This window comes from Salmo salar, chromosome 01 (genome assembly GCF_965601325.2).
Source record: "Salmo salar chromosome 01, fSalSal1, whole genome shotgun sequence".
NCBI lineage: Eukaryota > Metazoa > Chordata > Actinopteri > Salmoniformes > Salmonidae > Salmo > Salmo salar.
The window spans coordinates 154,983,574-155,055,662 of NC_138291.1; the positions used below are offsets into that span (position 1 = coordinate 154,983,574).

General features: G+C 42.7%; 1 protein-coding gene across 1 annotated transcript; it reads left to right on the forward strand.

Annotated features, from left to right (window-relative positions):
- The first annotated feature begins 24,796 nt into the window (after positions 1-24,796).
- LOC123728734 (transmembrane protein 132D-like) lies at positions 24,797-27,997 on the forward strand. Its single transcript, XM_045701388.2, has 2 exons — positions 24,797-24,985; positions 25,644-27,997. Exons 1-2 carry the CDS (start codon positions 24,797-24,799, stop codon positions 26,697-26,699), a joined length of 1,245 nt encoding a protein of 414 aa, XP_045557344.2. The 3' UTR covers positions 26,700-27,997.
- The last annotated feature ends 44,092 nt before the right edge of the window (positions 27,998-72,089 follow it).

Genomic DNA, 72,089 nt, shown 5'->3' on the forward strand with positions numbered 1-72,089 from the left:
ACCCCGCTGCGATCTAATCGATGCGCAACAGACTGACCCCACATTAGAGAAGTTGCGTGACCAAATTGTGCCTGTGGAACAGTTGGGAGATGTCGCACATGGATATTTTCTCCAAGAGGATGTCCTGATGAGAAAGTGGATGTCTCATGGCAGTTGTTTTCTGGGGGAGGCGATTAGTCAGGTTGTTGTACCAGTTAAGCTTCGTGAGTTGGTTTTGACCACTTCTCACAATGACGTTGCTGGACATATGGGTGTGAGGAAAACCTACAATCGCATATTAAGACATTTCTTTTGGCCTAGATTGAAGAGAGATGTTTCTGATTTTATCAAAACTTGTCACACCTGTCAATTAACTGGTAAACCTAATCAAGCTATTAAGCCGGTACCACTGTTTACTATTCCTGTACTCAGCCAACCTTTTGAGTACCTGATTATTGATTGTGTTGGTCCTCTGCCTCGTTCTAAAAAAGGTAGTAATTATTTGTTGACTGATGTGTCAGACCACTAGGTTTCCTGCTGCCTATCCTCTCCGGTCTATCACGACTAAGTCTGTGTTAAAAGCTTTGACTCAGTTTTTCTCACTGTTTGGAATCCCTAAGGTCATTCAGAGTGATCAAGGATCAAATTTCACCTCTAATCTCTTTGGTCAGGTTCTCCAACAGCTCCTTATTAAACACAATTTGTCTAGCGCCTATCATGCGCAAAGTCAAGGAGCACTGGAACGTTTCCTTCAAACACTTAAGTCTTTGTTGAGAGCTTATTGTACTGAGATGGATAAGGATTGGGAGGAGGGGTTGCCTTGGTTACTGTTAGCCGCTAGGGAGGTTTCACAGGAGAGCACAGGTTTCAGTCCAAATGACCTTGTGTTTGGACATAGGGTGCGTGGACTGCTATCTGTTCTCCAGGATGATTGGAAGTCTCCCGAGCCTCCTCAGTCCCTGTTATCGTATGTGTGTGATTTCCGGCGACGCTTGTACGCCGCTGGTGAAATGGCGAAAGAAAAGCTATCGTCTTCACAGGAAAGGATGAAGGGCATATTTGATCGTCGAACTGAGCCTCGTCACTTTAGTCCAGGTGACCAGGTTCTTGCTCTGCTGCCAATTGTTGGTTCTCCTTTTCAAGCCAAGTTAAGGTCCATATACAGTGGTGCGCCAGTACACTGAGCAGAATTATCTAGATGCCACTCCAGAATGGAGAAAAGCACACCAACTGTGCCATGTAAATTTGTTAAAACCCTATTATGCACGTTCAACGGAGACTGAACAGTGGGAGTCTACAGAGGACGGTAAACCTGTTCTTTTGGCTGATACCGTTACATCCTGTGGTTCTTCTCATGCTAGGTCTGTGCATGATGAGGAAGATGTTCCTGGTCCCGACGATTGCATATTGCAAGGTAGATTGAAAAATTCAGAGACACTGGATATTTTGGACGACCTTCTTACTCATCTACCTGTTGATGAGCGAAAAGAGATGGTTGGTCTGATTCGGAAATTTCCAGAGTTGTTTTCTTATACACCAACACGTACAAACTTGATAGAACATGATATTGACATTGGAGATGCTGACCCCATTCGTCAGCGGTTCTATAGAGTTTCTGCAGAGAAACTGCGTTGTCTGGATGCTGAGGTCAGGTACATGCTGGAGAGTAAGGTAGCAGAGCCTTCTTTCTCCAGTTGGGCTTCTCCCTGTATCTTGGTCAGTAAACCGGATGGAACAAACAGATTTTGTACAGACTACCGTAAGGTAAATGCTGTCACTAAACCAGATTAATTTCGTCTTCCTCGGATGGAGGACTGCGTAGATCAAGTCGGAGCAGCTAAGTTTGAGCAAATTTGACCTGTTAAAGGGCTGTTGGCAGGTGCCACTAACGAGTAGGACACGTGAAATCTCTGCCTTTATTACACCCTCTGGTCTGTACTCGTATTTGGTTATGAGTTTCGGCCTGCGTAATGCACCTGCCACTTTTCAGTGACTTATGAACAGGGTTGTTGCAGGTCTGGCCGGGTGCACTGTTTATCTGGACGATGTAGTGATATATGCAGATACCTGGGAGGAACATCTGTCCCGTATTCAAGCCTTGTTTGAACGTCTGGCTGCAGGTCGCCTCACGATCAATTTGGCTAAATGTGAGTTTGCTCAGGCAACTGTTACATACCTTGGAAAGGTGGTTGGGCAGGGTGAAGTGTGTCTGTTCAGGCTAAAGTGGTAGCTATTGATGCTTTTCCACCACCAACTACAAAAAAGGAACTTATGCGTTTCTTGGGAATGATTGGTTACTACCGTGGCTTTTGTAGGAACTTTTCTATTGTGGTCGCTCTCCCTTGACAGAATTGTTGAAAGCTAAGGCTGTTTACGTATGGTCTTCTCATTGTCAACAGGCTTTTGAAGATGCAAAGAGGTTGCTTACCTCAACTCCGTTGCTGGCTGCCCCTCGCGTGGATTTGTCATTTACCTTGCAGGTGGATGCTAGTCATGTGGGGGCAGGTGCCGTTTTGCTGCAAGCAGATGAGTCTGGGGTTGAGAGGCCTGTTAGTTTCTTTTCCAAAAAGTTTAACCGTTATCAGTTGAACTACTCGGTCATTGAAAAAGAAGCGCTAGCACTCATTTGGGCGCTACAACACTTTGAAGTGTATGTTGGGTCGGGAGTAGTACCTATTGTGGTCTACACCGACCATAACCCTCTCACCTTTTTCAGGTCCATGTTGTGTCCTAATCAGAGGATAATGAGATGGTGTTTATTTTTACAATCCTTCCATCTCTAGGTGCGGCATATCCGGGGAACTGGTAACGTGATTGCTGATGCGCTCTCTCGTGCGCCCTGTTCCTGAATATTTACGTGACTGACCGTTGTTTGGTGTTGTCATGTTCTGTCGTTCCTGTCTGTTCCCTCCTGGTCTCGTTTTCTTCTTTCCTCTTAAAATTTGCTTCCTGTGTAAAGGTTGCTGAGGTCTGGGGAGGAGGTTGGTTGGGGCAGGTGGAACTGTGAACACGTAACCCCTTGTCAATTTGGGACGCAGAGGCTGGTACGTTGTTCCGGGGTCCTTGTTGGTCCCCGGTTTTATGGGGGAGGGGGGGTGTGACGACCCTCTCACTCTGTCTGCCGTATTCTCTCTTTGTTCTTGTTTCTTTATTAGGATGCCGGTGGGCGGAGTTGGAAGGGTCGTCAGCTAAATGGGAAACACCTGGGCTCGGGTGTGTCCCAGGATAAAGGCACCTCTTCCAGTCATTGAGGAGACTCTCTCCACGCAGACACTTTGTTGATTTTGGTTGTGTAGTTTTGTGGCTTTTTGGTTATTTGCTTTGGCACCTTTCAACACCCTGCATTATTACATTCAGGTATGCAAAACACTCACTTACACTACTGATTACTGATTACACACACCATTGTTAATTACTTAGTTACTTTATTTAATAAATATATATTTTGATAGTCCTTGTCTCCACGTTGTCTCCCTTTTGTTGCGAACTCTGAGCCGGTTCGTAACAACACTGAATGTACTGTTGTATCTCATTCTTTCATAAAGCAGTAGCCTACATTTTGAACTTAAACTGAGTGTACAAAACATTAACCTCTATGGGCTAGGTGGGACGCTAGCGTGCCACCCGTGGTGCACTCCATCAACAGCAGGTGCATTTCAAGAGCGGCAAATTTGAATCCAAATAAATGTCAAAATTCAAATTTTTCAAAAATACCACTATTTTACACCATTTGAAAGATAAACATCTCCTTAATCTAACCACGTTTTACGATTTCAAAAAGGTTTTACGGCGAAAGCATAAATTTAGAGTGTTAGGACAGTACATTTACAAGAGTTGTGTGTAATGTTTTGTCAAGTCAAAGACAGGGTCACCAAAACCATAAAACCAGCTAAAATGATGCACTAACCTTTTACAATCTCCATCAGATGACACTCCTAGGACATTATGTTAGACAATGCATGCATTTTTAGTTCAATCAAGTTCATATTTATATCCAAAAACAGCGTTTTACTATGGCATTGATGTTGAGGAAATCGTTTCCCTCCAATAACCGGCAGTCAAGTCAGCGTCACAAATTAAATAATTAACATTGGTAAAATATTATATTGTCATTTAAAGAATTATAGATTTATATCTCTTGAACGCAATCAACTTGCCAGATTTAAAAATAACCTTACTGGGAAATCACACTTTGCAATAATCTGAGCACTGCGCCCAGAAAAATACGCGTTGCGATACGGACTAGACGTCATGTTGGGGAGATCTAAAATCGAAAATACTATGTAAATAATCCATTACCTTTGATTCTCTTCATCAGATGTCACTTCCAGGTATCACAGGTCCATAACGAATGTAGTTTTGTTCAAAAAAGCTCATTTTTGTCCAAAAATCTCCGTCTTGTTAGCACATGATCTAAGCCAGCCGGACTTCTCGTCATGAACGAGGGGAAAAAATATATTTCCGTTCGTTCAAACATGTCAAACGTTGTATAGCATAAATCATTAGGGCCTTTTTTAACCAGAACATGAATAATATTCAAGGTGGACGAATGCATACTCTTTTATAACGTATTGGAACGAGGGTACCCAACATGAACTCGCGCGCCAGGTGTCTAATGGGACATCATCGTTCCATGGCTCTTGTTCGGTCAGATCTCCCTCCAGAAGACTCAAAACACTTTGTAAAGGCTGGTGACATCTAGTGGAAGCAATAGGAAGTGCCAAAATATTCCTAAGCCCCTGTGTTTTTCAATGGGATAGGTTTAAAGTCAATACAACACATCAGGTATCCACTTCCTGTCAGAAAATGTCTCAGGGTTTTGCCTGCCAAATGAGTTCTGTTATACTCACAGACACCATTCAAACAGTTTTAGAAACTTTAGAGTGTTTTCTATCCATATATAATAAGTATATGCATATTCTAGTTACTGGGTAGGATTAGTAACCAGATTAAATCGGGTACATTTTTTTTATCCAGACGTGCAAATGCTGCCCCCTAGCCCTAACAGGTTAATAACACCTTCCTATTATTGAGTTGCACCCCCTGTTGCGCTCAAAGCAGCCTCGATTCATCAGGGCATGGACTCTACCAGGTTTCAAAAGCATTCCACAGGGATGCTTGCCCATGTTGATTCCTATGCTTCCATCCACTTGTGTCAAGTTGGATGGATGCCCTTTGGGTGGTAGACCATTCTTGATACACACGGGAAACGGTTGAGCGTGAAAAACCTAGCAGTGTTGCAGTTCTTGACACAAACACCTACTACCATACCCCGTTCAAAGGCACTTAAATATTTTGTCTTGCCCATTCACCTTCTGAATGGTACACATACACAATACATGTCTCATTTCTCTCAAGGCTTAAAAATCCTTCTTTAACCTGTCTCCTCCCTGTCATCTATACTGATTGAAGTGGATTTAAGAAGTGGCAATAAGGGATCACCTGGATTCACCTGGTCAGTCTGTAGAGCAGGTGTCCTTAATGTTTTGTACACTCGGTGTAGTTTCTTTTGTCTTTCTCTTAATAACATGTTTTCCTATTTCTCCTCTCTCTCATCCTCTTCCCCCCAGGTGTCGGATCGTTGTGACTATGTGTTTGTTAATGGGAAGGAGACGAGGGGGAGGATGAGGATGGTGCTCAACTTCACCTACAGCTACCTGAGTGCCCAACTGGAGATGAGTGTGTGGATGCCCCACCTCCCTCTGCTTATCGACATAGCCAACCCCGAACTCAGCCAGATCAAGGGCTGGAGAGTCCCCGTGGCTGCTGGCAACAAGAGGTCAGTAGTTTTACCAGATAGTGAGATGTGTTAACTGATTCAAACTGTTTGGGAAATTTACTCAAACAGTAATTGCAATACAAAGTAAAATACTAACTTTCAAGAATCATCTTCAAGCATCTTGTTAATTTTGATGGCTGTATCACCACCTCCCACATATTTACCACTTATTTTTGAAGTAGTATCTTCATCTGGAGGTTTAGAATAACTGTGGATGCTAATGTCTTAATCATGGCACCTACACCTTTCCTCCCCCCATCACGCCACTGCTGTGATCAGGATACCCAGGTGACGTCGGTGGTCTCTCTGAGGGAAAAAAACGTGACTTTCAATTACTGCCATGACTCTGTCTCTCATTTCTGTCGCTGACTCACTTTCTGTCAGCCACACGCGAGACTAACATATCTGTTATCACCTCCACACCATTCTGGAAATGTCCTTACACAGCCAGTCTTGTTCCTGTTTGTTGTGAAAGCAAGATTTATTGGTGGCAAAGGCATGTCTGAACAATGAAGAAAGAGAGAGAAGAATAGAGTTTGTGTCTGTCTTTTATTTTCTCTCGTTGTTATAGTACGGGCAATTAAATTTGGGCAATTAAGCTTGAGTTCTTTAGCTTGAGGCATATGTTCTGTAGATTGTTCAGTTACCTTGCACAATGCATGCTCGAATCCACTTCAACATACATCATTATCGCCAATGCATTGTGCAACCCTTTAAACCTGGGGCCACCAGGTGGCGTTCTAACACATATGCCCCTACTTTCATGGCCCTCTCTGAGCCCATGATCACTCTAGTCCAGTGGGTAGGAGAGGTGAAAAGGTCAGTCGAGTCGTGAGTCTGAAAGCGAGCTCATTATACGCCCAGACCTTATCTGACCTGACGGTCATCAGTGAGAACACGGCTTGCCTGCTTTTGTCTGCGCCCTGCCGCAAATGTCACCTCGATTAGGCTGACGTGTGTGTCATCCCTCCGGTGGAGGGGGGAGGAATAGGGGGCCCGGGCACCTAAGCCAGTCAGCTCCAGCATGTTAACCTGTCAGCCTGTTTTTCTGCCTGGATGGCCACGCATCATTAAACCTAATGGAAGTTGTCAGTGTCGCACTTCGCCCAGCCACCTGGCCTGGCCCAGAGAACAGAGGGGGATGGGGAGGGGGTTGTTTTTAAAGAAAATGAATTCAGTGGAGAAAGAACGAGAGAGAGGGTGTGAACTGAGTGGAGAGAGAGAAAGAGAGATTTGAATGAGAAAACATGTAAGGTAGAGAAAACGAGAGAATGGAGATTGGCGTGGTGTCAGGGTAATGGCTGTGGCCTCCGTGTTTACGGTTCTTCACAGTACTCTACTGTTTACAGGAGGTTAGAGTCTCTGGCCCACGCTCTGTCTGTCATTGGGATGACATTGGGATGACTGGTCTGTACTTTACCTAATCAGCCCTACTGCTGCTGTATGGGGTTCATCACAGTAGATGAAAGACTCAACCTGGTCTCAGAGAATTTCGTATTATTCTGTATGTAACTCCGAGACACTCCATTTAGTATGATACTGTATGTTACCTTTGGTATGGTTACTTAAAACCTCTTAAGGATTACCCCCTTTTTTTTCTCAATTTTCGCCTAAAATGACATAGCCAAATCTAACTGCCTGTAGCTCAGGCCCTGAAGCAAGCATATGCATATTCTTGGTACCATTTGAAAGGAAACACTTTGACGTTTAAGGAAATGTGAAAGGAATGTAGTAGAATATAACACAATAGATCTGGTAAAAGATAATACAAAGGGAAAAAAAACTGTTCTTTAGTATTTTTTTGTACCATCATCTTTGAAATGCATGAGAAAGGCCATAATGTATTATTCCAGCCCAGGTGCAATTTAGATTTTGGCCACTAGATGGCATCAGTGTATGTGCAAAGTTTTAGACTGATCCAATGAACCACTGCATTTCTGTTAAATGTTGTATCAAGACTGCCCAAATGTGCCTAATTTGTTTATTAAAACTTCTTAGGGATAAATCTAACTAACCCAAATCTAATTGTCTGTAGCTCAGGCCCTGAAGCAAGGATATGATTTTCTTGGTACCATTTGAAAGGAAACACTTTGAAGTTTGTGGAAATGTGAATTGAATGTAGGAGAATATAACACAATAGTAGACCACAATCTGGTAGAAGAAAATACAAAGAAAAAACCAACCAGTGTTTTTTTACCACCATCTTTGAAATGCAAGAGAAAGGTCAATTCTTTGGGATCGGTGTCCCTTCCACGGGACGGTTGAGCTAACGTAGGCTAATGCGATTAACATGAGGTTGTAAGTAACAAGAACATTTCCCAGGACTTAGACATATCTGATATTGGCAGAAAGCTTAAATTATTGTTAATCTAACTGCACTGTCCAATTTACAGTAGCTATTACAGAGAAAGAATACCATGCTATTGTTTGAGGAGTGCACAATTTTGAACATGAAAACGTATTAATGCAAAAATGAAAAGAGGGTGGTTCGTCGGGGGGATGGATAGATGGGTGGGTGCATAACAGAAACGCCTAGCAACCGAAAGGCTGCATGTTTGAATCTCATCACGGACAACTCTAGCATTTTAGATAATTTGCCATTTTTCAACTACTTACTACTTTTTAGCTACTTTGCACCATAACCCTTTAACCTAACTCCTAAACTTAACCCTAACCTTAACACTAACACCGCTAGCCTAGCTAACATTAGCGAGGTAGCTAACATTAGCCACCTAGCTAGAATTCGTAACCAGCTAAATTTAACTAAATGTAATAAAAAATGTAATCTATGTAATCCCCAAAAGTAGTTATTCATCATGAGAGGGCCATAAACATTAACTAGTAATGCTGCAAACTCAAAGAAATGTTAAAATCTCACCTTTCTGGTAAAAATATTTATAAATTACTGAGGTGTAGTCACTTTTGAGGATTCAATATAAAATATAAAATAATATATATATTACATATTTTATATGATATATTTCCTATTCAACAAAACTGTATGAATAAGGCTTGAAATGACTTATATGCTTTCTAAATATAGCATAATCAAATTATAAAATGACTACCTATAAGATTTCACCTTCCTTTTATCTGTAAAATACATATTTGTATGTTTAGTGTTAGACATTTTACATATGTTCTAAACGTCTCTTGGTCAAAATGTCTGGCCCAATCGCTGTGAATGTCTCAAAGAGCTTTAGCTTGGCTTCCTGAACTTGTTAGGAACTTGCCTTTCATCTCATATTCATCTTGTCTGTCTATAACAAACAATGTTTTTTGGGGGTTAAAATGTATGAATTATTTTAGATGAATGTCTAAATTGTTAGCCACCTAGCTAAAATTCGTAACATATCGTATGTTTTGCAAATATGTAACATATTGTACATTTGCAAATTCGTAACACATAATACAAATTCTAATTCGTAAAATATCATACAAATTCATACATACCATAGGAAACTTAACATGTCATACTAAATGGAGTGTTCAGATTTACGTACAGAATAATACAAAATACTCTGAGACCAGGTTGGAAGACTGGGTCCCTATAGGCCAGGGTTTCAATCTCTCTTTCAATTCAAACAATGGAAAATAATATAGGAGAAGATAGAGACAGAGAAGTCAGCGTAATGGAGGAATAGAATAGAGTTGAGAACTTTTTCTAAAAACTAAACACATTGCAAGTAAACATATTTTTACTCTGAAATTTGGTTGCGTTGTATTTATTTGATATTTTGCTTCGAAGTAAACAAATACCCACGTTCAAATGTGTCTGTGGTAACTGCAGTAAACTGTGGTAACTGCAGTAAACTTTAATGCTCCTTTTATTCTGCTTCTTACCAAGCATTTTTCTTATTCTTTTCTCCAGGTATGAGAGGGTGAGTGATGATGGTGATGAAGTGGACAGTGAGAGGACAGAGAGTGGCTGTGTCCCTCAGTACCAGAGCACCACGGTACGGGTCCTCACACACTTTATGGCCCTGGGAGCTGATGGGCTGGGCCAACAGGACTTCCTGCTGGGCAGTGATTGGCAGGTGGACGTGACTGACCTGGTCCAGGATTCTCTGAGGGTGGAGGACCAACGTGTGGCCCGCCTACTGAAGGGACAGGTCCTTATGGGCCTCAGCACTGGCACAGCCAAACTACAGGTGAGAGAGAAAGAGCGAGAGGGAGAGAGGGAGGGTGTGATTGAATGGGGGAGAGAGAGATAGTGGGGGAAAGAGTGATAATGAGAGTATTTGTGTGTGAGAGAGCAAGGGAGAGAAAGAAACAACATGATTAAGAGAGAGAGAGAAAGAAAGAGAGCACCTGCTTGGGCAAAATAATAGAGGATGGGGAGTGGAGGAGGAACGATTGGAAAATACAAAGTAAACCGAGGCTCGTTGCGAGGGAGACTTTAAAAAGGCAACAGAATCGATCTCGGCACAACACAAACACTTAGCCAATCAGGGCCTGACAAAGCAACGTGAGACTGCGGCACGGCCAATAAAGGCTGCTGAGTCTCTGAGGGCATGTAGGCTCACACACCACACTCACATGCCCCATCCCATTTAGATCATTACTGTGTCCACTTACGGTGTAAAACACAATCGATCAAGCTTTTCCCCAACAGCACAACAGCTTTGCCAAGGCCTGAGCCATGGACCTGCATCTCTTCTCCTTATTGATGAGTTGCAGTTGTGTGTCGGTGTACAATGCCCTATTACCTTTATGTTATCCCGGTTGTTTGTTGAGAACCTTTTCTCATTTCCAATGGCCCAGAGGCAGGAACTGCAGGGAAATTGATAGAAATCATATCAATGGTTGTACTGTGTTGACCCTCTATTTGTTTGTGTCCTTTTGGATGGTTTGAGAATGTCTATGACTCAATAAGAGTGGAGAGGCACATTATGAATGTTAACGGCAACCTTGATAACCCTGTAATCATTCACTCTGCTACAAAGCCATCATGTCACTGTCCCTCCCCTACCGTGCTATTATAGGGGGCTTATTTGTATTTTTTATTTTATTTCATTTCACCTTTATTTAACCAGGTAGGCCAGTTGAGAACAAGTTCTCATTTACAACTGCGACCTGGCTAAGATAAAGCAAAGCACTGCAACAAAAACAACAACAGTTACTGACATTGGTGTGCGTACTGGGAGCGGAGTCAGGTGCAGGAGAGCAGAGAGTTGTGAACAGGCGCACACTTTATTTAGGCAGGAGAAACCAACAGATGGACGCCACTGCGTCGAAGACCTCCAGCCAATATGCCAAAGTGCAAAACGCGCAAACAGTCACAATAATATGTACAAGCAAATAAACATACCTCGTGAAATAAACACGGAACAAATGCACACCAGAAATTAGGGTGTCAAACATGACACGTAACACGAAACAATCTCACACAAAGACATGAGGGGGGAACAGAGGAATAAATACATGTAGTGTGAGTGGGGAATGAAAACCAGGTGTGCAGGGAACAAGACAAAACAAATGGATAAATGAAAAAATGGAGCGGCGATGGCTAGAAAGCCTGGTGACGCCGACTGCCGAACGCCGCCCGAACAAGGAGAGGAGCCGACTTCGGCGTAAGTCGTGACAGTTACACATAAACAAACATACAGTCAATAAAACAAAAGAAAATAGATTTTTCTATGTACAGTGTGTGCAAATGTAGAAGAGTAGGGAGGTAGGCAATAAATAGGCCCTAGAGGTGAAAAATAATTACAGTTTAGCATTGACAACAGGCCCTCCGATTTGACACACTGAACTCTATCTGAGAAGTAGTTAGTGAACCAGACGAGGCAGTCATTTGAGAAGCCAAGGCTATTGAGTCTGCTGATAAGAATGCGGTGATTGACAGATTCGAAAGCCTTGGCCAGTTGGATGAAGATGGCTGCACAGTACTGTCTTTTATCGATGGCGGTTATGATATCGTTTAGGACCTTGAGCGTGGCTGAGGTACACCCATGACCAGCTCGGAAACCAGATTGCATAGTGGACAAGGTACGGTGGGATTCGAAATGGTCGGAGATCTGTTTATTAACTTGGCTTTTGAAGATTTTAGGAAGACAGGGCAGGATGGATATAGGTCTATAACAGTTTGGGTCTAGAGTGTCTCCCCCTTTGACGAGGGGGATGACCGCGGCAGCTTTCGAATCTTTGGGGATCTCAGACGACACAAGAGGTTGAATAGGCTAGTAATAGGGGTTGCAACAATTTCGGCGGATAATTTTAGAAAGAGTGGGTCCAGATTGTCTAGCCCAGCTGATTTGTAGGGATCCAGATTTTTCAGTTCTTTCAGAACATCAGCTGTCTGGATTTGGGTGAAGGAGAAGCGGGGATAGGGGGGGAGTTGCTGCAGGGGTGCTGAGATGTTGGTCGGCGTAGGGGTAGCCAGGTGGAAAGCATGGCCAGCCGTGGAAAAATGCTTAATAAATGATCAATTATTATAGATTTATCGGTGGTGACAGTGTTTCCTATCCTCAGTGCTTTTGGCAGCTCGGAGGAGGTGCTCTTATTCTCCATGGACTTTACAATGTCCCAAAACTTTTTGGAATTAATGCTAAAGGAAGCAAATTTATGTTTGAAAATGATAGCCTTAGCTTTCCTAACTGACTGAGTATATTGGTTCCTGACTTCCCTGAAAAGTTGCATATCACGGGGCTATTCAATGCTAATGCAGAATGCCACAGGATGTTTTTGTGCTGGTCAAGGGCAGTCAAGTCTGGGGTGAACCAAGGGCTATATCTGTTCTTAGTTTTACATTTCTTTTAACGGGGCATGCTTATTTAAGATGGAGAGGAAAGCACTTTTGAAGAGCAACCAGGCATCCTCTACTGACGGGATGAGGTCAATATCCTTCCAGGATACCACGGCCAGGTCAATTAGAAAGGCCTGCTCGCTGAAGTGTTTTAGGGAGCGTTTGACAGTGATGAGGGGGTGGTCATTTGACCGTGGTCCCATTATGCACGCAGGCAATGAGGTGATTGCTGAGATCCTGGTTGAAGACAGCAGATGTGTATTTAGAGGGCAAGTTGGTCAGGATGATATCTAAGAGGGTGCTCATGGTTATGGATTTGTACCTGGTAGGTTCCTTCATAATTTGTGTGAGATTGAGGCCATCTAGCTTAGATTGTAGGACGGCTGGGGTGTGAAGATAGAATGGGGGCGATCAATTCACATATGGTGTCCAGGGCACAGCTGGGGGCTGAGGGGGGTCTATAACAAGCAGCAACGGTGAGAGACTTGTTTCTGGAAAGATGGATTTTTAAAAGTATACGCACAAATTGTTTTGTCACAGACCTGGATAGTATGATAGAACTCTGCAGGCTATCTCTTGGTGGCCTTTTGGTGGCCTTCCTAAGCCAGGATTCAGACACGGCTAGGACATCCGGGATGGCGGAGTGTGCTAAAGCAGTTAATAAAACAAACTTAGGGAGGAGGCTCCTAATGTTAACATGCATGAAACCAATGCTTTTACGGTAACATAAGTCATCAAATGAGAGCACCTGGGGAATGGTAGTGATGCTGGGGGCTGCAGGGCCTGGGTTAACCTCTACATCACCAGAGGAACAGAGGAGGAGTAGGTTAAGAGTACGGCTAAAAGAACTGGCCGTCTAGTGCGTTTGGAACAGAGATTAAAGGGAGCAGGTTTCTGGGCACGGAAGAATAGATTCAAGGCATAATGTACACACAAGGGTATGGTAGGATGTGAGTACAGTGGAGGTAAGCCTAGGCATTGAGTGACGATGAGAGGTTTTGTCTCTAGAGGCACCATTTAAGCCAGGTGCGGTCACCGCAATGTGTGGGGGGTGAAACATAAGGTCTTGAGCAGGGCTGGAGGCTCTATAGTGAAATAAGACAAAAATTACTAACCAAAACAGCAATAGACAAGGCATATTGACATTAGGGAGAGGCATGTGTAGCCGAGTGATCATAGGATCCAGTGAGTAGCTAGGTGAGCTGGAGGCACGGCGATTCAGACAGCTAGCAGGCCGGGGCTAGCAGCAGGCTAGCAGATGGGCCTCAGGGGGAAGTTGCAATGGGAGACCCTGTTGAAACCCCCTCGGATGGTTACATCGGCAGACCAGTCGTGATGGATAGGCGAGGCTCCGTGTTGGCAGCAAAGGTCCTTGCCAATTGGCAAAAGAGGTATTGAAGCCCAGGAATTATCTGATGGATTTCTCCGGCTAGCCAGGAGATGGGCCTAGCTCCAGGCTAGCTCCAGGCTAACTGGTGCTTGCTTCGGGACAGAAACCCCCTCGGACGGTTACGTCGGTAGACCAGTCGTGATGGATCGGCAGCAAAGGGTCCAGGCCAATTGGCAAAAGAGGTAATTGAAGCCCAGGAATTGCTTGATGGATCACTTCGGCTCGCCAGGAGATGGGCTTGGTTCGAGGCTAGCTCCAGGCTAACTGGTGCTTGCTTCGGGACAGAGATGTTAGCCAGGAGTAGCCACTCAGATAGCAGCTAGCTAGCTGCGATGATCCGGAGTAAAGGTTCAGAGCTTGCGGTAGGAATCCGGAGATGTGGTAGAGAAAAGCAGTCCGATATGCTCTGCGATGATATCACGCTGTGCAGGCTGGCAGGAGTTGACCGGGCTGAGGCTGGCAGATGTCCGAGTTGACGGTGATGACCGCTAGCAGTGGCTAACTGACTACTAGCTAGTAGCTGGTTAGCTGGCTAGCTGCTGAAGGGGGTTCCGGTTCAGTCCGTAGATAGAAAATTAGATAAAAAAATATAATACGAAATATATACGAAGAAAAACGATATGTACAAGGGACAGTCAAAATAGACATCCCACTGCTATGCCATCACACACACACACACACAGTAAACAAATCTATAGTTCTGATGCTGATCACTCACATGCAAAGAAACACACAAACGCACAAAACAGAACACACTATGCTCCTCTCTCTCTTTCTCTCTCTCTTTCTCTCTCTCTTTCTCTCTCTCTTTCTCTCTCTCTTTCTCTCTCTCTTTCTCTCTCTCTTTCTCTCTCTCTCTCTTTCTCTCTCTCTCTCTCTCTCTCTCTCTCTTCTCTCTCTCTCTTTCTCTCTCTCTCTCTCTCTCTCTCTCTTTCTCTCTTTCCTGAAGCACACACAGGTACTCAGAGAACTCCACATGTGGCAGCCTCAAATGAGTATTGACAGTGCTGTTAGAGCCTTTGAAGTTTTATTTGATAGCAAAATTGCCTCTCGCTTCACTGGAGTGATTTTATATCCAGCTACAAACAAGAGCTTCCTCAATTGTCTGGAATTAAAATCTGATAAAAAGCAGAGCAATCACTGCAATCGTCAAGGAGGGTCTTGTAATCAAACTATCAAAAAGAAATCTGCTGAGAAGGGAGTAGATGGTCCTGGGTCTCCAAGGTTACCAAGAATAAAACCCATTTCATGTGTCAGATGCATCTCTCCCTGCCCTGTTGTTTTAGCTGCCGCTAAATTGATGAATTACTTTACCTCATAAAACCGGTTATTAGCTTTTAAAGGCACAATCACTGCTTTTCCCAAGCTTCAAATACAGCTTTGAATGCTTCATTATTTTGACAATGCCTCCACAATGTCACCAACAGATGTAATATAAAAAGGCCCTCTTTACTTTTCTAAGTTACTTTTATTTATGTATTTTATTTTACTTAATTCTAGAGTAGATTAAAGGACATTGAATGAAAATGTGCTGGAAAATGTGCTGCTGGATTTCAGGATAAAGCTTTGACTTAATCTGACCAGTGACACAATGTACCCACTTAGATAATAAAATAGTCCTAAATAGACCTAAAGCATCAAGGTAAAAACAAGGTACCTCTCCCTATATGCTCATGATAACACATGTGTGGAGGTCATATCACTTCAAACCACAGGCTGCAAATGTGACACACATCTCTTTCCGGCTGTTCCAAAATTGTAACAGGTGTTTTTGACATTTGACAAAAGTACAGACTTAGAGCTTCAAAATGGTCTGTCATACACTGCATTCGAAATAACAATGGCAAAGTAATGCTGCTTTGAACGTTTATAAACTTCTAACCCCACTTAAAAAGAGAAATGGTCCTTGAAAAGTTTTGGTTCAGTTTTTACACCTCTTTGTTCACACCCATTCAGCATCGTTCCCACCCTTTTAAGCCTTAGCCCCACCCATCTCTTTAAGGATTCACTTGTGAGGTGATGTCCTAAACAGAGTGAGTAAGGTAGTGTATTAAACAACCAAAGATTTCAAGACTAAAAGTGGTAAAAGTAGTAGCCTTGATAATGGCGCCATTGGTACTTTTTTGTCTGTTTCTTTTCACATTGTTTGTAACTCATTTTGTACATAAAGTTGCTGCTACAATCTCTTATGACCGAAAAGAGCTTCTGGACATCAGAACAGCAATTACTCACCTCGAACTGGACAAAGATTTTTTCTTTAATGAGTCCAACACGAAGGATATACATTCTTTGTCAAGACAAAGCCCAAATCCCCGTCATTCGCGTAAAGAAAATACAGAGAAAAGGGGGGAGGAGGGTAGGGTGCCTTGTAAGAATTCACCAACGAGTAGGTAAACCACCACTATGTTATTTCATAGTTTTGTTGTCTTCAATATTATTCTCCAATGTAGAAAATAGTAAAAATATAAGACTGCACTCAACTAAGACTGCACTCAATGACCTGTATAAGGCCACCTTTACTCCACGCACAGTGACACATACAAAGCTCTCCCTCACCCTCCATTTGGCTTACAAGCTAAATCTAAAGCAGGAAGTACCAGTGACTCGCTCAATACGGAATTGGTCAGATGACGTGGATGCTAAAATACAGGACTGTTTTGCTAGCACAGGCTGGAATATGTTCAGAGATTCATCCAATGGCATTGAGGAGTATACCACCTCAGTCACCGGCTTCATCAATAAGTGCCTCGACAACGTCGTCCCCACAATGACAATATGTACATATCCCAACCAGAAGCCATGGATTACAGGCAACATCCGCACTGAGCTAAAGGCTAGAGCTACCACTTTTAATGAGTGGGACACTAACACGGACGCTTATATGAAATCCCACTATGCCCTCAGACGACCAATCAAACAGGTAAAGATTGAATCCTATATAAACTCAGCAACAAAAAAAAACTTCCCTTTTTCAGGACTCTGTCTTTCAAAGATAATTCCTACAAATCCAAATAACTTCACAGATCTTCATTGTAAAGGGTTTAAACACTGTTTCCCATGCTTGTTCAATGAACCATAAACAATGAATGAACATGCACCTGTGGAACGGTCGTTAAGACACTAACAGCTTACAGACGGTATGCAATTGAGGTCACAGTTATGAAAACTTAGGACACTAAAGAGGCCATTCTACTGACTCTGAAAAACACCAAGGTCTCTGCTCATCTGCGTGAATGTGCCTTAGGCATGATGCAAGGAGGCATGAGGACTGCAGATGTGGCCAGGGCAATAAATTGCAATGTCCGTAATGTGAGACGCCTAATACAACACTACAGGGAAACAGGACGGACAGCTGATCATCCGGGACAGGTACAGGATGGCAACAACAACTGCCCAAGTTACACCAAGAACGCACAATCCCTCCATCAGTGCTCAGACTGTCCACAATAGGCTGAGAAAGGCTGGACTGTGGGCTTGTAGGCCTGTTGTAAGGCAGGTCCTCACCAGACATCACCGGCAACAACGTCGCCTATGGGCACAAATCCACCGTCGCTGGACCAGACAGTACAGGCAAAAAGTTATCTTTACTAAATGAGTCGCAGTTTTATCTCACCGGGGGTGATGGTCGGATTCACGTTTATCATTGAAGGAATGAGCGTTACACCGAGGCCTGTACTCTGGAGCGGGATCGATTTGGAGGTGGAGGGTCCGTCATGGTCTGGGGCTGTGTGTCACAGCATCATCTGACTAAGCTTGTTGTGATTGCAGGCAATGATTGCAGGCAATCTCAATGCTGTGCGTTACAGGGAAGACATCCTCCTCCCTCATGTGGTACCCTTCCTGCAGGCTCATCCTGACATGACCCTCCAGCATGACAATGCCACAAGCCATACTGCTCATTCTGTGCTTGATTTCCTGCAAGACAGGAATGTCAGTGTTCTGCCATGGCCAGCGAAGAGCCAAGAATCTCAATCCCATTGAGCACGTCTGGGACCTGTTGGATCAGAGGGTGAGGGCTAGGGCCATTCCGCCCAGAAATGTCCGGGAACTTGCAGGTGCCTTGGTGGAAGAGTGGAGTAACATCTCACAGCAAAAACTGGCAAATCTGGTGCAGTCCATGAGGAGGAGATGCACTGCAGTATTTAATGCAGCTGGTGGCCACACCAGATACTGACTGTTACTTTTGATTTTGAACCCCCTTTGTTCAGGGACACATTATTCAATTTCCGTTAGTCACATGTCTGGGGAACTTGTTCAGTTTATGTCTCAGTTGTTGAATCTTGTTATGTTCATACAAATATTTACACATGTTAAGTTTGCTGAAAATAAATGCAGTTGACAGTGTGAGGACGTTTCTTTTTTTGCTGAGTTTACTAGGCGGTGTCAGAGGAAGGAACAAAAATTGGCAGACTCTAGCCACCCAAGTCATAGACTGTGCTCTCTGCTACCGCATGGCAAGCAGTACCGGAGCGCCAAGTCTAGAACCAAAAGGCTCCTTAACAGCTTCTACCCCCAAGCAATAAGACTGCTGAACAATTAATCAAATGTCCACCCGGACTATTTACATTGACACACCCCCTTTGTTTTTACACTGCTGCTACTCTCTGTTAATGATCTATGTGCACATTGACTAGGTACCTGTACCCCCTGTGTATAGCTTCGTTATTGTTATGTAATTTTCTTCTGTTACTTTTTGATTTTATAAAAAAATCAAAACTTTCATAAAAAAATATTTTCATAAAACTGCATTGTTGGTTAAGGGCTTGTAAGTAACCATTTCACAGCAAGGTCTACACCTGTAGTATTCGGCGCGTGTGACAAATAACATTTGATTTGATTTGACTACAATAAGGAAAAACTCCAGGTAAAATTACACTTTATAAAAATGCAAGATCAATAAAAGTAGTTCCAATCATGTTGGTGGTAAATGAAACAATCAAAAGATGTGTTGTTTATGCTCTACATACCAAGTGTTGTCATCGATTCCTTGTAGAGACGCTCCACCTCTGTTTTTGTCACATGGCAGCAGCCTTCCACCAAAGTTTGTCCTGGGTGGCATCCGGGTAATACTATTGCATTATCCTTTGCATAGTTGTTGATGTTCACAATTCGCTGCAAGTCCTCATGCTTCAGTTGTAACCTGTGCTTGCTTGGGCTAGCTCTCTTGTTGATGGGAGGCATTAGACCATTCTCCTTGTATGACTGGTGGAGGAGAGTCAGGCGTGTTCTGCAGTGGCAAGTCATGCAGGCTCTAGTTTTGTCTTATCTTGATTATTGTCCAGTCGTGTGGTCGAGTGCTGCAAGGACCTAGTTTAGCTGCAGCTGGCCCAGAACAGAGCAGCACGTCTTGCTCTTCATTGTGATCAGAGGGCTAATATAAATACTATGCATGCCAGTCTCTCTTGGCTAAGAGTTAAGGAGAGATTGACTGCATCACTTCTTCTTATAGGAAACATGAATGTGTTAAATTCCAAAAATGTTTGCATAGTCAACTTACACACAGCTCTGACACACACACTTACCCCACCAGACATGACACCTGGGGTCTTTTCACAGTCCCCAAATTCAAGAAAGCATACAGAATTATATAGAGCTACCATTGCATAGAACTCTGTTCCATCTCTTATTGCTCAAATGAACAGCAAACCTAGTTTAAAACAACAGATAAAGCAACACATCACGGCACAACGCCTCTCCCCTATCTGACCTAGATAGTGTGTATGTATTGATATGTAGGCTGTGTGCCTTTTTTAATTGATGTAGTTCTGTCCTTGAGCTGTTGTCTATTAATGTGCTGTATTATGTTATGTTTCATGTTTTGTGTGGACCCCAGGAAGAGTAGGTGCTGCTTTCCTAATAAAATATAAAAATACCAAAATGCTGAAAGACCAATTCCAGAAGAAATATTTGATCATTATTAGATGAGGCTTAACCAGACACACTTGTCTAAATGTATGGGTCATGTGAAAGAGAGGCTATAACCTCTCCCCAATAACATCTAAGTGGATGGGTCTCTATTGCCTAGAATCTGTTCACATAGATGGCCATAATCACCCCCAGACACAGCTGGCTAAGTTTATGGGTCATGTAATCATCTGGCAAAGTGGAGTCTTTTGTTTAGACATGTAGCTAGCTAGCCAGCTAAACAATGAACAATAATCCCAACCCATACAGAAGCAATACAAGCAGATTGTCATAGCTAGCCACCATGCATGAAATGGTGTAGTACGAATCTGCAGGTAGCTAAAGCTAACCAACTGGATTCAATGTTAGCTAGTTAGCTAACAGTAGGCTACACATAGAAATGCAAATGGGTTTCTGAGATATTAAAAATATTACTACACAGATCATACATGTAGCTAGCGAGCCAGCCAGCTAATGTTTCAAGTTTTTTATGTCACATGCACAAGTACAGTGCAATGCCTTTCTTGCAAACTCAAAACCCAACAATGCAATAATCAATAACAATGTTATACTAGAAAAAAAGAAATATGAAGAATACAATAAGTAAGTAAGCATACTATATACAGGGTCAGTTCCAATACCATATTTACAATGTGCAGGGACACTACAGTGAGGAAGGTAGCTATGTATTGGGGTAAGGTGACTAGGCAACCGGATATAAGATAAACAGAGTAGAAGCAGCGTGTATGTGAGGGAGTGTGTGTGTGGAGTCAGTATAAATGTATGTGCATATTATGTGTGAGTGAGTAGGTGATGGATTGAGTGTGTAGGGCCCTGCGAGTGTGCATAGAGACAGTGAAAAAATAAAATAAACGGTCAATAAAGTTCAAAGGTTAACTCAGTCCACGTAGTCATTTTGTTAGCTACTTATCAGTCGTATTGCTTGGGGATAGAAGCTGTTCAAGAGCCTGTTGGTGCCAGACTTGATGCACCGGTACTGCTTGCCGTGCGGAAGCAGAGAGAATAGTCTATGGCATGAGTGGTTGTAGTCTTTAAAGATTTTCCGGGCCTTCTTATCACACCGCTTGATATAGATGTCCTTTATGGCAGGGAGCTCTGCCCCAGTGATGTACTGGGCTGTCCGCACCACCCTCTGTAGAGCCATGCGATCGAGGACGGTGATATTGCCATACAAGGCAGTGATGCAGCCAGTCAAAATGCTCTCAATTGTATAACTTTTTGAGGATTTGACTGCCCATGGCAAACTTTTTCAACCTCCTGAGGGGAAGAGGCGCTGTCGCGTCTTTTTCATGACAGTGCGCGTGTGTTTGGAACATTTGAAGTATTTAGTGATTTGGACAAACTTGAAGCTTGACCTGCTCCCCTGCAGCCCCGTCGATGTGGATGGGGGCGTGCTTGCAATCAGCTCCTTGGTCTTACTGACGTTGAAGGAGAGGTTGTTGTTCTGGCACCACACTGCCAGGTCACTGACCTCCTCACTGTAGGCTGACTCATCGTCATCGGTGATCAGGCCTACGACCATCATGTGGTCGTCAAACTTGATGATTTGTTGCGTGTCTTGCGTGGCCAAGCAGTCATGGGTGAACAGGCAGTACAGGAGGGGACTAAGCACACACCCCTGTGGGGCCCATGTGTTGAGGGTCAACGAGGCGGAGGTGATGTTGCCTACCCTCACCACCTGGGGTCGGCCCGTCAGGAAGTCCAGGATCCAGTTGCAGAGTGAGGTGTACAGACCTAGAGTCCTAAGCTTGTTGACGAGCTGTAGTCAATGAACAGCATTCTCACATAGGTATTCCTTTCATCTAGGTGGGTGAGGGCAGTGTGGTGAGCAATTGAGATTGCGTCATCTATGGATATGTTGGGGCGGTGCTGGGAGTGGGTCTAGGGTGCTGGGACGGTGGAGTTAATGTGTGCATAACCAGCCTCTCAAAGCGCTTCATGATTACAGAAGCCTTAGAGTAGCTAGCTAACAGTAGGCTTCAACTTGCAATGAAAATGACTTTGGAAAATTAGAAACGCATAATATCTGAAATGTAGCTAGACTTGCTGTTAATATGGATGATTGCTTCATGACCATGGTTGGCCTTAGTTTGAAGATGTAATCCGGAGACAGGTATTTTATACAACAGCCTTCTGTGTTCTCTTTTCAACTCCAGCGGGCATTCTACTGATTTCACTTCTTCCATGACAACAACATTGTTGATTTCCTCATCATCTGATTCGTTTTCAAAGTCAAAGAGAGTTAGCATGGCACGATCGTTCTCCAGAAAGTACTTGTTTTCACAACTTTTTCCCACTGATCTTTGTCGATAGAGCCTGCTAAATTCATAGCAGCAATGTTGTTGGGAGCAGTAGCAACCCTTTTGCAGTTCTCCTTGGCTATATCTTTATTTTTTAACTTCTCTAGGGCCAGTGGGACGAAATCGTAACAGCCAGTGGAATCCTGTGGCGCGTTATTCAAATACCTTAGAAATGCTATTACTTCAATTTCTCAAACATATGACTATTTTACACCATTTTAAAGACAAGACTCTCGTTAATCTAACCACACTGTCCGATTTCAAAAAGGCTTTACAACGAAAGCAAAACATTAGATTATGTCAGCAGAGTACCCAGCCAGAAATAATCAGACACCCATTTTTCAAGCTAGCATATAATGTCACATAAACCCAAACCACAGCTAAATGCAGCACTAACCTTTGATTATCTTCATCAGATGACACACCTAGGACATTGTTATACAATACATGCATGTTTTGTTCAATCAAGTTCATATTTATATCAAAAAACAGATTTTTACATTAGCATGTGACGTTCAGAACTAGCATACCCCCCGCAAACTTCCGGTGAATTTACTAAATTACTCACGATAAACGTTCACAAAAAACATAATTATTTTAAGAATTATGGATACAGAACTCCTCTATGCACTCGCTATGTCCGATTTTAAAATAGCTTTTCGGTGAAAGCACATTTTGCAATATTCTAAGTAGATAGCCCGGCATCACAGGGCTAGCTATTTAGACACCCACCAAGTTTAGCCCTCACCAAAGTCAGATTTACTATAAGAAAAATGTTATTACCTTTGCTGTTCTTCGTCAGAATGCACTCCCAGGACTTCTACTTCAATAACAAATGTTGGTTTGATTCAAAATAATCCATAGTTATATTCAAATATCCTCTGTTTTGTTAGTGCGTTCAAGACACTATCCGAAGTGTAAAGAAGGGTGACGCGCACGACGCGTTTCGTGACAAAAAAAATCTAAATATTCCATTACTGTACTTCGAAGCATGTCAACCGCTGTTTAAAATCAATTTTTATGCCATTTTTCTCGTAAAAAAGCGATAATATTCCGACCGGGAAAGCGTGTTTACGTTCAAAGAGAAAATAAAAACATGGGATCCCCTCGTGCACGAGCCTCAGTCTGATGGTCCTCTGATAGACCACTTACCCAAGGCGCTAAAGTTTTTCAGCCAGCGGCTGGAATTACATCATTCAGCTTGTTCCCGGGTTCCGAGAGCCTATGGGAGCCGTAGGAAGTGTCACGTTACAGCAAAGATCCTACATTTTCAATAAACAGAGCCAAGAAGCCCAAGGAATGGTCAGAGAGGGTACTTCCTGTACAGAATCTTCTCAGGTTTTTGCCTGCCATATGAGTTCTGTTATACTCAGACACCATTCAAACAGTTTTAGAAACTTTAGGGTGTTTTCTATCCAAAGCCAATAATTATATGCATATTCTAGTTTCTGGGCAGTAGTAATAACCAGATTAAATCGGGTACATTTTTTTATCCGGCCGTGTAAATACTGCCCCCTAGCCCTAACAGGTTAAACGTTGTCGCAAGGATTATCTGAGCAGCTCATGTTTTAGACAGAAGCCTGTGACATAGCAGACCAATCAGAACTCATGTCTCGTCATGTCCAGCCCATCCATTATCTCAGCCAATCATGGCTAGTGGGAAGGTTCCTCCCTTTGTCTGTGGCTAAACCAACTAGGCTCGTAATGTAACATTTTTATTCATATTTAAGGATGACATACAAGTTTGTTATTAACGCACATGAAAGTTCACATGTTCAAGAAGGTATTTCTGGAAAAAAAATAACATTTTGATGAAAATATATTTTTTACGTTCAAATTCCTCTCCTGTGACGCAGTGACGTCTGTCATACCATCAGCTTTCTTAAACGGATCGCAAATGACCCCTCGGCCTTATATGTTTGACCTTCGACCCAGCCCTACAGGTGCCATAGTACACATATCTACACAGCTGCTCCAGTGTGTTCCCAGTGTGTTTAGCTATGTCGTTAGCATGCAGCCAGTAGCGTGCAGCTTTAACAGAATGGTGCTGTGGAGGAGTGTGTTGGCCATGGCCCTTTTCAGATGAGGCAGTGATCAGTGCTGACAGTTCATTATGTCATTGTGGAGGGAGTGGAAGCGTGGGTCTGTGTGTGGGCGGGTGGTGGAGCAGAGGAGGATGGTGGAGAGGAGACTCAGGCCTAATGGGAGTGGATGGAAGTGCTTCCCTTCTCATCACACATCACTCACATTTACATGCTTACATCTCCAGCAGGCCCTGGAGCCGGGGAACTGCCAGTCAGCCAGATGAGGCGGAGTGTGTGTGTCTTAGTGTGCTGAGTGTGAAGCTGGTGATCGCAGACGCCATTGAGTGTACAGTACATGCATCATCTTGTCTTGATTAATATAAGCACTGTACATTATGAAAAAGCTTGGGTCATGGTGTTCCTCCATCATTATGTTCTTTCTTCATTATTAATATAAGCTTGTCGTGTTGACATCTTCGCTCTTCCCTCTGTCCATTATTGATGGTGTTGGCTTCAGTGTGAGTGCTTGTACAGGTGATGTGAAATTATATATTTGAAGTTGAACCAATACGTGTGTGTGTGTGTGTGTGTGTGTGGTGTGTGTATACTAATGTGTGTGTGTGTGTGTGTGTGTGTATAATGTTGCAGGTGATGTCTCCTCTGTCTGACTCGATCCTGGCTGAGCGGATGGTCAGGGTTCTGGAAGACAAAGTGAGTGTGACAGAGCTGGGAGTGCAACTGGTCTCTGGCCTCTCTCTGTCCCTCCAGCTCAGCCCAGGGAGCAACAGGGCCATCGTCGCCACGGCTTCAACACAGGAAGTCATGCAGAAACTCAAACAGGTAACCACACACACATGACTCAGCAACCTACTGCACCAAACATACAGTATCATATGTTGACCAAAAGATAGAAATTGAATATGGGAATTTTCAAAATGTTTATATGTGATAAAGGTAAACTGTAACTTTCTCACCCAGAATAGCTGGGGTCACATTGGCTGCCATTTTATCCTTTATAGTGAATATGATCGGATTCTGATATCAAAGTATTGATCTAATCTCAATGAAGATGTTTGCTTCTGAAACTGACACATTTTCAGAGGAACAGCTGCAGAGACCTACTGCTCAGCTGAAATTCTCATGTGCTTTTAAATCTGGCTAATTAAAACATCTCTGTACATCTGTCGGGGTTCTCTCTCATTACTTCTACACTCACTCTTTCTTTCTTTTTCTCTCTTGATAAAGATGAAAAGATGCGATTCCTGCAGATACCGGTTGCTTGTCTAGTAACAGTAACAGTTTACATTGACAGGGAGCATTCTTTCCTTTTAAGCTGCAGTGTGTCCCAAGGGGAGTTGGTGTTCTAGAGTAGACATGTGGGTAGAGATTGGCTTTGTTGAAGCGCTACTCAGACAGTGTTGTTTAGTTTACCCTTTTGATGGAAAAACAAGACTGGTGAAGCACTGATGTGTGTGCGTGTGTGTGTATCTGTCCTCAGGAGTCTCTTATCAGTGCCTGGCTTCAGTTCAGTGATGGCTCCATGACCCCTCTGGACCACTATGACCCCGCCCACTTTGTGCTCACAGCCACCTCATTGGACGAGCAGGTGGTGACAGTACAGCGCAGCACCGAGTGGAAGTGGCCGGTTATCGTGGCAAAGGGCGAAGGTCAAGGGTTACTGGTGCGCGTAGAGATGTCATCATCAGAGATCTGCCGGAAGACGAAGCGAAGCATCATCCTGGCAGCCGGGGTAGGAAACATCAGTGTTAGGTTTGGCAGCTCTGAGGAGCTATACAGCCGCCCCGGAGGCAGAACCCGACCAGACCCGCCCTACTATGGAGGCTCCATCTCTGACATTGAGGCTGGAATCATGAATCGGGACGCTACCACGGTTAAGGCCTCCATCCCGGTGAGGCCCAACGGGGACAGGCTATTGGCCGACGGAGGAGTCCCTGGAGAGTTCTCTGAGTTCCCTGCCCAGGCGGAGCTGCCGCGGGGCCGCAGCACAGAGGAGGACCTGTTGTCGTCCCGCCGTAGCCTCACAGACCTGGAGATCGGTATGTACGCCCTGCTGGGGGTCTTCTTCCTGGCCATCCTAGTCTTCCTCATCAACTGCATCTCCTACGCCCTCAAGTACCGCAGCAAGGAGCTGCCCCTGGAGGCCCCTGAGGCATTGCCTCATGCCCACGACTGGGTGTGGCTTGGCCAGGATGAGGGCCTGTGCCTGCAGCAGCAGCAGGATGAGCTGGGCTCAACCCTGGAGGAGGGTAGCCAGCTGCTGAATGGAGGGGCCCTGAAGAGCAGTGCCCAGGGAAGCTGTCCGGGAGGCAGGAACGAGTCACTCAACTCACCCACCACCAAGAGAAAGAGGGTCAAATTCACCACCTTCTCCAACGTCAAGCCCAATAATGGATGCCCAGTTCTGAGCCCACTGGCACTCGGACTGACCAGCGACATTAAGTGGGTGTGTCCAGACATCGAGCTTGGGGACTCGCAAGAGCTCCGAAATTACATGGACAGGTTGAACGAGAACGCTACAAAGAACATTGTATAGAGGCGCTTGTATTTTTAGTGGACGAATGAGTAACTCTAACACACCCGAATGCCTTCAGAGTAAGGAGGGATTGAGGGGTGCGTTTTACTGAAATTGGTTGGCACTGTACCTTGCTATGACAACAAGATGGCGCGTTCCAGCCATTGTTGTTTCCATTGTTACTATCGGAATGGTCGAGGATCAGAAATGAGGGGAAACTCAAATTGCCATTATACCACATTGGATATGTGGGAATTTTTGAACTTGAATGACACTTTAATTAGTAGATATATCTGCTTCCTGTCTTTAATTTTAGATAAGCTTATTTCATTTTGTTTTTATGCACAGCTGTCTTTGTTGACTTTTTAAATGATAATGTCCTTATTCTGCTGTGTATTATGTTGTTAAGCAATTACAGAGTCTGAGAGAAGTGTTCAAAGCTTTTAAAATTGTAAATAAGTTGAGCATAGAGACTGGTTTGGAGTATGAGAGACAATATTTTGTAACATCTTTCTATAGTCTGTCCTCCTTTTTGCATTTAATTTTGTTCTCCCGAGATCAACATGCATGTTACTGAAGACAAAGACAAAGCCTGTCTTAGTTCTTGTTGATCCGTCAGAAATAAATGTGTACATACTGTAGAGTCCTCCTTATAAGACACATGCTTCTCTCACACACATCTCTGTCAAAGACATGACATTCATTGAATAGCTGAGCTCTAGGTTGTGTGTTTTCTTATTATTTTGTCTTTTTTTTCTTCTTTCCTTTTCTCTCTATTATTAGAAGGCAACAGGAGTGTCTCCTACTTGCTGTTTGTGACATTCTTTTGTTATTTTGTTGTCAAGGTAGTTGATATGATTCCTTTGACTGTTTCCAATTTCTAGGTTAAACCTGTAGCCTACATGGAGATTTTTACTCCTCGTGTAATTAGTTCAATTCTGACCTTACCTGTAATTATTGGTGAGCGTAACTTTTGGTGAGCAACATCGTGTTAAATCCCCATTTTGTATCTATTTATTCCACTTTCAGATGGACCATAATCACTGCAGATTATTTCACTAAGACTGAGCCATGGAACCCAAACACACAATACAGTACAGGTCTATTACCAGAACCAATGGTTGGTGCAGATCGGTATAGCATAAGGATACATTAAACTAAACTCTAATGACATGAGCTGCTGAGTTCCAGGTGGAATAGTGATCCGCTCTGACGCGTCCATCCCCTCCTCCCTCCCCGTCAATCAGATCCATAGATGTCCATCCCTTACTGTTTTCAGAGTGGCCTCTGGATTTGATTAAAACTAAAGGTGAAACCTCTCTCTCCTGTTTCTGTTTGATTCATTTGTCTAGACGTTTAATTCATCCCTCTATCTATCTGTCCAGACTGAGTTACCCATCCAACCTCTCCATTTCTACAAACCGACTGCTGCTCTAACGAGATTGGCAATTTGGTATTTGTGCATCTGCCAGGCAGATAGTAAGCTGGGGAAATAAGTTATTGTGATGTCTGCATCCCTAAAGTACTACTTCAGACCTGGCTGAACCAAGAGTTGTTTTACAACACCAGAACTATTTCCATATTTTGATCACATGTTAGCCTATGGGGACCAGAGTTTTTCCTGGTCAGGTCATGTGATTAGGAAAAACTCATTGGCCCTAATGACAAGTATCACAAGTATTTCTATAATTTACTCTAATGCTACTCATAGTGTATGTCACAGTTCTCTCTCCAACTCTAATACATTCAAAAGCGTTTTGTACCTTTCCTAGACAATTTGTATCTCTCCCATAGAACACAGGTATGGCTCCTCTTTGTGAATGGGAAAACTAATTAATGATTACTAGGATGTGGTTTCAAGCTAAATTATTGTACCCATTTAACAACCCAGATGTCAATATCCTAATGAAGTACGAGCCCCAGCAACTTTGAAGAGGAGAGCGGGAGGGATGCAATCAGTCCCCATCCAAATTGCTGAACTTTTTATGCATTTTCTGTGTGTTAGATAACACACTCTACCAATACAATACACTAAATGATCTTCTGTTGGAAGGGTTGGTTTTAATTTGAAGCGCAGTAGAGTTTTTGGAACCTTGTGCTTTTTATTGAAATGAATTGTTTGCAGCTCATCATGAGTAAAACATGAGTTGGTAAATCAAATTGAAAGCCTGAATTAATAAGTGGCAGAGTTCATGTCTTTGTGAACTGAGTATGAGAGAGTGTGAGTGAGTGAGGCCTTCCTTACTGTTGTTGGTCCTGTTGTCTCTTTCAGCTGTTCACTGTTCTTTCTCTATTGATCCTGGCCTTATTAAACAGATTAAACTCGCCCCACTTTCCCACCATATACTTGCTGTGCCTGTGTTTACGGCGCATGTACAGTATGCACAGTACTGGATGGCCACCGTTTTGCAAGCTCTGACTCAATTTTGCTATTTTGTGATTATTTTGAGATTCAGGTGAAGGGAAAACAGGTCACCTCTTCCCTCCATTCTACTGGCCAATGTACAGTCACTTGATAATAAGATGGATGACCTCCGATCGGGGATTTGCTACCAACATGACTCTCGGAACTGCAATATTCTTTGCTTTTCAGAAACATGGATCTTGGACAAGATATCCCCCACGGCTATCCAACGCGATGGATTCTCCATTCACCGGGCAGACAGGACAGTGGAGTCGGGGAAATAGAGGGGGGAAGGTTTTGCCTCTTCATCAACACCAACTGGTGTGCTAATTCCAGCGCGGTGGAAGTGTCGACTCACTGTTCACCCGTCTTAGAATACCTGATGGTCAAATGCCAACCCTTCTAGGGAGTTTTCAGCTGTTTTCGTGACTGCTGTATACATTCCACCCCAGTACAACACAAATAACAAGCTAGAGCTTAATGAACTGTACAAGGCTATAAACAAGCAGGAAGACCTACACCCAGAGGCTGTGTTTCTGGTTGCCGGCGATTTTAATTTGGTGTCACTAAGACATGTCTCCAACTCCACTAGGGGCAATAAAGTCCTAGACCACTGCTGTTCTACTCACAAGCAAGCATACAAGGCCCTCCCTCGTCCGCCATTCGGTAAATCAGATCATGACTCCATACTTTTGCTTCCTGTTTACAAGCAGAAGCTGAAACAGGAAGTACCCTTTATTCGCGCCGTTGAGAAATGGTCATCAGAATCAGAGGTTATGCTACAGGACAGCTTTGCTAGGGCTGATTGGAATTTGTTTTGAGACTCCGCCAATAACATTGACGAGCTAACCACCTCCATCACCGGCTTCATTAGAAAATGCATCTGCGACATTGTACCCACAGTCAGGGTTTGCTGCTTCCCCATTCAAAAGCCCTTGATTAACACAGAGGTTGGCACAAAATTAAAGAACAGGGCTACCGCACACAGAGCTATTTCATACAACCCTGATGCTATAGCCAAGGACAGGAATAAGTACAAGAAGTCCCGCTATGACCTCCGCAGAGTCATCAGAAAAAGGACAATATAGGAATAAGGTGGAATCCTATTACACAGGCTCCAACGCCTGCCACATATGGCAGGGGCTACAGTCCATTACTGATTACAAAGGAAGACCCAATCGTGATCTGCCCAACGATGCCTCTCTACCAGACAAACTCAATGCATTTTATGCACGCTTTGACAACAACATCGAGCCGGGTGTGATCTTGCTCTCCGAGGCGAGAAGGGTCTTTAATCAGGTCAAAACTTGCAAGGCCGTAGGCCCTAACAATATTCCTTAACACAGGGCCCTGCAGGGGCCCCACAGGGGTGTGTGGTTAGTCCCCTCATGCACTCCCTGTTAAAGTAAGTAAGTATGGTTACTTACTTACTTTATTGTGTATTTCATATTTCTTATTCTTATTTCTCGTTTGTATTTTTCTAGTAATACATTATTATTGATTATTGCATTGTTGGGTTCTGAGTTTGCAAGAAAGGCATTTCACTGTAGTTGTGCATGTGACATTAAAACTTGAATCTTAATAAATGGTTATTTCACAAGTACTTCTCTATTGGAGTTGGCAGGCCTTATCACACCACTGGTGTGTGTGCGTGTGGGTGAGTGTGTGTGAGGTGATTTATGAGTTAGATCAGTGAACTTAAAGCAGCTGTGACCGTGGTGTTGTTCCCTCCTCCCCTGACATTGCATTTCTACAGGGTCAACTTTCGCAATGCTAAGCAGACACTCACTGAAGTGTTGTATAAGAGACTGCCTTCATCCAAACCATGTGTACAAAGCACTGCAATGGCGCAGCCCTCAGAGATAAGCACTGTAGTGGCAAGGGAGCCACAGAAACAATGAAGAGTTCATTGAGGGAAATGATTCATCGCAGTGTATTAGATACGTGTGGTTCGGTCCTATTCCCCCCGGCGCCGGTCTTATTGAGATACGAATTGAGATACTGCAGCTAACACACACCCCCCCTCTATTCCTCCATGGGACCCCTCTGTGGAAGAAGTGAGTTTGTTTTATTTTCTGCTTCTCGTTTTATCTCAGATGGTATTTCTGTATTTATGTCTATGTTGTCAGTGTCTGGTGGGGATTGGCACTTAGGGCTGTGATCGTGGTAATGATGACTGTTGACGCTCTTGTTATGACAGTGAAATAATCGACCCACCCACACTATAAAAGTCTACAGTAATTACATGTAATAGAACGTTTGTGCAGGTGTCAAGAAGGCAGGGCACAGGTAGGCTAGTGGTTAGAGTGTTGGGCCAGTAACTGAAAGGTTGCTGGATCATATCCCTGAGCTGACATGGTAAAATCTGTTATTTTGCCCTGTGCAAAGGCAATTAACTCACTCTTCCCTGGGTGCCGAAGATGTGGATGACTATTAAGGCAGCCCCCCGCACCTCTCTGATTCAGAGGGGTTGGGTTAAGTACAGAAGGCACATTTCAGTTGATTGCATCCAGTTGTACAACTGACTAGATATCTTTCCTTTCCCAGTACATATTGTAGGGAGATATAATATAATCAGGCCCAGACCCTCTCTAAAATAAGCAGCTTCTGTCTGGACAAATGATACTGTATGGTCACAAAACACAGTCTGCTCAGATCCCGGACATCGCAGACATCTTCTCATGCAGACTGACCTAACAGGTGTATGAGGATATGAGTGGTTGTTTTTCTCTCTCTCTCTCTGCCGTTGCTTGTACAGAGACAAATCAAATGTTATTAATCACATGCGCCGAATACAACAGGTGTAGACCTTACAGTGAAATATTTACTTATGAGCCCCTAACCAACAACGCAGTTAAAAAAAAAATAAGAATAAGAAATAAAAAGTAACAAGTAATTAAAGAGCAGCAGTAAAATAACAATAGCGAGACTATATACATGGGGTACCGGTACAGAGTCAATGTGCGGGGGCACCGGTTAGTTGAGGTAATATGTACATGTAGGTAGAGTTATTAAAGTGACTATGCATAGATGATAACAACAGAGAGTGGCAGCGGTGTAAAATGGGGGGGGGGGCAATGCAAATAGTCTGGGTAGCCATTTGATTAGATGTTCAGGAGTCTCATGGCTTGGGGGTAGAAGTTGTTTAGAAGCCTCTTGGACCTAGACGTGACGCTCTAGTACCGCTTGCCGTGCAGTAGTAGAGAGAACAGTCTATGACTAGGGAGGCTGGAGTCTTTGACAATTTTTATGACCTTCCTCTGACACCGCCTGGTATAGAGGTCCTGGATGGCAGGAAGCTTTGCCCTAGTGATGTACTGGGCCGTACGCACTACCCTCTGTAGTGCCTTGCGGTCGGAGGCCAAGCAGTTGCCATACCAGGCAGTGATGCAACCAGTTAGGATGCTGTCGATGGTGCAGCTGTAGAACCTTTTGAGGATCTGAGGACCCATGCCAAATCTTTTCAGTCACCTGAGGAGAATAGGTTTTGTCAGTCCTGTAGCTTAGCATCTGCTTCATCTGACCACTTTTTTATTGATTGAGTCACTGATGATTCCTGCTTTAATTTTTGCTTGTAAGCAGGAATCAGGAGGATAGATTTATGGTCAGATTTGCCAAATGGTGGGCGAGGGAGAGCTTTGCATGTTTCTCTGTGTGTGGAGTAAAGGTGGTCCAGAGTTTTTTCCCTCTGGTTGCACATTTAACATGCTGATAGAAATAAGGTAAGACCGATTTAAGTTTCCCTGCATTAAAGTCCCCGGGCACTAGGAGCGCCACCTCTGGGTGAGCATTTTCCTGATTGCTTATGGCGGAACACAGCTCATTGAGTGCGGTCTTAGTGACAGCCTCAGTCTGTGGTGGTATGTAGACAGCTACAAAAAATACAGATAAAAACTCTCTAGGTAGATAGTGTGGTCTACAGCTTATCATGAGATACTCTACATCAGGCGAGCAAAACCTCAAGACTTCCTTAGATAAAGTGGGGGGGGGGCAACTTTCCTTTTTTTCCCACTGAGGAGGCATGCAGCACAATCGCTGACCAGGGCTTCAATGTCGTGATCGATGTCTGGCCACCGCACAAGGTTTCAACATCACTGCTTGACCTTCACTATGCCCAAGTGATCCTTGTGCGCCATTGAAAGAACACGCATACACAGGCCACTCAGGACCATAGTGCAAAACCCTTGAGAGACACAGACTCCTTCCCAGCAAGAAAGTTCGTGCTTCACCCTGGTGAAAGTCACCAGCTCTTCCTGCACACGCACATCCAGTGCGTGTGTAGGTGCGCAGGGTAGACAGTATGGGATCCTGTTCCGATGCTTGCTTCAGCTCCTCCAGTGCTTCTCTTTCGCCCACAGAGTATAGTTGTTCAGTGGAGCTCAGGGCAAGGCGACTGCATTGGGCCTCATAATGCCATTCTGCAGCTGTGAGAGGACAGCTCTAGTACTCCAGCTGAGGCTTCACAGGTGACAATGGTGGGGCAGATGGGATCAAAGTGAGCCAATACTGGGACTGTGGTGAGCTGGCTCTTCAGTTAGCAGATCGCATCTGAGAAGGCCCATGGCTCATCCTTCTTGAGGAGCTGGCGAAGGGGCGCTGTGGTCTGAGAGTGGTGGGGCAGAGACCGGAGGTAGTAGGCTGTCATGCCCAAGAACGAGGCCACCTGAGAGGCTGAGGTCGGTTCCAGGATGCGGAGGACGGCTTCAATGTTCGACATGAGTGGGGCAATGCCTTTGGCCGACAGGCGGAACCCCACACACTTGACGGCTGGAGCTGCAAAGGTGAACTTTCCACCATTCAGGGTCAGGTTGTTCCGCAGTAGAGCACTGAATACTCTGTGGAGTAGATGGTCATGAATGTGGAGGTCAAGGCCATGGACCATGATGTCAACCAGATAGACTGCCACCCCGGGTATACCAGCGAGGATGGTGCTCATCACCTTCTGGAAGCAGCTGGGGGCAGAGCTGTCCAAAAGGTATGCATGTGTATCTGAACACACCAGCATGTGTGACAAAGGCTGTGAGGTCTCTGCTGGCTGGGTGGAGGGGCACCTGAAGAAAACCCTGGCGCAGGTCGAGCTTCGTGAAGACCGTGGGGCCATGAAATTGTGCGGTCAGCTCCTCAGCTGTAGGCAAGGGGTACTTACCCGGGACAACAGCTTTGTTCACAGCACAGAGATCCACACAGGTCCAGATTCCACCTGACTTTTTGGTTGCGATTACCAAGTTTGAAATCCAGGGGGCAGCGTTGACTGGCTTAATGATGCCTGCCTCCAACTGTGACTGGAGATCTTTTGTGACTTCATCAAGCAGTGCAAAGGAATGCACCGCAGGGGCTGCATGACTGCGGTCACGTCCGGGTTCACTATGGGCCTGTGAGTAAAAGCTGTGAGGCAGCCCTGTCCATCAAACAGAATTGGCCAGTTCTGTTGCCATGTGCTGGCGGATGGTGGATAGCTGACCGACTGTCATCTCTCAGTGTGAACCCCAAGCCTGTAAAGAGGTCGAGGCCCAGGAGGTTGGCACCCCGCTTTGCAACGTGAAATGTGAAGAATGGCAGATGCTTGGCGCCGTTGTGCACTGGGACCTGGAAGGTGCCTGCAATGTCTATCTTGGATCTACCATACCCACAGAGGGCAGTGGAGGGCTGTTGGAGTGGTAGGTGACTGAGAAACTTGTAGTAAGTGTAGCTGCACAGTGCATGTATTGAATGACATATGGTTAGTGGAGATGGTTCGGATTTCAGTGTGCTCATGTTGAGAGCGAGATGAAAATAAGGGCCTGTTCTGGGTGGAGCTAGTAGCTGGGGCAGAATGACACACTTTAGCCAAGTGATTGTATTTTGAACAGTTCTTGCATATTTTCCCACGGGCTGGGCAGTTTGACGCCCTTGAATTGTGAGAGCTAGCCCCACAGCTACTTCTGTTTGTTTGTCTGTGTGCCTGCAGCACGGGCGTGCCGGTGTCTGTGTCCATGCTGCTATAGACGTGGGAGGGTGTGCGCAGCGCGTGATAGTTGTAGTGAGCCTGCTCGGGCTGAAGCTGCTGTGTGAGTATGGCTGGGGGCTGAGTATATGCTGCAGAGCTGTCTGTTAGCCCAGTAGAGCATTCCAAAGCCGTTTCAACCTGGAGTGCTATTTTAATAGCTCCATCAAGTTGTAAATGATCCGATTCCAAAAGTAGTTTCTCTCTTGTCTTTTCACATAACGTCCCCTCTATCTGAAAATCCACTGTCCCTCTGTACCGAGGGAGTGATGGAGAAGTGCTGTCCTCCGCTTGTGGAGATTGTAGAAAAGTCCATAGCTTCAAGATAAGTGTTAAAACTTTCAAGCCAGTTATTCCACGGGACTGGAGGTTCACCAGACAAGGCAAGGAATGGTGCTGGTGGTGGTAAGCTGAATTCAGCCATCTTCATCGCCAATGTTATATCTAGCTTAGCTGTAAAAGAACGCACATCTGCACAGATTCACATTGTACATTACTCTGTCGTTTAATGACATGTGCCACTCATTCTGACAACCCATTCATCCGTAAAGCAGCACACTGTCGTAAACCATAACAACGTACAGTACGACGAACAGCACGTCATACCATACATAACAGGTAGGTGGATAATTTGTCCAGATCTGCAATAGGTTAACTAGCAATCATTCCACACATAAAATAATTCAAATCTGCATCAATTTTCTATAGAACTCCACAAGAACATAGAGGAATAGCTGAAAAGCAGCGGAGAGGCTAGGTGCGTCATTGTGCATGAAAGAGTCAAGACATGTCAAGACATGTCATGTCAAGTCAAGAGCCATACAAATGTAATTTACTGTATAATGGATGTCTCTCTTCATATTTCGAAAAATTGTTAAATCATGAAATTCTAAATAATAATTTGTGAATCGCAAACAGTAAAATACATTTTTTTGCTATGTCCTGTCGAATTGTGTCGCTGCAAAAAAAAATGTATATATATTGTTCTGAACAAAAATATAAATGCAACATGGAACAATTTCAATGATTTCACTGAGTTACAGTTCATATAAGGAAATCAGTCAATTAAAATAAATTCATTAGGCCCTAATCCAGTGTCGCAGCTTTCAATGGGGACAAGGGGGGACATGTTCCCCCAGCATTCTGAAAGAACATTTTTGGCCGCCTCAGTTTTATCATTGGAATGTGATACAAAACGAGGCAACTGGGTGCTTTAGGACCATGCAGACATCTCCGAGCGGTCAGGTAGGCTGTTTGGAGTGTTTATCCCCCAAAAATGTAATATTATGTCCCCCGCACTTAAAACCAAAGTTGCGCCTCCCGAATGTGAGGGCGGTGTCTCTGCAGGCCAACTCCCGACGGGCGTCCTCGCGCAGACTGCAGCGATAATGGTCGATCCTGTCGTTCCATCCCGCGCCGGCAGCCAGGGTCTGAAACTCCAGGGCGAACTTCTGGGCGCTCTCGTCCCCTGCCTCAGATGGAAGAGGCGTTCACCCGGCTCTACTCTCGGGCGGGTGGTCGAAAACTGGCCCACTCCAGGGCTTTCCCGGTGAGGCCCGAGACGAGGGCGGACACCCTCTCACGGCCCGAAGGAGCCGGGTGGACGGTTGCCAGGTATAGGTGGACGGTTGCCAGGCAACAGGAACCCCTGGCAGTTCGCAGCCATCCCATCGTATTCCTGGGGAAGGGATAGACGAATCCCACTAGGACCAGGAGAAGGAGGGGCGCGTCGTGGAGACCCCGGTTGTGCTGGTGGAGGCGCTGGTAGAACTCCCTGTCTCTCCCAGCGGTCCATTGTCTGGACAATGCGGTCCATGGCGGTGCCAAGATGGTGGAGCATTGCTGCGTGCTCCCGGACGCGCTCCTCCACCCCTATACGTGGGGTACCTGCTCCTGCTGACTCCATAAGTTTGGTCCAGAATTCTGTAAGGGGTGCGTACTGGCGGCAGAGAAGTCAGGTGCAGGAGAGCAAAAACTGTGTTTACAACGGCACAGTTTAAAACTTCTTATGGATTAAATCCCGTTAACGGGATCAATTTTTTATAACATCCGGTGAAACTCTAGAGCGCGAAATTCAAAAAAAAATATTACAAGTATTTAACTTTCATACATTCACAAGTGCAATACACCAAATTAAAGCCTGACTTCTTGTTAATCTAGCCACCGTGTCAGATTTCAAAAAGGCTTTATGGCGAAAGCAAGCCATGCTATTATCGGAAGACAGAACCCCATCAAACAAACACATGACAATCATAATTCAACCCGCCAGGTGCGACACAAAACTCAGAAATAACGATATAATTGATGCCTTACCTTTGAAGAACTTCTTCTGTTGGCACTCCAATATGTCCAAAAAAGAACACGAAAAGGGCATCAAGACTGTCACATGACCTAATCATCACATATGGTCCTTTTGTTCAATTAATTCCCTCGTTATATCTCCAAAATGTCCATTTATTTGGCGCGTTTTATTCAGAAAAACACCGGTTCCAACTCGCGCAATATGACTACAAAATATCTAATAAGTTACCTGTAATCTTGATCCAAACATTTCAAACAACTTCCCTAATACAACTTTAGGTATTTTTTTATGTAAATAATCGATACAATTTAAGACGGGATAAACTGTGTTCAATACAGGATGAAAACGAAGTGGAGCGAGCTTTTAGGTCGCGCGCCCCAACCACAACACTACACTAGACTCGACCCTCGTTCTGAACAGCAATACTTCTTCATTACTCTAAAGAAAAACATCAACCAATTTCTAAAGACTGTTGACATCCAGTGGAAGCGATAGGAACTACAAGCAGGTGCCTTAGAAATCTAGATCCACATACATTTCACATTTACATTTTAGTAGACACTCTTATACAGAGCGATTTACAGTAATGAATGCATACATTTCATACATTTTTTTTCTTCCATACTGGTTCCCCATGGGAATCGAACCCACAACCCTGGCGTTGCAAACACCATGCTCTACCAACTGAGACACACAGGCCATAGAAATCCATTGAAAACACTGTCACCTCAACAACAAAGAAATTCCTGGATGGTTTGTCCTCGGGGTTTCGCATGCCAAATAAGTTCTGTTATACTCAGACATAATTTTAACAGTTTTAGAAACTTTCGAGTGTTTTCTATCCAAATCCAATTATATGCATATCCTAGCTTCTGGGCCTGAGTAGTAGGCAGTTTACTTTGGGCACACTTTTCATCCGGATGTGAAAATACCGCCCCCTAGCCCAAAGAGGTATTAATAATAAAAACAACCGGAAACAGAACAATCAATCAATGGGTACAGAACCCGTCGCACACCAGAATAACGTGCACAAGCATTTACAATAAACATTTCCGGACAAGGACATGGGGGGAACAGAGGGTTAAATACACAACATGTAATGATGGAATTGAAACCAGGTGTGTGGGAAGACAAGACAAATCAAATGGAAAATGAAAAGTGGACCGGTGATGGCTAGAAGACCGGCGACGCCAACCGCCGCCCGAACAAGGAGAGGAACCAACTTCGGCGGAAGTCGTGACAACCACATGGTCATCCCTACTGCCTCTGATCTGGCAGACTCACAAAACACAAATACATCGTTTGTAAATTATGTCTGAGTGTTAGTGTGTACTCTTGGCTATCCTTACATTTTAAAAACAAGAAAATGGTGGCATCTGGTTTGCTTTATATAAGGAATTTGAAATATTTATACTTTTACTTTAGATGCTTAAAATATTTTATCAATTACATTTACTTTTGATACTTAAGTATATTTAGAATCAAATACTTTTAGACTTTTACTCAAGTAGTATTTTACTGTGTGACTTTTCACTTTTACTTGAGTAACTTTCTATTAAGTAACTGTATAAATATAGCATCAAAATGTGGAAAGTCAGATTTCCCTGTAGCTGATCAGCCGGCTCTGATCCCAGTGTAATGAGACAGGCAGGGAGAGTGAGCTCGTCCATGGTGGTCGCCGACCCCTCTGATCCCAGTGTAATGAGACAGGCAGGGAGAGTGAGCTCGTCCATGGTGTTCGCCGAACCCTCAACCTCCTGGCCCGTAGCCCTGCGTGGTGTCTACTGTGCCCCAAAACCATGCTGAAGTGGTCATATCCATATCCACATTTATAAACACAGGGTTGCTACAGTTAATGTTATTTGTGGTGGTGACCATTATTTATGAGTACATTTTATGAGGGGGAGGGTGCGCAATTTTTTTTTTTTACAGTACAAGGGGAGGGTCATGTGAGTGGGGTGCAGTTGCCCCAGTACATTTCAAACGGTCCCCTTAGATGATACTGGTCCATTGTAATGTGTTCTTTTCACCATTCAAAGCCAGTATGTTGGAGAAATGCATTAGAGAACATAACATATGTACTAGAAAGGGGATTCATAGGTTAGTTCTGTACTGTACACAGAAAATAGCATGTACGTACAAATCAGACAGTGATCAAATGGATATGGCAGCTGTGTGAGAGGCGTGGGATTGCTTATCGTATATTGTAAAATTGAAGCGAAGTGAGTGGTATGTATCTGTAAATTAATATTTGTGTGTGTGTTTCGGTGTGCGCATGTGTGTGAATGTACAGTGCCTATAGAAAGCATACTCTCTTGTAATTTTTTCACATTTTGTTATGTTACAAAGTGGTATTGAGATAGATTTAATTTCAATTTTTGATGATTTCATTAATCTCAAAAAGTATTTTTTTTGCAGATTGTTGACAAAAAATTATTCAATACCACTTTGTAACACAATAACGTGAAGAAATCCAAGGGGGGGTGTAAACTTTCTATAGGCACTGTGTGTGTGTGTGTGTGTGTGAGCGGTAGAGAGAGAGAGAAAGAGATATCACCTGGTGTCGGACAACTTTTTTAATGTCAAACATCTGTGGAGCAAACAGGGCCTTGGAGAAGCTTTTATCTCTTGTTCAAAGAGGCGACAGAATAGTCTCTCTTTACCCTGGTACAGTCAGTGAGAGCGTTGACAGTCAGGCCGAAAGGGAGACAACAACAACAACAAAAAGACATCTTTAGATGTTAGATCTGACCTGTCAAGACCCTCATCATCACCCTGGATTTTCAGGAAAATAGGGTGACTCAGCAAAAAAGATGAAACCATCCTCGAAGGGTAAAGTCTTATACTTCCCAAGCTATTCCCAATGCTCATAGACTGTCCACAGAAACCACACAGCTACAATATTTACTTGGTATGCTGCTGACGTCAATACATACTGACGAATATGTCTGGTGCTCTGGAGATATTTTGATGGACATTCAAAAGAGCTACTACTTCAGATAATTTTTAATTACCCTCCCTTAGGACCTGCATGTTCCCCGTTGCTCGGTGACATCGTGACACTCTTTCTTGTGGCAAGACAAATCGTTAGTAGAGCATCTCTTAATTTGAGGCTGCAGCAGCAAAACAGGTCTCTCAATATTTAATGTGCTGTAAAAAAGGGATCAGATGATCTGTGTCAGAGGAGAGGAGGCCCTTGCCAAGCCTAATGTCCCTTCATCTCAGGTTTGCGATTTATAAAATTATAGCCTGTAGCTGACGGCTGACAGGAGAGATTACCAGCCCACTCTGAAGGAAAGGTGCATCTCAGAGCCCCCGCTGGAGCTCCAATCAATTCAATTCTCGCCTCGGCTTCATTTTTTTGTCCATTAAAATAGCATCAAATTGATCACAAATACAGTGTAGACATTGTTAATGTTGTGACTGACTATTGTAGCTGGAAACTACTGATTTTTTTTATGGAATATCTACATAGGCGTACAGAGGCCTTTTATCAGCAACCATCACTCCTGTGTTCCAATGGCACGTTGTGCTAGCTAATCCAAGTTTATAATTTTAAAAGGCTAATTGATCATTAGAAAACCATTTTACAATTATGTTAGCACAGCAGAAAACTGTTGTGCTAATTAAAGAAGAGGCGACTCCGGGATGCTGGCCTTCTAGGCAGAGTTGCAAAGAAAAAGACATATCTCAGACTGGCCAATAAAAATAAAAGATTAAGATGGGCAAAAGAACACAGACACTGGACAGAGGAACTCTGCCTAGAAGGCCAGCATCCCGGAGTCGCCTCTTCACTGTTGACATTGAGACTAGTGTTTTGGGGGGACTATTTAATGAAGCTGCCAATTGAGGACATGTGAGGCATCTGTTTCTCAAACTAGACACTCTAATGTACTTGTCTTCTTGCTCAGTTATGCACCGGGGCCTCCCACTCTTTCTATTCTGGTCAGAGACAGTTTGCTCTGTTCTGTTGTACCAGATTTTCAGTTTCTTGCCAGTTTCTCACATGGAATAGCCTCCATTTCTCAGAACAAGAATAGAATGACGAGTTTCAGATGCAAGGTCTTTGTTTTTTGCCATTTTGAGCCTTTAATCGAACCCACAAATGCTGATGCTCCAGATACTCAACTATTCTAAAGAAGGCCAGTTGTATTGCTTCTTTCTTTCTTTTTTTTCACCTTTATTTCACCAGGTAAGCTAGTTGAGAACAAGTTCCCATTTACAACTGTGACCTGGCCAAGATAAAGCAAAGCAGTGCGACACAAACAACAACACAGAGTTACACATGGAATAAACAAGTGTACAGTCAATAACACAATAAAACAAATAAGTCTATATACAGTGTGTGCAAATGGCGTGACGGGGGTAAGGCAATAAATAGGCCATAGTAGTGAAGTAATTACAGTTTAGCAAATTAACACTGGAGTGATACATGAGCAGATGATGACATGCAAGTAGAAATACTGGTGTGCAAAAGAGCAGAAAAGTAAATAAAAAACAATATGGGGATGAGGTAGGTAGATTGGGTGGGCTATTTACAGATGGGGTAAGTACAGCTGCAGCGATCGGTTAGCTGCTCAGATAGCTGATGTTTAAAGTTAGTGAGGGAAATTTAAGTCTCCAGCTTCAGCGATTTTTGCAATTCGTTCCAGTCATTGGCAGCAGAGAATTGGAAGGAAAGGCGGCCAAAGGAGGTGTTGGCTTTGGGGACAACCGGTGAGATATACCTGCTGGAGCACGTGCTACGGGTGGGTGTTGTTGTTGTGACCAGTGAGCTGTGATAAGGCGGAGCTTTACCTAGCATAGACTTACAGATGACCTGGAGCCAGTGGGTCTGGCGACGAATATGTAGGGAGGGCCAGCCGACTTGAGCATACAGGTCACAGTAGTGGGTGGTATAAGGGGCTTTGGTGACAAAAAGGATGGCATTGTGATAGACTGCATCCAGTTTACTGAGTAGAGTATTGGAAGCTATTTTGTAAATGACATCGCCAAAGTCGAGGATCGGTAGGATAGTCAGTTTTACGAGGGTATGTTTGTCGGCGTGAGTGAGTGAAGGAGCTTTGTTGCGAAATAGGAAGCCGATTCTAGATTTAATTTTGGATTGGAGATGTTTAATATGAGTCTGGAAGGAGAGTTTACAGTCTAGCCAGACACCTAGGTATTTGTAGTTGTCAACATATTCTAAGTCAGAACTGTCCAGAGTGGTGATGCTAGTTGGGCGGGCGGGTGCGGGCAGAGAACGGTTGAAAAGCATGCATTTGGTTTTACTAGTGTTTAAGAGCAGTTGGAGGCCACGGAAGGAGTGTTGTATGGCATTGAAGCTCGTTTGGAGGTTAGTTAACACAGTGTCCAAAGAAGGGCCAGATGTATACAGAATGGTGTCATCTGCGTAGAGGTGGATTAGGGAATCACCCGCAGCAAGAGCGACATCGTTGATATATACAGAGAAAAGAGTTGGCCTGAGAATTGAACCCTGTGGTACCTCCATAGAGAATGCCAGAGGTCCGGAAAACAGGCCCTCTGATTTGACACACTGAACTCTGTCTGAGAAGTAGTTGGTGAACCAGGCGAGGCAGTCATTTGAGAAACCAGCACAACAGTTTAATCAGCAGTTTAATCAACAGTTTAATCAGCACAACAGTTTTCAGCTGTGCTAACATAATTGCAAAAGGGTTTTCTAATGATCAATTAGCCTTTTCAAATAATAAACTTGGATTAGCTAACACAATGTGCCATTGGAACACAGGAGTGATGGTTGCTGATAATCGGCCTCTGTACGCCTATGTAGATATTCCATAAACAATCTGCCGTTTCCAGCTACAATAGTGATTTACAACATTAACAATGTCTGCACTGTATTTATGATCAATTTTATTTTATTTTATTGGACAAATGACCCCAGACTTTTGAACGGTAGTGTATATGTACATATTCTCATTCACCCCTTTAGATTTGTGTGTATTAGGTAGTTGTTGGGGAATTGTTAGAACTAGAAGCACAAGCATTTCGCTACACTCGCATTAACATCTGCTAATCATGTGTATGTGACCAATACAATTTTGAATCCGGCAAAGAAAGTTATACTTTCTAATGTGACACCATTCGTTGGGGAGGAAGTGTTGGAGTGAGAGTTATCTTGTCATGGTCCACAATAAAAAAATTATTTTTGGATGCAAATCTCCGTTATTACTGCATTTGAGAGGGTTGGAAGAGGTGGGTTTGGATGAGGTGAATGGGAAGGATTTATATAGGGGGTGTGTAACGCCCTGGCCATAGAGAGGGGTTTTTTGTTCTTTATTTTGGTTAGGCCAGGGTGTTACATTGGGTGGGCGTTCTATGTTCATTTTCTATGTTGTCTGTTTCATTGATTTTGGCCGTGTGGCCTCCAATCAGGCACAGCCGTTGTTGGTTGTTGCTGATTGGGAGTCACATATAAGTGCCTGTTTTTCCGTTGGGGTTTTGTGGGTAATTGTTTCTGTTATGTATTGCACCTGACAGTACTGTTTGGCTGTCAGTTTTCTCGTTTTTGTGTATAGTGTTCTTTCGTCCATTAAAATCATGATGAACAATAACTCCGCTGCGCCTTGGTCTACTCTCTCTCCCGACAGCCGTTACAGTGTGTGTCAAGGTTTTGAATAAAGATAAATTAAAAAACAGGAAAGACACTCCTTGGAGGGTAAAACTGGGCCTTGATGACAAAGTAAAGCCAGCACGGAGAGCACTGTACAAGCCACCATTACAAAAGGGTACTGGTGATATGCAATGGAGGGTTTTGCATGTCAACATTGCAGTTAATGCTTTTGTTTCTGTCATTAACTCAGATGTTGGAGATGGATGTCCTTTTTGTAATGTAAGAGAAAAAAAATTCACTGTTTTATGGAGTGTGAGAGGATAAAGCCTCTCCTAGAAATACTAGAGTCTTTGTGTAAAGCTGTAGGGGAGATTTTCAATAGCACTGTTTTTATTTTGGGGTTTTAATATAGTAAGCAACAGAAAAGAAAATGTCAACTGTTAAATTACATTTTTGGACACGCTAAGATGTCAATATTTCTGAGTAGGAAACATAAGATAGACACGGGATATGGACAGGATGTAAGATGTGTTTTTAAGGGATTAGTCAAAGCGAGAATAAAAGTGGATTCTGAGTTCTTCTTGGATCTCCCATTGTTTGAAAAGTAGTGGGCTTACGAAGGAGCGGTATGTTTTGTGGAGGAGGGGAAACCAGTTTTTGTTGATCAAATAACTAGATATTTTTTTTAAGTATGTTTATTTAAGAATGACACATTTGTTGTTTAATTTCTGAAAAGAGACAGTGTGCCATTATTTGTGTTATACTTGAGTATAAAATAAAGGTTTTATAAAAACTCTCAAATGCTTTGGATCTCTCTCTCTCTCTCTCTCTGAAAGAGTACAGCTCGTTAGGAATCGGTTATAATGTGTGTGTGTAAGGTGTTGTGAGAGAAGAACAGAGAAGATCCTCAGGCAGGTCGTATACGTGTCAGCCTGTCTTCCTTTGCTCTTTACGTGTGCTCACTTTCACATTCAAACATTTATTTGCTGCCCTGACCTGACGTCGGCTGTCAAACACCCTCTGTCTGCCAGTGGACAGATTGAGTCCCAAATGGAACCCTATAGGGCTCTGGTCAAAAGTAGTGCACTATATAGGGAATAGGGTACCATTTGGGACACAGACCCTGTGCTGGCATTAGCATCCTGTTGGCTTGGAGAGTGTGGCCATTGTCCAGGAGGTAGAGTGATTCTCTGGAGCTCACAATGACTCAGCACTCGATGGAGCCAATAATTGGGGGTTGAAGTGTAAATGGCTTGCTAATTTAATTAACCTTGACCGCTATAGGTGAGGGCTAAATCTGATTTTTGGGGAAGCAGAGAGTCAGCCCGATTCTCTGTGTTTCTCTTTCCACTCAGACCCAGATTCACATTCATCTGGGTGGATGCTGGATCCAGACCACTAGTAAGAGTCACCGTTGGGACAAGGCATTTGTGGAACAGCTGGTTGTTTAAAAGCATAAAATGTGAATATAATTCATGGTGCCATTTGCAGAGGTGCCTAGGGGAAAGCAGCAGTGGAGCAATGTCCTTTTCCTAATGTGGCTAATGAGAGCTGTGGTGACTCAGGAGCCTATAACACACCACAGCCAATTAAGAGCTTCGATTCTTCACTAACAGCGTCCGGTTATAGCCCCATTTCTAATTAGAAAATGTAGCCCTTTTCAGTTAAAACTCCATTTACAGGTGGGTGGGCCACAACGTTCATTTTATGAAGCTAGATAAGGTCAAATCATATCTGAAGTCCAGACCAATCATACCATATAGAAATACTAGGCAAATGTTCACAGAGGAAGGCTGGGATTCCTGCTAGCTCAGCATGCAGTGAATGTACCAGCCTCAACCTCACCACAACAAACTGTTGTTTTGAAATCAGAGGATTTAGACATCTCTCTCTCTCACTATATTTCTCTCTCTCTCTCTGTCTCTCTCTCTCTGTCTCTCAATATTTCTCTCTCTTTCTCTCCCACTATATTTCTCTCTCATTCCATTCTTCTATTCCTCCCTCACATCCTGTATTGTGACGACCCTCCCACTCTGTCTGCCGTATTCTCTCTGTTCTTGTTTCCTTGTTAGGATGCCGGTGGGCGGAGTTGGAAGGGTCGTCAGCTAAATGGGAAGCACCTGGGCCCAGCTGTGTCCCAGGATAAAGAGACCTCTTCCACAGTTATTGAGAGGACTCTCTCCATGCAGACACTTTGTTGATTTTGGTTGTGTAGTTTTGTGGCTTTTTGGTTATTTCCTTTGGCACCTTTCAACACCCTGCATTATTACATTCAGGTATGCAAAACACTCACTTACACTACTGATTACTGATTACACACACGCCATTGTTAATTATTTAGTTATTTTAGTTCATAAATATAGATTTTGATACTCCTTGTCTCCCTTTTGTTGCGAACTCAGAGCCGGTTCGTAACAAGTGGGGGCTCATCCGGGATCTTGAACGGATTGTGTTTGGGAGAAAACGTGGAGGTATGTTAAATTTCGTAGGTACTTTGTATATTTTGTTAGTTTGAGTTTGGTGCTCAGTACTGGTTGCTTTTGTTTGGTTGGTTTGTGTGCTGTGTTGGAGAGAGTACATTGGTTAGTTTCCAGGCCCCTGACCAGCCTGGAAACGCTTGTTCTACTTGCTGTTGGGACATTGGTCTGAGGACGTGAGTGCAATCAGCTGTGTACCTCAGTGGGAGATTTGGGTAGGGTAGTGAAACTTACTACCCGGAGCTGTAGTCTTTTTCCCCTGATAGGCTTAGCGACGTGTTTCATTTTGGAATATGTTGGGCATTGTTAATGTTTGTTATTTTTGTGTGGTGTCTGTGGACTGAGCAGTTGTCTCGGGGGCACATCCGTGGCTTGGTGGAATCTACCAGCGTGCTGGGGGGTTACTTCCTTGCCAGCGGGCTACAGTGCATAATTACCCACTGCAAATCTGCATGAAGATTAGGGTTGAGTTATTGTAGGTTTTGGGGAAGTTCTGTATCTCATCTCTCTTTCTGTGGTGCCAGTATGATTGTCATTTCTCTTGTTGTGGTCTGGTGTGCTCAGAGGGGTTGAGTGAGATTTTTTTTTTTCTCTCTCTCTCTGACTATGCCGTCTAATGTAGACGAGTTCATTCACTTTCCATCAGAGGAACTGTTAGACTTATGTACTAAAGAACAGCTGTTGAAGGTTGCTGAACACTACAAGGTTGAAATTAGTGATAAATGTCTAAAAAAATTCTATTAGGTTAATATTGAAGGCCAATCTGATGGAGAGTGGTATTCTTGACGTTACCACTGGGGCAGCCTCTGCTGAGGACTCGCCGTCTCCCCGATATGTCACAATTACCGCTCCATCGGTTAGTCCTAGTAGTCTTCTTTTTGAACAGCAGAAAGAGCTGCTTCTGTTACAGCTAGAGCACGATCGTGAGAAGCTAGAGCATGATCGTGTGAAATATGAGAAGGAATTGGAATTTAAACAGGATTTGGAGCGTGCTGATCGGTTAAAATATGAAAAGGAATTGGAATTTAAACAGGATATGGAGCGTGCTAAGATCAAGCTGCAACAAGAGCGACTAGAGTTGGTTAGGGAAGGAAAGCTCTCAGGAGAGAGTTTGCTCTGGGAAGGTGACGCAGATTTACTTAGGAATCGTTCCTCTTTTGGTCGTGCCCCGGACACATTTGACATTGTTGGGAATTTACGGTTGTTGCCTCAGTTTAATGAAAGGGACCCTGAGACATTCTTTTCGTTGTTTGAGCGTGTTGCTGACGCTAGGAGTTGGCCTGGTTCTGACCGAACTTTAATGTTGCAGTGTGTGCTGACTGGTAAAGCGCAGGAAGCATATTCAGCTCTTAGTGTAGCCGACAGTGTCAGTTATGATAAGGTTAAAACGGCGGTGTTACAAATTTACGAATTGGTTCCTGAGGCTTACCGCCAACGATTTAGAACTTTAAAAAGGGATGATAAGCAGACTCATGTTGAGTTTGCGCGAGAATTATCTTCACAGTTTAATCGCTGGTGTTCCTCCTCTGCAGTTATTACTTTCCAAGGGCTGTGTGAGCTGATTATGTTAGAGCAATTTAAGGACGCAGTCCCTGATCGTATAGCGACGTACATCAACGAAAGGAAAGTTAAAACTGTCGCTGAAGCTGCGGTTTTGGCAGACGAATATGTTTTGACTCAAACTGTTTTTGTAGAGCCCCGTACTTGGAGTGAGTGGGGGCGTTCGGAGAGATTTGGGCCTCGCTCACCGAGATACTCTGGTTCACGGCAGAGTTTTATTCAACTAGGGTTGAGCCTGACTCCCGTGGTAAAACTGACTTTGGTCAAGAGTGTCACTACTGTCAAGGCTCAGGTCATTGGAAAAACGAATGTCCGGTTCTCAGGTCTAGGGGTAAATTCAGTACGTGTGTTAACGTTAAATCTAGGCCTACGGCGTTAGCTGCGTCTGTTCCACATCAGTTTACTCCTGACACATTGTCTCAGGCCCAGGGGCATGTGAAAGTCCATATTGACCCAGGCTATTTACCTTTCATTACGGAGGGTTTTGTGTCTATGTTAGGAAGTAAGAACCTAGTGCCAGTGAAGATCCTACGAGACACAGGTGCCTCGGAATCGTTTGTGTTGGAATCTGTGTTACCTTTCTCTGCTGAGACTGATTCTGGGAATAGTGTTCTAATTAGGGGAATAGGTTTGAACAATCTGTCAGTTCCATTGCATAAACTGATATTGGATTGTGGACTGGTGAAAGGTGAGGTTGTTGTGGGGGTGCGTCCTTCGTTGCCTATTGAGGGTATCGACGTTATCCTTGGGAATAACTTGGCTGGTGAGCGTGTGTGGCCTGTCGTGTTTCCATCTCTAGTGGTTTCCACTAAACCGTCAATTGTAGGGATTCCTGATGAGAGTGCGCAGAGTTTCCCAGCGGTGTTCTCTGTGGGTGCAGTGACGCGGTCTATGAGCCATGGTGACCCGGTCCCTGCTCCGGTAAATGAGAATACCACAAAGAAGTCTCTCACTGTTTTCCCTGTTATCCCGTTATCTGTATTCCGCTCCGATCTAATCAATGCGCCACGGACTGACCCCACATTAGAAGAGTTGCGTGACCAAATTGTGCCTGTGGAACAGTTGGGAGATGTCGCACATGGTTATTTTCTCCAAGAGGATGTTCTGATGAGAAAGTGGGAGTCTACAGAGGATGGTAAACCTGTTCGTTTGGCTGATACCGTTACTTCCCTTGGTTCTTGTAATACTAGGTCTGTGCATGAGGACGAAAATGTTCCTGGTCCCGATGATTGCATACTGCAGGGTAGATTGAAAAATTCAGAGACACTGGATATTTTGGATAGCCCTTTTACTCAGCTACCGGTTGATGGGCGGAAAGAGCTGGTTGGTCTGATTCGGAAAATTCCAGGTTTGTTTTCTGTGACACCTACACGTACAAACTTGATAGAGCATGATATTGACATTGGAGATGCTGACCCCATTCGTCAGCGGTTCTATAGAGTCTCTGTAGAGAAACTGCGTTGTCTGGATGCTGAGGTCAGGTACATGCTGGAGAGTAAGATAGCAGAGCCTTCTTTCTCCAGTTGGGCTTCTCCCTGTATCTTGGTCAGTAAACCGGATGGAACGGACCACCGTAAGGTAAACGGAGTCACTAAACCAGATTAATTTCCTCTTCCTCGGATGGAGGACTGCGTTGATCAAGTCGGCGCAGCTGTTTGTGAGCAAATTTGACCTGTTATTGTGCTATTGGCAGGTGCCACTGACGAGTAGGGCACATGACATTTTTGCCTTTATTACACCCTCTGGTCTGTACTCGTATTCGGCTTACTGAGTCTTACGTGGACTATGAATCGTTGGAGTGACTATGAATCGTTGGAGTGACTATGAATCGTTGGAGTGACTATGAATCGTTGGGAAATAACAACCGTTGAGAAGTGACTATGAACCGTTGGAAGATGTTCTTTGCGTTTGTAGCTGATGTGGTCTCTTGTGCGCCCTGTTCCTGAATGTTATGTGACTGACCATTGTTTTGTTTTGTCATGTTCTAACTTTCCTGTCTGTTCCCTCCTGGTCTTGTTCTCCTTTCCTCTTAAATGTTGCTTCCTGTGCACAAAGGTTGCTGAGGTCTGGGGAGAAGGAGGTTGGCTGGGGCAAGTGGAAGGTGAACATGTAACCTCTCGTCAATTTGGGACGCAGAGGCCTGTGTCAATTTGGGACGCAGAGGCCTGTGTCAATTTGGGACGCAGAGGCCTGTGTCAATTTGGGACGCAGAGGCTGGTACGTTGTTCCGGGGCCCTTGTTGGTCCCCGGTTTTATGGGGGGGTGTGTGACGACCCTCCCACTCTGTCTGCCGTATTCTCTCTGTTCTTGTTTCCTTGTTAGGATGCCGGTGGGCAGAGTTGGAAGGGTCGTCAGCTAAATGGGAAGCACCTGGGCCCAGCTGTGTCCCAGGATAAAGAGACCTCTTCCACAGTTATTGAGAGGACTCTCTCCATGCAGACACTTTGTTGATTTTGGTTGTGTAGTTTTGTGGCTTTTTGGTTATTTCCTTTGGCACCTTTCAACACCCTGCATTATTACATTCAGGTATGCAAAACACTCACTTACACTACTGATTACACACACGCCATTGTTAATTATTTAGTTATTTTAGTTCATAAATATATATTTTGATACTCCTTGTCTCCACGTTGTCTCCCTTTTGTTGCGAACTCAGAGCCGGTTCGTAACAGTATCCACAGAAATCTGCTTGAAACCATCTGTCTCACAATGCAACAAATGCCGCAGTCAGTCTGAGAGTGAGAGTGGAGAGAGGGCAGAGTGAAAGCACATGGGGATAGAATAGGGCCATTATGGAGGCCAACTCTCCCCAGGTACCACATGGGGCCACATGAGTCAGGTTTAATCAACAATGCGGTGCAATAGGTTTGAGATTTTTTTGTGGGTTTTATTTATTCGTACCAAAGAAAAGAAAGACATAATATTAAAGATACAAAAACTGGTAAAACGGTGTGCAACCACTCCACAAATATAGGTAAAACAAACCAAACATGTGTTCAATCAGTTAAACAAAGCATATTAACTATAATTGTACATTATATACTCAGTATACAAGAAAAAACTTGTTTGATTATGTGTGTGTGTGTGAGTTAGGCTACATGGATGGGATTATAGGGTAGTTTGGTTCATCAGGCTGACCCCCAGTCTTCCCTTGAAGTTATTGAGGGATGATGTTTTGGCAATGTGAAGATAAGAATTCCAGAGTATAGTACCTATCTAATAGAGAATTGACTATGTGAGGTGCAGCAGTTGGGAGGGTGACGGTTATCGCAGTCTTGTGTTATATACATGGATTTTAAGAATTAACCTGGAAGAATCCATTGAGGGGTTTAAGTAAACTGTCTGGGAGGTATGCGTATTTGTAACGTCCTGACCATAGTAAGAGGTTATTTTCTATGGTAGAGTAGGTCAGGGCGTGACAGGGGGTGTTTTGTGTTTTTGTTTTGTATTTCTATGTTTAAGTTCTAGTTTTTCTATTTCTATGTTGGGTTTCTTGGGTTGATCTCCAATTGGAGGCAGCTGGTCCTCGTTGTCTCTAATTGGAGACCATATTTAAGTAAGGGTTTTTCTTCCTGGGTTTTGTGGGTTATTATATTTTGAGTAGTGTTTGTTTCGCTCTGCGTCACGGTTTGTTGTTTTGTCATATTCAGTTATTTATGTATGGCAAAGTTTCACGGATTAAATAAAATGTGGAACTACAACCACGCTGCACTTTGGTCCGCTCCTTTCGACAACCGTGACAGTATTTGTAGATGCGAGGGTATAATTGGCATACATTAATGTTGTTAATAGAGAAGATACTTTCTTAAAAACCTCTTACATCTAGATGTTCCGCTAGCAGAACGCCTCACCAATATCCAATGGTAGAGCGTGGCCTCAAATACCTCAAATGCAAAAACTTCAATTTTTCAAACATATGATTATTTTACACCATTTTAAAGACAAGACTCTCCTTTATCTAACCACATTGTCCGATTTCAAAAAGGCTTTACAACGAAAGCAAAACATTAGATTATGTCAGGAGAGTACCCAGCCAGAAATAATCACACACCCATTTTTCAAGCTAGCATATAAGCCACAAAAACCAAAACCACAGCTAAATGCAGCACTAACCTTTGATCTTCATCAGATGACACTCCTAGGACATTATGTTATACAATACATGCATGTTTTGTTCAATCAAGTTCATATTTATATCAAAAACCAGCTTTTTACATTAGCATGTTTTGTTCAGAACTAGCATACCCACCGAAAACTTCCGGTGAATTTATTAAATTACTCATGATAAACGTTCACAAAAAACATAATTATTTTAAGAATTATAGATACAGAACTCCTCTATGCACTCGATATGTCCGATTTTAAAATAGCTTTTCGGTGAAAGCACATTTTGCAATATTCTCAGTAGATAGCCCAGCCATCACGGCTAGCTATTTAGACACCCACCAAGTTTGGCACTCACCAAACTCAGATTTACTATAAGAAAAATTGGATTACCTTTGCTGTTCTTCGTCAGAATGCACTCCCAGGACTTCTACTTCAACACCAAATGTTTTGTTTCCAAATAATCCATAGTTATATCCAAATAGCTGCGTTTTGGTCTTGCGTTCAAGACACTATCCGAAGGGTGACGCGCCGGCGCATATCGTGTCATTGTTCTCAGAACGACCACTTTCCAAAACCCCTACTATTTTTCGCCCAGGGACTGCAGAGTTGTCATTCCACGTTCTGGTGCCTTCTGAGAGCCTATGGGAGCCTTAGAAAATGTCACGTTACAGCAGAGATCCTGTATTTTCGATAAAGAGGCTATAGAAGGACAAGAAATGGTCAGACAGGGCACTTCCCATATAGAATCTTCTCAGGTTTTGGCCTGCCATATGAGTTCTGTTATACTCAGACACCATTCAAACAGTTTTAGAAACTTTAGGGTGTTTTCTATCCACATCTACTAATTATATGCATATTCTAGTTTCTGGGCAGGAGTAATAACCAGATTAAATCGGTTACGTTTTTTATCCGGCCGTGAAAATACTGCCCCCTATCCTAAACAGGTTAAACAAAGTTGCAGATGGAGCCAGGTAATTAGAGGAGGTGGCTAGTATTGCGAATTTATTTTGTAGGATGAGTAATTTGTGTAGGTAGGAGACATATGTTCTGGCCCAGACAATATTACAGTAAATGAGATATGGGTAAATTAAGCTATAGTATAAGGAAGCAAGCCTGATGAACCAAACCACTAATCTGTCTGATGAAACCAACAGATTTCATCACTTTGCTACAGACAAATTGAATAAGATCTTTGCAGGATAACGTTTCATCAATTGGAACTCAGAGGACTCTAGTGGATGGGACTTGTTCCATTTCATTCCCTCCAATAGAGATGGCACTTTTTTTTTATTAAATGTTTATATTTCTTATGTGCAAGTGAATACAATAAAGTTATTAAAAAAAATTACATTTAAAGATCATTTGTTTATCTGGAACCATTCAGAAAATGTGGGGAGTACAGTAGAAGACACAGCAGCAAGGTCATTGATATAGATTAGGAATAATAAAGGTCCAATTATCAAACCCTGTGGTACACCACAGGATATCTTGGCTCTGGTAGATGCACAGGCATTTGTATAGATACATTGTTCTCTATCATAAACATAGCTATATAACCAATTATATGAATAATCATGAAAACTGTAATAATACAATTTAGAAAGTAATATTTAATGATCTACCGCGTCAAATGCTTTGGATAAATCTAAAAAGATGCCAAGAGATCTGTGGAGTAGTTTTTACGAAAGCCATATTGGTGCTCATATAGAATACAGTGTTGATTTAAATGTTTCAACATTCTCTTATACACACATTTTTCTAGGATTTTAGAAAACATGGTATGTCAGATATTGGGCAATAATTTGTAAAATATCTTGGATCCCCAGATTTACAGAGGGGGATAACTTTGGCAATTTTCAAATATTTAGTAACAATACCAGTTTGCATAGATTTGGATGTACGTTAGAGGCTCAGTAACCGAGGAAGACACTGATTTTACCAAAGAGGCACCAATCTCATCATGACCTGCTGATTATATCTTTTAAGTTACCAATTACCTCCATTACATCAGGAGGATCAAACTGAGCAGAGAAGGGAAATGTCCCTTAATGTAATCCAAGGGATTTCCATCAGTATTTTCAATTTTCTTTGACAGGGAGGAACCGGCATTGACAGAAAAGTTATTAAATTCACATGAAATACCATCAAGATCACTATAGTATCATGACACAAGGCGAGACCCAGATGCAGACACAGGAGGCGATGGTTGGAGTCTTACAATATTTATTAATCCAATAGGGGTAGGCAAGAGAATGGTCGTGGACAGGCAAAAGGGTCAAAACCAGTTCAGAGTCCAAAAGGTACCGAAGGGCAGGCAGAATCAAGGTCAGGGCAGGCAGGATGATCATGCAGGCGGGAAAGTAGTCCAGAGTCAGGCAGGGGTCAAAACCTGGATGACTATCAAAAAGAGAATAGCAAAAGGAGTACGGGAAAAACACACTGGTTGACTTGTCTAACATACAAGACGAACTGGCACAGAGACACAGGGATAAATATACTGGGGAAAATAAGTGACACCTGGAGGGGGTGGAGACAATCAGAGGAACAGGTGAAACAGATCAGGGTGTGACATATAGGTCTTATTTCTAACAATAAATTGAGATGGAATAGTTGTAGATGCACTTTTGTTATTCAATACTTGATTGATGATTTTCAAGTTGACTGTATTATTTAAGGATTTTGGGCATTTGTTGGTAAAATATATTTTTTGGTTTGAAGTAGGTGAGTAAATTTGTTCATATACTTTTAGTAATTTTCAGAATTCAGGGGAGACTGAGGATTTTTTGAGACCGGTTGTAATAAAGTCTGTGTGAGCTGGTGTGGAGGAGTCAGGCGCAGGACAGCAGATATGAGTAAAAAACGTATTTACTCAAAATAAAAAGAAATACATAGCAATAATGCGAGCCCACAATAACAGACCGTATTACATACAAACAATTGCTCACAAACAAACATGGCGGAACAGAGGTTTAAATAATGAACAAGTATTTGGGGAATTGAAACCAGGTGTGTAAGACAAAGACAAAACAAATGGAAAATGAAAAGTGGTTCGGCGATGGCTAGAAGGCCGGTGACGTCGACCGCCGAACGCCGCCCGAGCAAGGAGAGGGACCGACTACGGCGGAAGTCGTAACACCAGTTGTAAACCAAGGTTTCCAGAACCCTTCTGCCGCTCTCTTGCGTGGTTTAACTAAGGGAAAGCAGTGTTGAAATACAGAATTAAAAGATGTGAACAAAGTCTGGTAAGCAGACTCCACATCGGCCTGATTATTAACAAAGTCCCATGAAATATCATCAATCAATATCTTAAAGAGCTCACAATTACTTTTGTTAAATATTCTACATTACCATCTGTTTAATTTCCAGCTGCCAAAGAGAAGTGGAAAATTGGAAAGTGGTCAGTATAAAGTACATCTGTATTAGCCACATTTTTCAAATAAAATTGTAAAATTGTAAAAATATTATCAATAAGGGTGTCAGATGAACTGGTCAGTCTTGTGGGCTTATAGATGAGGGGATACAGATAGCTGGAGTATAAAGGATTTACTATTGACTGACGTTAGTGAGTGGTTCTCACCTTTAAATACATTTATGTTAGAATCAGTTAATAGTAAACACATTTTATATTAATTATTCATCAAATCCAACACTGGTGCAAGGATATCAATGAAACTACCAATGTCAGAATCGGGTGGCCGATAGATGCCTCCAGCGGGGACGGACATCCAGCGAAAAATCATATCGCCATTAGCATAACTAAATGTACTAATTTTTTTTCTTCATTTTTTTTAAAAATTATATTGTTTTATAGATACACCTCTCCTGAATCGAACCACGTTGTCCGATTTCAAAAAGGCTTTACAGCAAAAGCAAAACATTAGATTATGTTAGAGGAGTATATCGTAAAAGTAGCCACATAGCCATTTTCCGACCAACCACATAAATCACAAATAACCAAAAAACAGCTAAATGCAGCACTAACCTTTGACAATCTTCATCAGATGACACACCTAGGACATCATGTTACACAATACATGCATTCTTTTGTTCGATAAAGTTCATATTTATATATAAAAACAGCATTTTACATCGGTGCATAACGTTGACTAACTATTTTCACCTCAAATGCATCCGATGAAACAGAGCTACAATTTACTAAATTACTATTCGAAAACATTTTTAAAATGTAATATTGTCATTCTAAGATTTATAGATGAATATCTCTTGAAAGCACCTGTAATGCCAGATTTAAAATTAACTTTACTGGGTAATCATACTTTGCGATGAAAGGGGATGCGATACTCTGAAAAATAGGCTAACGTTACAGGTCAGCACCATCTTGGAACAATCGCATATCACATCTAGTCTTGTATACTATTGTCAATAATCCCTTACCTTTGGTTGTCTTCATCAGAAAGCACTTCCAGGAATCCCAGGTCCACAACAAATGTATTTTCGTTCGAAAAAATTACTCCTTTATGTTCCAAGAGCTTGTTCTTGTTAGCGCGTCTGAAGGCTGATCCAAATGCTCCGTCGGCCGCGGGACAGCCATTTCGAGAAAATGCATTCTTTTCCCATTTAGGTTCGTTCAAACATGTCAAACGTTGTATAACATAAATCTTCAGGGCGTTTTTCAACAAGAGAGCCAATAAGATTCAAGGAGGATGATTGCATTGTCTTTCAAAACGTTTCGAAAGGGGAGGGAAGCCAGGGCCGCCGGCGTCATAATGGTGATGGCCCTCTCCGTGTGACCACGTTCCACAGCGTCTCATTCATTCAGTTTTCACAGTAGGAGACTCAAACCACTTTGTAAAGACTGGGGACATCAAGTGGAATCAATAGGAAGTGCTCAATGAACCATAGCTCACGGTGTGATTAATAGGCAACGTGATGAAGTTGAGTTTGCAATTCAGAATTCCACTTCCGGTTTCGATCTGTCTCGGGGTTTTGACTGCCATATGAGTTCTGTTATACTCACAGACACCATTCAAACAGTTTTAGAAACTTTAGGGTGTTTTCTATCCACAAGTATTAATTATATGCATATCCTAGCTTCTGAGTTCGAGTAGGAGGCCATTTAAAATGGGCACGAATTTTTTTCAAAATGCGCTGTGGCGCCCCCTATACTAGGCGAACATCAAGAGGTTTTTTTTTTACCACCCAAAAATTTACAGGAGGGAATTTCTATGAAAAGAGATTCAACATCAATGTTATCAGATGTAAGTGCAAGGTCCTCTCTTACAAAGAATTGAACATGTTTATGAACAAAAATGGACACTCCTCCTCCCACTCTTGATGTTCTACAGTGGTAAACAGCAATATAAGGAGACATGTCATGAAGTGTGGTTGTCTCTTCAGTCAATCATGTTTCTGAAAGGGCAACAATGGAAAGCAAACTCAGCAAAAAAAGAAACGTCCCTTTTTCAGGACCCTGTGTTTCAAAGATAATTCGTAAAAATCCAAATACCTTCACAGATCTTCATTGTAAAGGGTTTAACCTCTCTGGGGTATGTGGGACGGTAGCGTCCCACTCGCCAACAGCCAGTGAAATAGCAGAGCGCCAATTCAAAACATCAAAAATCTCATAATTCAAATTTCTCACACATACAATTATTATACGCCATTTTAAAGATAAACTTCTCGTTAATTCAACCACAGTGTCCGATTTCAAAAAAGCTTTACGTTGAAAGCATACCATTTTATTATGTTAGGACAGCACCTAGACAAGTAAAACCACACAGCCATTTTCCAAGCAAGGAGAGCCGTCACTAAAACCAGAAATACAGCTAAAATGAATCACTAACCTTTGATGATCTTCATCAGATGGCACTCATAGGACTTTATGTTACATAATTACATGTATGTTTTGCTCGATAAAGTTCATATTTATATCCAAAAACCCCATTTTACATTGGCGTGTTATGTTCAGAAATGTTTTGCCTCCAAAACATCCGGTGAATGAGCACATCAATTTACAGAAATACTCATCATAAACGTTGATAAAATATACAACTGTTATGCATAGAATTACACCAGGAACGCACTAAAACCAGAAATACATTTTAGCTGTATTTCTGGTTTTAGTGACGGCTCTCCTTGCTTGGAAAATGGCTGTGTGGTTTTACTTGTCTAGGTGCTGTCCTAACATAATAAAATGGTATGCTTTCTCCGTAAAGCTTTTTTGAAATCGGACACTGTGGTTGAATTAACGAGAAGTTTATCTTTAAAATGGCGTATAATAATTGAATGTGTGAGAAATTTGAATTATGAGATTTTTGATGTTTTGAATTGGCGCTCTGCTATTTCATCAGTACTCAGACTGTCCCGTAATAGGCTGAGAGAGGCTGGACTGAGGGCTTGTAGGAATATTGTAAGGCAGGTCCTCACCAGACATCACCGGCAACAACATCGCCTATGGGCAGAAACCCACCGTCGCTGGACCAGACAGGACTGGCAAAAAGTGCTCTTCATCCTTAGGGATAGGCATTGTCCGATTTACAGTAGCTATTTCAGTGAAAACATGCCATGCGATTGTTTGAGGACAGCGCCCCACATCAAAATATTTTTCCACCGGCACAGGTTTCATACATTCACAAATAACGATTAAATATTCACTTACCTTTTGAAAATCTTCCTGATTTGTCATCCAAAGGGTCCCTGCTATAGCATGCAGTGTCATTTTGTTCGATAAAAACCTTCTTTATATCCCAAAAAGTCAGTTTAGTTGGCACCATCGATTTGAGTAATAGATACCCTAAAACGTAATCAAACTATAATATTTCTTACGGAAAGAAGCAGGTTCAATAGGAAAGCAGGTGTGTCCTGTCTTCATGGAGCGCGCAAACACGAATTTCCAAGACTGTGTCCCTGTACTAAAACTGATATTTCTTATTCGTTTTTGAAGTTACAAACCTGAAACCTTGAATATAGACTGTTCACACCCTGTGGAAGCCATAGGAATTGCATGCAGGGAGATAATTTTCAATATGACCTTTAACTTGCCTTTCTAAGAGGATGGTCTCTCAAAAAAATAAAAATTCTGGTTGGTTTGTCTTTTGATTTTCTCCTACCATATATATTGTGTTTTATTCTCCTACATTATTTTAACATTTCTACAAACGTCAAAGTGTTTTCTATCCAATGGTACCAATTATATGCATATCCTGGCTTCAGGGCCTGAGCAACAGGCAGTTTACTTTGTGCACGTCATTCAGGCAGAAATGGAGAAAAAAGGGGCCTAGCCCTAAGAAGCACTAAACGAGTCGCAGTTTTGTCTCACCAAGGGAGATGGTTGGATTCACGTTTATCGTCGAAGGAATCAGCGTTACACCGAGACCTTTTGGATCGGAGGTTGAGGGCTTGGGCCAGTCCACCCCATAAATGTCCAGAAACTTGCAGGTGCCTTGGTGGAAGAGTAGGGTGACATCTCACAGCAATAACTGGCAAATCTGGTGAAGGCCATGAGGAGGAGATGCACTGCAGTACTTAATGCAGCTGGTGGCCACACCAGATACTGACTGTTACTTTAAATTTTGACCCCCCCCATTGTTCAGGGACACATTATTCAATTTCTGTTAGTCACATGTATGTGGAACTTGTTCAGTTTATGTCTCAGTTGTTAAATCTTGTTATGTTCATACAAATATTTTCACATGTTAAGTTTGCTATGAGAGGGCGTTTCTTTTTTTGCTGAGTTTACATGACTGAGAGAAGACAGATAATGTACATTATTTTTAAGAATACTGCGAACGTTCAAATGAAAGGTACAAAATAAACTTGTCTTGGAATTAAATAAACTGTTATACAGGTTGTTAAATTGCTTAACATTATAGTAATTACAAGTGATAAATAAGTCTATGGTAAATTTCAGGAAAATGGAATCTGGATCAACATAATCACAGCTGGCTACCATAGATCCTTCTCCCAGATATTGCATTGGCTCCCTTTTTCCCACCGAGCATCAGCTGCACATTAGACTGGACAGAGCCTGGTATCATTTTGCAGGAGAGCATATGGGGGAGAGGTGGAGAAAAGGAGGAGAGGGAAGGAGAGAGAGATAGGCCAGGAACAGTGGGAGGGTAGGGTGGGTCAACAGCAGTGCGGATACAGAAATAAACAGTGTGCAATTACCAATCTACTCAGAGACAAGGTGAAAAATGGCAGATGTGCCCTTAACTGGAACCAACCAGTGCGACGTGAGAGGATTGCCAACAGAGACGAAGCAACTACACAGTGAGCATCCCCTTTGTTTTCCTCTTCTCCCCAGTTGAGCCCAGCCAGACTGCTGATTTGAATAGCAGTTTTGAAAGGATGCTACCTCACCACAGATATGAATCAAGTCTGTTTAATTGGATGTGTGTGTGTGTGTGTGTGTGTGTGTGTGTGTGTGTGTGTGTGTGTGTGTGTGTGTGTGTGCGCGCATGTTGGAGGTCTGTGTGTGAAGGTAACTGGTTGAATAAGACTACATGATCAAAACATTACGTAATCATGTTCAACACTATTCCTGGACACAAAGAAAAACCTATATTTTCTTACTATCGACCAACACCCTGAATCAAAGCTTCTATCCATCTTTCAAATTTACCTTGGCTACAGCCATTTTTCACTTCTGGAAATTAATCTCATGTTTTAGTACTGTAGCGTCTGCGTGTTCTCTTATTTCTCATTCCAGTCTCTCCCTCTTACCATGCCTCCTTTGTTAAGCAAAGTGTGTGTGATGGAGGCCGGTTGGGTATAACAAACAGATACCCAGACTCAGTCTTAATCAGACACAAACACAGGCAAGGGGGTGACCCCACCTACAACAGCGTCCTGCCGTGCATCTGGAAACAAAGTGTACCTTTGGTCTTGGTCTTACCTTTGGTCTTGTGTGATTGGGCTTCAAGCTCTTCTCTGTCCTGGCACCCCAATGGTGGAACAAGCTTCCCCCTAATGTCAGGACAGTGGAGTCCGAAAACGTCTGAAACCCTAACTCTTTAAAGACTGTCTTAAATAAATCCCACAACGTTTCTTTTCTTCATAACACTGACTTTTCTGATAACTTCTTTGTTTAGGGAAAATATACCTGCTACAATTGTGATATGTTGTTGTCTCACCTAGTTATTTTAAGATGAATGTGCTAATACAGTGTAAATCCCTCTGGATCAGAGCGTCTGCGAGATTACTAAAATGTCAATGTAAAATGTAACTGCATTGCCACTCATAACAATGACGCTGAGTTGAGATATCAGCTAATTGAATTGAACTGAACAACATCTGTTGAAGCCTCCAGTATATGGCTCAGCTGGAGAAGAGGTATTGAACTAGATTAAACTTTTGTTTGACCTCTTAACCCCAATAACAAGCCAATAAGAAAACATGAAAGGCCATGAACCTTTGAACTGACATAAAACATGTCAAAAACGATGCTGGATTGTCCATAGCTTCACTGAAATGCAACTGCATGACAAACAAAATGCAAGTGTGAATGTGTTGAGGCTGACTACAATAGTAACTAAATGACATTTAATGTTGTGAAAGCCCTTCACTAACTGCTATAGAGCATCTTGAGCACTAACACCTTTATTGACATCCTCCGAGGACTCACTAACATCTCACTAATAAACAGGGGCGAGAAGAGTACCTTTGAGGAGTCATGTTGACGTATATGTGTTTGACAATGTGGAAAACAAGCTAATTAAGAGCTATTAACAGACAAGCTGGCGTTGGTTAAAGCAACTGTTTCCTCAGCAGTGCTGTCAGTCAGTGTGTTCAGTAGAAGTTGATGTGCCAAGGTGGGTGTTAATGATGTGAAGGCCGAGACACTGTGAGAGGCTCTGTGTTAAGGCTCATTATAGACTGCTCTGGTCTGGTCTGGTCTGTCCTGGTCTGGCACACAGGAGACCTCTCAGGAGACTGGAGATAGCATGGAATCAACATGATATAGAGACATTTGAATTGCAATCAAGTCATTTTGAAACAGGTCAAGAAACCACATGGTGTTTGAATGTTATTATGCAATATGTACATATTAGGTTGGGAAAATGTGGGTCTCTTGAAAAGGGATATGCATCAAAATAACTATGTGACATGAAAAAAGATTAGCAGGTTTTACACACCTTGTCCAGAACTCTAGCTACTGACATTTCAGCTCTGTGTCACCTGAGATTTTAACCTCCAACATTCAGTAATTTATTTATTTCCCTTACACTGCCACTTAAGTTCCTTTCAAAGGGCTCAGTCCGTTTGTTTGTTTGATCATCCTGAACTCTGATCTGAAGAGAGCGTGTGGGCATCAGAGAGCACTAAACGGCTGTGTGAGATCATGACTGCTGTTGTCAAGAGTCCAACACTACCCATCCACTGTACGGAAGCCTTAGAAACCTTATCCGCTTAACTAGCTACAATTATCACATGGATGTGGTGAATGAAAACCATGGATCAAAATCAAATCAAATCAAATTTTATTTGTCACATACACATGGTTAGCAGATGATAATGCGAGTGTAATGAAATGCTTGTGCTTCTAGTTCCGACAATGCACTAATATCCAACGAGTAATCTAACCTAACAATTTCACAACAATTACCTTATAAACACAAGTGTAAAGGAATGAAAAATCATATGTACATAAAAAAATATATGAATGAGTGATGGTATAGAACGACATAGGCAAGATGCAGTGGATGGTGTAGAGTACAGTATATACATATGATATGAGTAATGTAGGGTATGTAAACATATATAAAAGTGGCATTCAAAGAGATGTGGTGTGAATGTATAAGTGAGAATAAAAAAGGTCTGTTTCTATCTCTTTGAGGGATGAGAAACATGAGAAACATCAGACCCATTATCTGGCTAGCATGTCTATGACTCCTGTTCTGACAGTTAGCACAAAGACAGGCTCTCCCTCTGCCACTTGTCAATTTACTTTAGTATTCCCACTGGATTAAAGGACAGGATCAGTAAGCCTGTTAACTAGCAATGTGTACCACAGAGAGTCTACCATCATAGTCATACCTTTTGATTGAGTATGAGGCGAATGTATTTTATTCTGATCAGTGCATTCTATTGTATCATTTAAACTATATACTCCTACCTCCATAGAGATCCAAACAAATAATTATTTATTCTTTCACTCAACAAGACAGGATAAAATGCTGCCTAGAGACAAAATCAGAGGTCAGTATGTATTTTTAATAGAATATAAAGGAAATAAACCAATTGAATCAAGACTTCAGCAGAAAATTGCAGTACATTTTCTCTGTGACACTATGACACTGTCTGGGTGTATTGGCTTGATGGACAACTACTCACTCAATATTTCCTGTCTGTCAGGCTGGTTGACTTGGTGGCTGAGTGACAATATAAGCCTGGTTGCGTTGTAGTGTCTCGTTGTTTTCATCTTGTGTTTACGCGAATTGACTGTGGTGAATTGAGACCAGAGAGGCATGAGTCGCCTGAGTGAGCTGTGCTGTGCTGCTGGTCCTGTGTGTGTGTGTGTGTGTGTGTGTGTGTGTGTGTGTGTGTGTGTGTGTGTGTGTGTGTGTGTGTGTGTGTGTGTGTGTGTGTGTGAGAGAGATCATTCGTTGAGCTGCAGAGTGGGATAATGTGACCACATTTGACAAGTATTCCAGCAGTCCATTCTCACATCACTGAGCTCCAGTCACAGATTGTATGAGTACTTTTGCACTTAAGGAAAAACATTTTGTTTGAATGTTAATTCATTCTCAATTCTACTGTGAGAAACAGACTATTGACATGGTTTAAAGCTCTCCCAATAGAATAGGACAGATGCTAACGCTTAAGCATGTCAGGATCAATAAAGGTTTCAAGTGTGGCCAGCTGTATTGTAAACATTTATTGAGGGGCGGCATACCATCCCAAAAACGCTTACATTAAGGTTTGTTTAAGTTTTTTTGTGGTTTTCTCTTCGCTTAATGACTATCTGGAGCTTTGCTGCTCTCTGACAAGAAATCAAATGATCAATTTGGCAGCTTTTTGGGCTTTTAAAGTCTAATAGAAAGTCAACAAATAAAACCAACTTAAACAACTGTAGTCTCCAAACGTCATGTCTATGGCCTTATGAATATTTGAGTTGTACAATAGTACATGTTAACGTCACACGGAGAACAGAGCCTTCCCTCAAAGCATCCCTATCTGCCTTCCAGAGAGCCTCTACCCCACAGGTAATAACTTTCCTCTGTCTCCACTCCGACGCCAGCAACACATTGTCTTTACGCTGCCTGCCGTTGGACTGTGCTGTAAGAGCGTTCGACAGTGAGACACCTGTCTCTGAGGCTCCCTGCGGGTGTCTCGACATCCGACGCCTTTGTGAGCTAGACCACCTGCTGTACCACCACCCTCGCCCACGCACACGGCCCCTTGATCAGGAAATGCAATCTGGTGCAATTTGTGACATCCAGCATCAGTGGTGTTCTACACAGTAATCTAAACAGTAATCAAAGCCTCATGTCATAGAGAAAATTGTGTCCAAATCGTATGTCCCTTCCATGTGTGAGAACTTTTGAAGTTGTCATTGCAGTGGCTGAGCACTTCCTCTATAAGTGAAGGTCTAGCCCTACACAGCTCAATCAGATTTCTATTGTGGATATAGACTGTGAATCGTGCCTGTAATTAACCTTGCCTGCGACCTGAAGACATCTGCAGGCGTTACTTCCCTGAGCCAATGCCTAGCCTTGTGACATTCATTTCCACAAGCTGCTTCAGGTGACAAAGTCAGGCGTTGAAGGTATTTCACAAGAAAAGCTGAACGCATTGCCAAAAAACTATATTTTTGTCTCATATCACCATAGCACCTGCTGCCAATGTCGTTTAGCAAGCTCTAGGCAATAACATTTGCTGGTTACTCTCAATAAATCCTTTTTTCTGGCAACCCTTCCAAAGAACCTATTGGCATGGAGGTGTCGTCTAATTGTAGATTAACAGACTTGGTGACCCGAAGATATGACCAAGTTCTGTAATCCTCTGTGGCCCTTGGACTTTTCTTTGCCTCCAGAACCATCTTCCTAGCTGTGTGTCGGGACAAGATACACATGCGTCCTCTACCAGACATGTTTACCACTGTTCCAGTCATTAAACTTCTTATTTTTTTCCCTAAAAATGGTACGTGGTATATTTCATTTTTTAACTATTGTTGTGTGCCAATTGCCTGATTTACGAAGGTCAACAACTATTTGTCTCTTTTCGTTTGTGAGTTCTTTGCCTTTCTTCATGGTGATGGATGGCAAATGGATTTTACATATGTCTTATACCTCATTGGCACAGAAAGCCGTGGAAGGCCACAATAAAGTTTCTTAAACTGAGATGAACTTCAAAAAGTTGATGCAGATTTAATTTTATATGAGAATGTTTAGGGGTTCCAAAAATGTTTATCTATATTTATGAAAAAAATGTTTTAATTTGTTCAACAAAATCTATTTATCTGAGCAATTGTGTTAGTATAAAATAACATAATTTTTCAATTTTTTGTTCCATACAATATAACTCCGTTTTTGTATTATTTATTTTATATTCTTTTTTGCTCATCTTTATCAAGGGTGCCAATAATTTTGGAGGTGACTGTATCTGTCATTCTGTCATTCTAAACTACAAACTACTCAGGTAGTATATTTCTAGGTGCTGTCTATCCTGAGAACAAAAAAATTGAAAAATTATATTTTAAAGGAGTGTTTTCAGTCTCAGATGATACTGAATGTGTTGACAACATTACTTAAAAGGGCTACAAACATCCCCTCACAGCGGGCGTTCTCATTTCATGTGACATCATCCCAACACCTCGCCTCATTTGTGGCGTTGCTGTTGTCGTTGGAGCGCTGCTAACCTGAACGCTGCACAACCTGAATGATGAAAAGAGCTGAGGTAAACACATTAGAGTTGTATAAGTAGCTAAACCGAAAACAGAGTAATAGTGAGGACTTGTTGAGTGGTGTGTAATGGCCCCTGGCTGAGAGAAAGAGAGACAGAGAGTGAGTGGTAAGAGAAGTGCACTGTCGGTTCAGGACCGTGTACAGAGCATCAATTGTTTATTACCATATAGGTACATATGAGTGAGCGAGAACTGTCCAATCCGGAGACCATGACTTATTTCACCTCTTACTGACTGCACTATTTTATTCACAGAAGTCTGAAAGTCACACTTAATACCTCTTGACCAAAAAAGGACAGTGTCAACACATTTCAGAAATCTGAAGGGAACAGAGAACAACAGGGAGTGGGATATGGAAGGGAGGCGAGGGAGGAGAGTGAGATAGAGATGTACGCCCATGTGTCATCGTGATCTCTGTGGGAATCATCAATCCGTCTGCTGGAGAGTTAATCCGAGTCTCTCTCTCTCTTTCTGTTTCCCTGAAGATCAAATGCTTTCGTGGTTAGAATGGATACATCAGAGTACCATTCAGAAATGTTCTCATAGAATAGATGTTTAGGCGGTTGTCGGTCTTTGCATGCCAGGTTTACATAATTTCTAGTGGCAGACTAGTCATTAGCATGTAAGATTTGCTCTTATTCTGCAGGGATCGATAGTCTCAAGAGTTTAACCATTTCCAGCCGTATAGCCAATGCTCCACGTTGTATGGTTAGGAATTCAATAACTATTCAATAACTATTCGCAATCACAGCATGCTGTGGGTTTGCTTAGTTTGGTACTCAAACCTGTGCCACCTCAGTTTACACCGAGGTACGCGTGGTCTGAAGAGGATTTCTTCAGGAGGAGGTTTTATTCGTAACAGTAGAAAAGGCGGTTCTATGACGCCTGATCATGTCTGTGCTTACGGGGGCAGGCCAATGACTTAGTTAAACTTTAAAACCTCTCTGGGCTAGGTGGGATGTTAGCGTCCCACTCTATTCAACAGCCAGTGGAATCGCGTGGCGCGAAATACAAATACCTAAAAAATGCTGTAACTTCAATTTCAAACATATGACTATTTTACAACATTTGAAATATAAGACTCTTGTTAACCTGTTGGGGCTAAGGGGCAGTATTTGCACGGCCGGATAAAAAACATACCCGATTTAATCTGGTTACTACTCCTGCGCAGTAACTAGAATATGCATATAATTATTGGCTTTGGATAGAAAACACCCTAAAGGTTCTAAAACTGTTTGAATGGTGTCTGTGAGTATAACAGAACTCATTTGGCAGGCCAAAACCTGAGAAGATTCCTTACAGGAAGTGGCATGTCTGACCATTTCTTGCCCTCCTTGATCATCTCTAACAAATACAGGGGATCTTTGGCATGACGTGACACTTCCTACGGCTCCCATGGGCTCTCAGAAGGCAGGAAAAAGCTGAACGATGTAATTACATCCCCAGGCTGAAACACATTAGCGCGTTTGGCAAGTGCTCTATCAGAGGGCCATTAGACTGAGGCTCGTGCATGAGGGGATAGCATGCTTTTACTTTCACTCTCTTCATAATAAAAAACGATTTCCCGGTCGGAATATTATCGCTTTTTTACAAGAGAAATGGCATAAAAATTGATTTTAAACAGCGGTTGACATGCTTCGAAGTACGGTAATGGAATATTTAGATTTTTTTTGTCACGAAATGCGCCATGCTCGTCACCCTTATTTACCCTTTCGGATAGTGTCTTGAACGCACGAACAAAACGCCGCTATTTGGATATAACAATGGATTATTTGGGACCAAACCAACATTTGTTATTGAAGTAGAAGTCCTGGGAGTGCATTCTGACGAAGAACAGCAAAGGTAATAACATTTTTCTTATAGTAAATCTGACTTTGGTGAGTGCTAAACTTGCTGGGTGTCTAAATAGCTAGCCCTGTGATGCCGGGCTATCTACTTAGAATATTGCAAAATGTGCTTTCACCGAAAAGCTATTTTAGAATCGGACATATCGAGTGCATAGAGGAGTTCTGTATCTATAATTCTTAAAATAATTGTTATGTTTTTTGTGAACGTTTATCGTGAGTAATTTAGTAAATTCACCGGCAGTGTTCGGTCGGAATGCTAGTCATATGCTAGTCACATGCTAATGTAAAAATCTGGTTTTTGATATAAATATGAACTTGATTGAACAAAACATGCATGTATTGTATAACATAATGTCCTAGGGTTGTCATCTGATGAAGATCATCAAAGGTTAGTGCTGCATTTAGCTGTGGTTTGGGTTTATGTGACATTATATGCTAGCTTGAAAAATGGGTGTCTGATTATTTCTGGCTGGTTACTCTGCTGACATAATCTAATGTTGTGCTTTCGTTGTAAAGCCTTTTTGAAATCGGACAGTGTGGTTAGATTAACGAGAGTCTTGTCTTTAAAATGGTGTAAAATAGTCATATGTTTGAAAAATTGAAGTTTTTGCATTTTTGAGGTATTTGAATATCACGCCACGGGATTACACTGGCTGTTGAGTAGGTGGGACGCAAGCGTCCCACCTAGCCCAGAGAGGTTAATCCAACCACGTTGTCCGATTTCAAAAAGGCTTTACAGCGAAAGCAAAACATTAGATTATGTCAGGAGAGTACATAGCCAAAAATAATCACACAGCCATTTTCAAAGCAAGCATATATGTCACAAAAACCCAAACCACAGCTAAATGCAGCACTAACCTTTGATGATCTTTATCAGATGACACTCCTAGGACATTCATTTATACAATATATGCATGTTTTGTTCAATCAAGTTCATATTTATATCAAAAACCAGCTTTTTACATTAGCATGTGATGTTCAGAACTTGCATACCCACCGAAAACTTCCGGTGAATTTACAAAATTACTCATGATCAACGTTGACAAAATACATAACAATTATTTAAAGAATTATAGATACAGAACTCCTTTACGCAAACGCTATGTCAGATTTTAAAATGTGCTTTTCGGCGAAAGCACATTTTGCAATATTCTGAGTACATAGCTCAGCCATCACGGCTAGCTAATTTGACACCCACCAAGTTTGGGGCAACCTAAACTCAGAATTACTATTAGAAAAATTGGATTACCTTTGCTGTTCTTCGTCAGTATGCACTCCCAGGACTTCTACTTCAACAACAAATGTTGTTTTGGTTCCAAATAATCCGTAGTTATATTCAAATACCTCCGTTTTGTTCGTGCGTTCAGGTCACTATCCGAAGGGTAACGCGCGAGCGCATTTCATGACCAAAAAATTCAAAATAATCCTTTACCGTACTTAGAAGCATGTCAAACGCTGTTTAAAATCAATTTTTATGCAATTTTTCTTGTAAAATAGCGATAATATTCCAACCGGACAACGTTGTATTCATTCAAAGAGTGAACGAAAAAAATGGTGAGGTCTCGTGAACGCGCATTTCCAGTCTCACTGTCCCCAGGCAGACCACTTACAAACTCTGCTACTGTACTTTGCCCAGAGACAGGAGACGCGTCATTCCGCTTTCTGAATGCTTTAGAGAGCCAATGGAAGCCTTACAAAGTGTCACGTAACAGCACAGATGCTGTAATTTCGATAGAGATGCAACAGAAGGACTACAAATTGTCAGACAGGCCACTTCCTGCATGGAATCTTCTCAGGTTTTTGCCTGCCATATGAGTTCTGTTATACTCACGGACACCATTCAAACAGTTTTAGAAACTTTAGAGTGTTTTCTATCCAAATCAATTCTCGTTTCTGGGCAAGAGTAGTAACCAGTTTAAATCGGGTACGTTTTTTATCCGGCCATGAAAATACTGCCCCCTAGCCCAGACAGGTCAAAGGGAATAAAATTCTCTCACGTTAAAAGTTTATCATCACATTACATCATTTCACAAATAGTTTCATCTTTACTCATTCATTTTATACAATAATTAGATGCAAACCTCATAACGGAGGCACCTGTATAAACATAGTTATGGTAATGTGGCTGTATTGTTTTTCATGAGGTCACAAATATGAAACAAAATGGACCGGGTCGTAGCTGGCTTCTCCACCGACCGTTTACACATTCTCCAAAATATGGATATTGTTCCATTTTCAAATTCTGGAATGTAGTAGAATTTGGCGGGAGTTCCTTTGTTGTGCTGTGAAACTCGCTCTCTCTATACTGCATGGCCAGGGGGGAAGAGTGTCCGCCAGGAATTTATGACCTGAGATAACAGAACCTGGGAGTAGGAGAGAAAGAGCGAGAGAGAGAGGGGGAAGCCACGATCTATACCCAGAAAGGGCCATGTCATGACAACAGCTACATCAAGATAATCACTCCATGATTGTTCCACCTACAGGTTTATCAATAGAGGATCTAGAATTTATCCCCTTTCCTATTATAATCATGGAGTGGAAATCTTATAGATTTAGACTGCTGAAGACTTCTTCACAGTATGAAACATGTTTCTGCCACCTGTTTCAATCTTCTGCTCTACAAACCATCAATAGTAAGAGCGCTCACTCTCCCAAAAACATTTTCTGTGAATGAGTCACATTCCTCTTCCTCAGGCTAGGGTATTTATTGACCGACTCGAGTTTCACAGAGAAAGGAAAAGAGAGAGAAAAACGAGAGGGAGGGAGAAAAATGCAGGTTGTTGTTTGTTCTGCTCCAGCGCCCCGCCGACTTGAGAGAGTCTGTCCCAGGGGGCCGTGGGGCATTGACTGTGTGTGGTCCCTCTCAGGTCCTCATCACAGGCTTCACTGGCTACCTCATTATACACAGGCTGCTGTGGCCTTAATTTCCTTGTTTTACTGTGTCCTCTCCTTTTCTCTCTCTTGCCCTCTCTCTCTCCCCCCCCCCCCCTCTCTCTCCCTCCCTCTGACTTTCACTCTCTCCCTGCCTGTTCTTCAGATGTCAGCCGACTTGGCTGCTAAGCTCTACTGTCCTGGTTTCCTTTTCTCTGCCACTGTTTAATTTGTGTTCATCCTCATCGTTGTGCTCCATAGTAACCCTGCCCTGCTTTACAGACCGACATTATCGTTGAGTAGCAGTGAGTGACACGGTAGGCTGTCGATCGGAGAGATGTGTGCGATGTGTGACGGCAGTAACAAGCATCGGGAGATCTGTTGATGCCTGCCTTTTGTGAGTTAATGAACCACCATACAGAACTCCTGTTGCACACTGTGACATTGTTAGACTGTTGGTGTTTTGATCTTGTCTCTTCTTCATCTCAAAACAGTGCCTGGGGCTAGGGGCTTTCTATTAAACACCTCTCACATCTAAACTTCCTTTAACAGTCACTTCACTCTCACTGGGACAGGTACAGTAAAGGTAAAGTTTGAGTACTGTAACATAGGATCAGAGAATTCAATAAGGAAATGCTGTAGCCTATATGAAACAACTGAAGCACAAGGCTAGAGGCACTGTATATCATTAGTAAAAAACACTACATAATTAGAATAACATTCCATCTATTATGTCAAACCTGAACAGAGTCATGTTAGATAGGTATTAACCACTAAACCGAGATGGCACCATCCAAACTTGTCGAGTACGAGTGTTCCTATTCGATTTCACTTGAACAGCATTTGCCCCCATTTGAGCGTACTGAATATAACTATATAACTTAATATATAGTGTTGTTAGCATAGCAACAAGTAAGCGACAATCTCGTCTCTGGCCCACATTAAAGGGCATTTGCCATGGATAGGGTCCACTAATTCACACTAATCCCTCCCCAACACAATGACCCAAATCCCTTAAATCTGTCAATAGGGAAGCTGAAGCTCCAGATTAAAGGGTCACTGTAATGATAGTGGAAGCAGGGAGATTGTCCATCCTCCCTGCTGTTCACTAATGACAAACAAGAAACGCAAAGGGCTTCAGAGAATGCACGTCAATACAAAATATGTTTTATCTTGAAAAATGTCTTCACTACCGAGCCTTTATTACATTGTTGTACATTTGAAATAGACCCCTTTTTAAAAATAAAATGTCAACTGTGAAGTATATTCTGTGATTTTTGCCTTTATATATTAATACCAGTTAATGTAATCTCTTATTACAGATATTTTGTGGTCAGAGACACTACAGAAACCATTTTGATTCAGGGGAACTCTGAGGTAAAAGTGTATTTACCTCTCCAGCTCGTATAAGAAAGATAA

Excerpts from the sequence above, each read along its gene's own strand:
- LOC123728734 (XM_045701388.2), top strand. The coding sequence starts at position 24,797 with ATGTCTCCTCTGTCTGACTCGATCCTGGCTGAGCGGATGGTCAGGGTT. Across the intron at positions 24,986-25,643 it reads TCATGCAGAAACTCAAACAG|GAGTCTCTTATCAGTGCCTG; the intron begins GTAACCACACAC and ends ATCTGTCCTCAG.